At 42.4% G+C, this 60,948-nt stretch overlaps 2 protein-coding genes across 3 annotated transcripts in view; both read right to left on the bottom strand.

Annotated features, from left to right (window-relative positions):
- LOC142256320 (myelin-associated glycoprotein-like) overlaps nt 1-3,346 on the bottom strand; it is a 16,486-nt gene extending 13,140 nt beyond the window's left edge. Inside the window, exons 1-2 of the mRNA XM_075327946.1 lie at nt 3,301-3,346; nt 1,558-1,911 (exon numbers count right to left, since the gene is read on the bottom strand). Of these exons, the coding sequence (XP_075184061.1) occupies nt 1,558-1,911; nt 3,301-3,343 (397 nt within the window). The 5' untranslated portion in view covers nt 3,344-3,346. The remainder of the gene's footprint in view (nt 1-1,557; nt 1,912-3,300) is intronic.
- Nucleotides 3,347-28,655: 25,309 nt separating this feature from the next.
- Nucleotides 28,656-60,535, bottom strand: LOC142256043 (sialic acid-binding Ig-like lectin 14). Of its 2 annotated transcripts, none has more exons than XM_075327545.1 (9): nt 60,395-60,535; nt 56,284-56,388; nt 46,840-47,199; nt 44,203-44,502; nt 39,677-39,706; nt 38,415-38,669; nt 34,037-34,142; nt 32,722-32,812; nt 28,656-29,243 (listed from the first exon to the last, which is right to left on the bottom strand). In XM_075327545.1, exons 2-9 carry the CDS (start codon nt 56,354-56,356, stop codon nt 29,058-29,060), a joined length of 1,401 nt encoding a protein of 466 aa, XP_075183660.1. In that variant the 5' UTR covers nt 56,357-56,388; nt 60,395-60,535; the 3' UTR covers nt 28,656-29,057. The 2 variants fall into 2 exon arrangements, with proteins under 2 accessions (XP_075183660.1, XP_075183661.1); XM_075327546.1 differs by lacking the exon at nt 60,395-60,535 and adding an exon at nt 60,200-60,216.
- Nucleotides 60,536-60,948: the final 413 nt, after the last annotated feature.

The following is a 60,948-nucleotide window of genomic DNA, read 5'->3' on the forward strand; positions in this document are numbered from 1 at the left end:
GCTCAAATCCAGACTTAAGACGGAAAGACCCACGAACAAGCAAGACCTGAAGGCTGCGGCTGTAAAGGCCTGGCAAAGCATTAAGAAGGAGGAAACCCAGCGTTTGGTGATGTCCATGGGTTCCAGACTTAAGGCAGTGATTGCCTCCAAAGGATTCGCAACAAAATATTGAAAATAAAAATATTTTGTTTGGGTTTGGTTTATTTGTCCAATTACTTTTGACCTCCTAAAATGTGGAGTGTTTGTAAAGAAAAGTGTACAATTCCTACAATTTCTATCAGATATTTTTGTTCAAACCTTCAAATTAAACGTTACAATCTGCACTTGAATTCTGCTGTAGAGGTTTCATTTCAAATCCAATGTGGTGGCATGCAGAGCCCAACTCGCGAAAATTGTGTCACTGTCCAAATATTTCTGGACCTAACTGTAGGAAAACAAAACTAAAAAACCCTGTCTGACTTTGTGTTGTCAGCTCTGATCCTTTGAGAATGGAAGATTGAAGTAGGCTCTCCACTGTCTGACTATTTTACAGCTGTGTGAGACTTCCTGCTTCTCAGGAGGGAGATATTGTGTGGAGGTATCCAGTGAAAATACAGTATATAAACACATACCAGATATATGCTGATGATGATATTGTTCATGGTCTTGTTCAGATTGCAGCTTCTGAAACTCTGCCGAATGGTTTGTCTGGTGTCTGGGATCAACACAGGCAGAATCGAGCATCAACCTGCTGTTTGCTGATTCATAGGCAGGCTAGCAAGAGTTCATCTGGGCTGATCTGCTTTCTCCTTTGGTCACATGTCGTGGGGAGGCCTATCACATCTGCTCACCTCCTATTTATGCAGGTTGAAACCTTCCACCCATGCCAGCTATAGTTTATTCTGTGATGATCTGTGAGGTGTGGTGTCTCAGACTTACTGGTGAAAGTTGTGCTTATTGCTTGGTGCAGTTGAGGAGTTTACTCCCGTTGTTTTGTAGGTTCCTTCCTGCTCTTGTTTTTCATTCTGAATCTCTTATTGTCTCTGTGTGTGTGTGTGTGTGTGTGTTTGCTGTGTGAAAGTGTTGGTTTTTCCTTGTCTGTTTTTATCTGTGGGTTTCATCACATTCCTGCCCAGTCCATCCCTGGGAAGAGGGGGAGGGGACTCAGATCAGAACTGGTCAGGAGTAGGGCGAGGAAGGAGACTCAGACCTCTCCACCATCAGGAGTATCAGCAGGAGATTATCATTGCAGAACTAGGTGCCATATGCCAGCCAGTCCAGCTAATTTGTATAACCCCGCCCCCCACTGCTGATTGGCAGCTTGCTGACAATGTATAGTGCACACACAGGAAGCTGCCAATCAGTGGTGTGGGTATACACAGCTCAGTAGACTTGCAACTGCTACATGTGCAATAGCGAAAACAGAGATTTAATCAAATCTGCACCAAGCAGTCCATTAAGTTACATATCATTGGAATCAGCCCCTACGTCATGCTGCTCTCAGATTCCATAGCAATCTGCTGACAGATTCCCTTAACATAAGAGCATATTGGAAATCCCATAATGACAATATTTTACCTGAAACATTCAGATGGACAGAAGGCCAGTATGAGTACTTAAAATGCTCCATATCTACTCGGAACCTGTAGACCTTTGAGTTTTCCGGCTGGATATTGTGGATTTGTAATGAGCAGTTACCACTGCCTAAGTCTCCAATGAAAGATGCATGAATCTCAGGAGCTCGACTATTAATAAATTGTGTGTCCTTTTGGTTTTCAGCGATGGCACTGTACCATATTCCTTTAATTCTGTCACTTGGTAGTTTAGGATCTGAGTATGTATAATTGCAGGGGATAACCACACAAGAGTGTTTCACTGCCCAGAGTCTTATGGGAACATCAAGATAATACCGTGCAGCGCTGTACTGGAGGCCTTGAAAAGAAGAAAAAAAAAAGGGTGCCAGAAAATTTATGAATTTTTTACATTTGGTTATCTTACTGTTGCGGGTGACAGACTATAGAAGGTCACAGTGTTTGGCTGTGCACCATGCTCCCTGACCTTTTACTATTCCTGCTTGGTGTATATGATATCTTATGTATGTCCTTTGCTTGGGGTTTATCCCTTTCCCTTTAGTACCCTGCAGAGTTCCTTACAATTTCAGCTCTCTTCAACACTTGTGTCCTTAAATTCTCTCATTCCCTTCTGGTCTGTGCTGGTGATAGCTGTAACTACCTACAGATCCTACAGATCCTGAATGCAAGCAGTCAGCTTGCATTCATCTGGAATAACTTTAATTTTGCAGTCCCTCTTCCTGAATCTTCTTGGAGATAAGTTGCTTGTTATTTTCCCTTGTTTGTTATCCCTGTGTGTCCTTTAGCTCTTAGTGAGGTTGACAAAGAGCTCATCCCATCCATTCCCCACCTATGGCCAAGATCAGGGTCAGCCTAGGGCCAGGTATTCTGCTCTGCGCGTAGGTGCGGACTTAAACTAGAGCAGTGAGGGAAGGCAGGGGCCAGCAGTAGGTTTGGCCAAGAGTCACCGTCTCCTCCTTCCCTAGACACATGGTCTCCCTTCCCCTCCTTTCACCATTCGCTGGGTACTTCCCTGTAACTGTGTGAAGTAGATTGCAAACTTGCTTATTTTTACAAGTACATTGCAATTTTATGTCATGATTTATGCCTGGCTCAGTCACTGCTGAGCCTTTGCTTGTATCCTATCCTAGGGTTACAGACCACTATATTCTGGCGCTGCTCCTCCAAAACATCGCCAGTAATAGTCCCTGCTTTGCAGTGTATGTGCCTGGCTCCTGTGAGTTAACCTTGATCTGTCCTGCCTCCCTGCTACCTTGTCTTGACACGTGTCATCCTCTCTGTTCGTCCATCCCATTCCCTGACACCCCTTTTCTGGTGTTGTTTATCCTTGTCCTCTCTGTCTTACTCCGGTCCCGACCTGTGACTCCTCACTCTTGTACGTTACTTTGACTTCTTGGCCTCCGGCCTGTATCTTCATTTTTTACCTCAGTTTTTTCCTCTCTCCCTGCTGCTATTTCCATGACCTCCCAGCTTCTGATCCCTGGCTATCACCTGACTGCATCCTGCTTTCTTCTGTACTATTGGTGAGACCTCCTGTTGCAAACCCGACTTGCTAACTACTCTATCGCCCTCTAGTGGTTAGTCATCTAACTGCGCACTGAAGCTATTCCTCCTGCTAGCTTCAGTGTTTCCTTTGTTACCGTGACATTTTACCTATTTAAAAACATTAGTCATCAATTTTAAGGAAGTTCACTTTCTTTAAGTAGGTACAAAAGATAAAGTTGGATACCGTTCAATAAGAAGGCGATCAATAAAGTATGTCTCTGGTCCATGGTAGTGCTAAGAAGGAAACAAAGACACGTTATTACAAAGATGTAAATTACTGTAGATATATTCTTAATTTTAATTTTTTAGCCTGTTACATATATTATCATACATTCTTGTATCAGATATAAAATATATAAACCAATACATACTTCCCGTCTACTAACACTAAAGGGCACTTTACATGCTGTGATATCGCTATCGATATTGCTAGCGAGCGTACCCGCCCACGTCGGTTGTGCGTCACGGGAAAATCACTGCCCGTGGCACACAACATCGTTTACACCCGTCACACGGACTTACCTTCCCTGCGACGTCACTCTGGCCGGCGAACCACCTCCTTTCTAAGGGGGCAGTTTGTGCGGCATCACAGCGACGTCACACGGCAGCCGTCCAATAAAAGCGAAGGGCGGAGATGAGCGGGCGAAATATCCCGCCCACCTCCTTCTTTCCTCATTGCCGGTGGACGCAGGTAAGGAGATGTTCGTCATTCCTGCGGTGTCACACATAGCGATGTGTAATGCCGCAGGAACAATGACCAACCAGCGGCATGCACCACCAACGATATTATGAAAAGGAGCGAGGTGTCAACGATCAACGATTTTTGACATTTTTGCGATCGTTGATCGCCGCTCTTAGGTATCACATGCTGCAATGTCACTAACGACGCCGGATGTGCGTTACTAACGATGTGACCCCGACGATATATCGTTAGCGAAGTCGCAGCATGTAAAGCCCCCTTAAGAGTTCTGATATAATGCAAATATTTATTGTTTTTCCGACTGTGAAAAAGTAGATGAGAAGGTTATGTACGATCTTTCCACCACTAGGTGGCTCCTCAGAATATCCTACTACTTCTTTCACAAGATATCATGTATTTTCTATAGATTTTTTTAAATCAGTAATTTGCGAAAATAAAAAGCTTCTAATGACCAATTCATGGATTTGGATTTTACAGTAAAATGTGATTTTTTTTCAAGTTACCCCCTACATTGTTTACAAATTCAATGATGACAGCCACAGAGACTTTATTAGGAGTTACAAGATATTACCCTCCTTCCTCCATTAACGATAATACTACAAGATGCCCAAAAAAACACCACCAGCAAGGTGATCTGCTTGAAAAAATAATAAACAATACTTAACACTACGAGAAGAATGTCACATATAATGGGTGTCAACAAAGTGATATACACAAACAAAATCCTTTAATAAATAAACTATGCAACACCTGCGGAGTGGCCTGAAAAAATAATAATGGCACACGAAAGTACCATATAAACAGTACCAACAAATGTGCCAATATAAACAGTGCCAACAGAGTGTTTCTTTTTAAAGGAGCAGTGCTAACAGAGTACTCCTTTAAAAAGAGAGTAAACATAGTACTCCCCAATAAACAAGACATACAGAACACGTACTACTAAACAGTACATACAGAGCACTTACTAATAAACAGTACATATAGAGCACTCACTAATAAACAGTACATACAGAGTACTTCCTAATAAACAGCAATTACAAAGCACTCACTAATAAACAGTACATATATAGCACTCACTAATAAACAATACACACAGAGTACTTCCTAATAAACAGTAAATATAGAGCACTCACTAATAAACAGTACATATAGAGCACTCACTAATAAACAGTACATACAGAGTACTTCCTAATAAACAGTACATACAGAGCACTCACTAATAAACAGGAGATATATAGCACTCACTAATAAACAGTACATACAGAGTACTTCCTAATAAACAGTAAATTCAGAGTACTCACTAATAAGCAGTACATATATAGCACTCACTAATAAACAGTACATACAGAGCACTCACTAATAAACAGTACATACAGGGTACTCACTAATAATCAGTGCATACAGAGTACTTCCTAATAAACAGTACATACAGAGCACTCACTAATAAGCAGTACATATATAGCACTCACTAATAAACAGTACATACAGAGCACTCACTAATAAACAGTACATACAGAGTACTCACTAATAAACAGTACATACAGAGTACTTCCTAATAAACAGTATATACAGAGCACTCACTAATAAACAGTACATATATAACACTCATTAATAAACAGTACATACAGAGCATGCACTAATAAACAGTACATACAGAGTACTCACTAATAGTGATGAGCGAGTACTAAAAAGCTCGGGTGCTCGAAGCTCGGGCCGAGCCTCCCAAGATACTCGTGTACTCGGCCCGAGCACCGAGCCCAATGTTATCCTATGGGAGACCCGAGTATTTTTGTGAAATGACCCCCCGGCAGCATGTAGAAACCCTAAAAATGTCACAAAAGTCTCAGAAGAGTGCTCAAATGACATGGCATCAGCATGGGGAAGACCCCTTGAAGCATTTATCACTCAAAAGTCACAGCTGTGAACAATTTTGTCCAAGTTTTACGCCATTTTTACGGACTCACCAGAAAACCTTCCAAAATGACACCAAAATGAATTTTCATGGCGGAAATGTTAAGGGCACATACCCAATAGTGAGATAGAGCTGGTGTATGTTACTTTTTGAGATTATTACATGAAAGATTTTACATGAAAACCTTGTGTGGCACTCCGATGTCCAAAACGCACGTTTTGTGCTTTTTACTAGCGATGTCGGTCATTTTTTTTTTTTTATTCTATCTCCCTCAGTCCGTCGGTCTGTCTCTCTCTGTCTTGTCTGTCCCCCTCTCACAGTCTGTCGGTCAGTTCCCCCCCCTCTCTCTTACTTACCGTTCCCCGATCACTGCCGCGGCGCTGCACAGCTATTCAAACTCCGGTGGCTTTTCCTCTTTTGAAAAAGCCGGCCGCTCATTAATCAATCTCCTATTCCCTGCTGTCCTGCTTTTCGGCACCTATGATTGGTTGCAGTGAGACACGCTCCCACACTGAGTGACAGCTGTCTCACTGCACCCAATCACAGCAGCCGGTGTGTGTATACTGTGCAGTGAAATAAATAATTAAATAATTAAAAAAAACGGCGTGCGGTCCCCCCAATTTTAATACCAGCCAGATAAAGCCATACGGCTGAAGGCTGGTATTCTCAGGATGGGGAGCTCCACCTTATGGGGAGCCCCCCACCCTAACAATATCAGTCAGCAGCCGCCCAGAATTGCCGCATACATTAGATGCGACAGTTCTGGGGCTGTACCCGGCTCTTCCCGATTTACCCTGGTGCTTTGGCAAATCGGGGTAATAAGGAGTTAATGGCAGCCCGTAGCTGCCACTAAATCCTAGATTAATCATGTCAGGCGTCTATGAGATTCCTTCCATGATTAATCTGTAAATTACAGTTAAAAAACACACACACCCGAAAAATCCTTTATTAGAAATAAAAAACACTAACAAAGTCCCTCATTACCAATTTATTAACCCCGACAAACCCTCCATGTCCGGCGTACTCCACAGTCCTCCAGCGTCGCGTCCAGCTCTGCTGCATGGAAGTGACAGGAGCTGCAGAATACACCGCCGCTCCGGTCACCTCCACGCAGCTAATGAGATGAGTATAGCGATCAGCTGAGCTGTCACTGAGGTTACCTGGATCCAGCGGTGGATGCAGCGGTGGCCGCGGGTAACCTCAGTGACAGCTCAGCTGATCGCGCTACTCACCGCCGCTCCAGTCAGCTCCATGCACCAACTGAGGTGAGTATAGCGATCAGCTGCTGTCACTGAGGTTAATCGCGGCCACCGCTGGATCCAGCGGTGGCCGGGAGTTACCTGACTGACAGCAGCTGATCGCGCTATTCCCTTCATTAGCTGCGTGGAGGTGACCGGAGCGGCGGTGTCTTCTGCAGCTCCTGTCACTTCCATGCAGCAGAGCTGGACGCGACGCTGGAGTCCGTGGAGTACGCCGGACATGGAGGGTTTGTCGGGGTTAATAAATTGGTAATGAGGGACTTTGTTAGTGTTTTTTATTTCTAATAAAGGATTTTTCGGGTGTGTGTGTTTTTTAACTGTAATTTACAGATTAATCATGGAAGGAATCTCGGGGAGACGCCTGACATGATTAATCTAGGATTTAGTGGCAGCTATGGGCTGCCATTAACTCCTTATTACCCCGATTTGCCAACGCACTAGGGTAAATCGGGAAGAGCCGGGTACAGCCCCAGAACTGTCGCATATAATGTATGCGGCAATTCTGGGCAGCTGCTGACTGATATTGTTAGGGTGGGGGGCTCCCCATAACGTGGAGCTCCCCATCCTGAGAATACCAGCCTTCAGCTGTATGGCTTTATCTGGCTGGTATTAAAATTGGGGGGGACCGCACGCCGTTTTTTTTAATTATTTATTTATTTATTTTACTGCACAGTATAGACCCGCCCACCGGCTGCTGTGATTGGGTGCAGTGTGACACCTGTCACTCAGCGTGGGGGCGTGTCTCACTGCAACCAATCATAGGCGCCTGTGGGCGTGGAAAGCAGGGAATATGAGATGGCTGTGTGCAGAGCACAGCGCGCCGGCCGGTATAAAGGCTCGGTCACGCTGTGCAGGCCGGCCAATCACTGCAATTCCACAACTAACAGGGCTGTGGCATTGCAGTGGTCTGCCAGCCAATCCCTGCATGAGGGCTGGCTCTCAAAAGAGCGCCAACATGCAGAAATGAAGACCACGAGTAAAGCACGAGTATTGCAAAATTACTCGGTACCCGCCAAGTAGCCCGAGTACAGTGATACTCGTGCGAGTACCGAGTAGTAACAAGCATACTCGCTCATCACTACTCACTAATAAACAGTGCAACAGAGTACTTCCTAATAAACAGTACAGAGCACTACCTTATAAACAGTACAAACAGAGTACTCCCTAACAAACAGACTCCCTAATAAACAGTATAAACAGAGTTTTCCCTAATAAACAGGACAAAAAAGCACTTCCAAATAAATCTTCTGCTGTGTCTCAAAGACTGTAAAGCCACCAAGTATCAGTAGACTGCCATTGGTGTCACTTCAACTATTGCAGGGTGAGAGATGTAGATATATTTGCAACAGTTGGAGAGTAAAAGTTGAGGGACACAGTTAGAGATCATCAGAAAGCAAGACCTCGAATAAGCCAATCTCATCTCACAAGCAGGGGGGGGGGCTTTTCTTTGGTTGCATGGTTTTAAAAATCGAGGGAATTTTCCAAGTGCCAATGTCTTCCTAATTCTACTCCATATCATTTACGTTTTCTTTCCATCTTATGGGTTTTCACTGGACCCAACAGATTAAAACTAAACAAATTGATAGGATTGTCCATGAGCTTAGGCGGGCTTTGCACGTTGCAACATCGGTAACAATGTGTTACCGATGCTGCAGCGATAGTCCCGCCCCCGTCGCACGTTCGATATATAGTGAAAGCTGCCGTAGCGATTATTATCGCTACGGCAGCTTTACACGCACATACCTGCCGTGCGACGTCCCTCTGGCCGGCGACCCGCCTCCTTCCTTAGGGGGCGGGCCGTGCGGCGTCACAGTGACGTCACACGGCAGGTGGCCAATTGAAGTGGAGGGGCGGAGATGAGCAGGATGTAAACATCCCGCCCACCTCCGTCCTTCTCATTGCAGCCGGAAGGCAGGTAAGGTGAAGTTCCTCGCTCCTGCGGCTTCACACACAGCGATGTGTGCAGCCGCAGGAACGAGGAACTACATCGTATCTGTCGCTCCCCCGGCATTATGGAAATGTCGGAGGCTGCAGCGATGATACGATGACGACGATTTTGCGCTCGTTCATCGTATCATCTAGGATTTACACACTACGACATCGCAAGTGACGCCGGATGTGCGTCACTTTCGATTTGACCCCACCGACATCGCACCTGCGATGTCGTAGTGTGCAAAGCCCGCCTTAGAGTCCTAGTAATTGCATAAATGAAAGGTCCCAGTAATCAACTTGAACGCCATGGTTGAAATTTACATAACTCGGTTGGTTCCAAAAATGCATAAAATTTAATTGGCTTTTCAGCGTAAAGCCCCTCATATGATCTGCAGTAGAAAACTATCTTATCCAAGTCTTTCATACATGGAGCTCAGCCAAGAGCTTGTGTTCTTGCAGGAGGGTGACCGGTGCCCTGCAGCCCCCGTGAAGACGTCATGGTTATTTTGTGTATTTATGTGTTTGCTCTTGGGTGCACTGTTTTCAGTCACCACTGATTGTCACTGCTCTCTGGTCCCTTAGCTTGAGGTTGGGATGGAGAACAGGGCTGAAGCAGTTAAAGGTTAAACCTGCCCAGCAACAGTGAGTTGACAGTTGGGATTAGTCAGATAGGGATACTGTTGAGTAGAGAGAAGAAGCTGTACCTGAGGGAGGTGTAGCAAGAGAAACCCAGAGTAATTCGTTCAGACCCTCAGGGTCACCCCAAGAAACCCAGATCAAGTGGACAAAGGAAACTCTTCAGTAGCCGGGTGCAGAAATATGCACGGTCCGACCCTGAAGTTGTGGCCTTGATTGTAGCAGAATTTTCGGGAAGCAACTGACTCCAATAGGACTGGTCTAGGTTGGAGGTAACATAGACCTGGACGAACAGGTCGTAACAGAGACAGTGGTGAAGGAACTCTATCTGGTGGTGAAATGAACCCCTGTGGGAGGGAACGCGGCTAAAGCCATGTGGGACTCTATGAATTTACTAGCTAACATTATCCTGGACTTCATGTCTGACTTTGTCCTGAGGAGGAGAGGCTGCGGTGTCTGTGGTGAAGGTGGCAGGAGTGCAGCACCAAAGAGAGATGCTACCTAAAAGTATGGGCTCACCTCTGTCCACATCCATAGCCCACTGACACCCCCACAACATTCTCTAAGAGAGCCTCTGCCAGATTACTCTGATGTCATCTTACCTCTTAGAGAAATCAAGGGGATAGACGATCTATATATCTAAAGAGCTGCATTCTTTTCTCCCCTGACATCATCTATTGGGAAAAAGTTGGGAAACCCCTGTATGAAATGGACTGATGGGTGTTCCTCCCAATATTGTTAGCTTTGGGGATCATTAGTCTAATGTATATGGGGGTCTTTAAAGTTGTATAATGACCAATGTCACATTCTAAAGGGGGCTGTACATGCAGCGACATCGCTAGCGATGTCGCTCGTGAAAGCACCCGCCCCCGTTGTTTGTGCGTTACGGGCAAATCGCTGCCCGTGGCGCACAATATCGCTTGTCCCTGTTACATGGACTTACCTGCCTAATGTTGTCGCTGTGGCTGGCGAATTGCCTCCTTTCTAAGGGGGCGGTTCGTGCGGCCTCACAGCGACGTCATACGACAGCTGTCCAATAGAAGCAGAGGGGCGGAGAGCAGCCGAAAGAAAGTGACGCCCACCTCGTTGCCGGAGGACGCAGGTACGGTGTTGTTCATCATTCCTGCGGTGTCACACATAGCGATGTGTGCTGCCTCAGGAACAACGAACAACCTGCGTCCTGCGTCCAGCACCAGCATCGATATTTGGGATTAAAACGATAAGGTGAGTATTTTTGATCGTTAGCGGTCGTTCGTACGTGTCACACGCAACAATGTCGCTAACGAGAACGGATGTGCGTCACGAATTCCGTGACCCCAACGACATCTCGTTAGCGATATCGTTGCGTGTAATGGGGCCTTAACATCACCATGAAATATCAACTGGTCCAGATACTCTGAGAAGGAAGGCTCCACTATAGTTTCACTTGTCATATGATATAGAGAAATGTTGGAAGGTAACATTGCTGGCGACTTTAACTTCAAGGCCACATATGGTCTCATAATTAATAGAAAATTGGCCAAAAACCTTTGCATGGTTTAGAGATTTCGGAGACTTGAATATTCCAACAAAAACAATACTGGAACATGGATTATCATGCATAGTATAACGTGGTGGTAGTCAACCGGAAACATTAGAGGCTTTAGACCCCCATTTACAGTATTTCTTCAGTTTGCAAAAATATTTACTATAAGTAAGGGTGACAACTATTAATTGTCTATTAGTAATCTTGTTCTCATAATTGGCCAGGGTTCCAGCCGTAATATCAATGCTTAAATCAATGCCCAAGTTATCGAAGAGGATAAGTATTTCACTACATAGCCAGATACAAAGTATAACACATAGATACACAAGAGAAGAACGAGGCGCCACAATATTAGCACCCATGGGCCACATTTGTAACATAAATGACATAAAACAGACTAAAAAACAACAATCAATTCTACCTCCAAACCCCCTCCCCAAAAATCAGAGGGTAATTACGGTGCTCAGTTTCAAGGAAAGCCAAGGAGAAAAGTGGGAAAGCGGATCAGCCTCAGAGCGACCTTGAAACAAAAATTTCAAACATGGAATTTTATTTTATAAAATAATCTACCAAGCGGTTGCGGAATCTTACCCCTGTCCCGCGTGCTTTACTTCTGTATCGTATCTTTCGCTTTCTCACATTTTAGTATTTAAGTGTTTAGAAAAGCAGAAGTCGTGAACTTACTGAAAAAGTACCCCACAGAAGTAAATCAGCTGATTAATCACATTTATATACTGTCCCTAAAGAATGGGACAAACGCACTTAAAGGGTTTTTATTGCTATTTCTTGAATTAATTTGCTAGTTACACTTCACGGGTTTGTTAAACTATCTTCATGGACTTCTTTTTCTTTTCACTTATTTGTGTTTGGTTTATGTTTTATGTGTTTTTGTTACTGTTTGTTTAGAATTCTACTAAGGCCTCTGTCACACGCCCGTGAAAATCACACATGTTTTTCACGGACGTATCAAAGATGTGGATTGCCCTTGGTGAGCTGTGTGTATGGCACACGTGTGTTCTCCGTGTGTTATCCGTGATAACACACGGAGAACGGGAACTTTCTACTCACCTGTCCCTGGCGTCGCTGTCCATGGTGCTGATCTGCGGTCTCTGGTCCCGCCGACTCCCCGCTGCTGCTGCTTCCGGCCGCAGTGAAGTGAATATTAAGTGAGCATAATGAGCAGCAGTCGGAAGCAAGTGACAGCAGCGGCAGAGACAGCAGAGCTGGAGAAGGTGAGTTATGTTTTTTTTTTTTTTTTAATAGACACATGTCTTTTCTCCGGTGCGTGTCACGTGGAACACATCTGTGTGGTCCGTGTGTGTTACGTGTCACACGTTTGCGTTCCGTGTGACACCCGTGATGCTAGAGAAAAACGGACATGTCGGCGTATGGAGCACACGGGCACACGTAAGTACAGAACGGACACACGTTTCGTGCAAAAATACTTACATGTGCCCGAAACTATAGGAAAACATATATCAACATGTGCCCGTGTCTCCGGTACGTGAGAAAACTGTCCATACAGGTACCGGAGGCACGAACGTGTGACAGAGGCCGAATTGGAATTTTAGTACTGTGAGCGTCCATGGGTTTGATACTATGCCTGGGTTCTGAAACTTGGTCATCATCAACTTGTTGAACTTTTAAATATAGGACTACTAATTTTCAATCCCTATGTAGTCCCCGGTAAAATAATAATTATACTCACCTCCGATGCAGTGCCATTAAAGCGGTATCGGCACTAATTCTCCCAGGAGTTGCATGATCCCTGTGGCCATTCAGCTGTGGCTTAACTGTCCCCTCTTCAGTCTTTGGATAAGTCCAGAGGAAGGGAGAGTATCACTCCAAAGCATATAGAGCGTGCAGCGTGACACAAGGTGAACTGCAGGGATAGTATACAAGGAAGGCTCTAGCGATAGGGAGAGGGAACATCTACTGCAACTCTCCTCAATCTGTACCCTACTGTCACGATTCCTCTGTGCAGAGCATCTTACACTGGAGATGCTCTGGTGTGTGCTCAGGAGTTTCATCTTTCTGGTAACTGCCCTGTTTCTTTACTGAGGAGGCTCCCACAGACCCTTGCCAGTTGTACATTCTGGTTTGGTAGTTGTGTTGTTAACCTGTGTCTTTTCTTTGTTCTGATCTCTGACTTTCGGAAACCCGGACTGTTGCTTGCCTTCTCTTTGCCTTCTCCCTGTTCCTGTCATGACTTCTTGACTTTTGATCCCGGACCATTATCTGACTACGTCTCAGTTTTCTCCCTTAAGTTATTACGTGTCTTCCTGGAATACTGACCCCACATCGTGACCTGACTATGCCTGAATTCTCCTTGTGTCCATACGTGTCCTCCTGTTACCAGACCACAGCTTTTCTGACTACTCTTCTATCTGTACTACCCGTAAGTAGGGGCTTGCATTACACCTACACTCCCTAATGTCTCTATACAACTCCTTCCCCCATCGCTATCACAGGCTTAAGGCCGCTTTACATGCTGCGATATCAGTACCGATATCGCTAGTGTGGGTACCCGCCCCCATCTGTTGTGCAACACGGGCAATTCGCTGCCCGTGCTGCACAACATCGCCCAGACCCGTCACACATACTTACCTTCCCTGCGACGTCGCTGTGACTGGTGAACCGCTTCCTTTCTAAGTTCAGCGTCACAGCGATGTCACAGCTGCGTCACTGAACCGCCACCCAATAGAAGCGGAGGGGTGGAGATGAGCGGGACGTAACATCCCGCCCACCTCCTTCCTTCCTCATAGCGGCCGGGAGGCAGGTAAGGAGAGCTTCCTCGTTCTTGCGGTGTCACACGGAGCGATGTGTGCTGCCACAGGAACGACGAACAACTTCGTTACTACTGCAGTAATGATAATTGAGAATGGACCCCCATGTCACTGATGAGCGATTTTGCACGTTTTTGCGACGATGCAAAATCACTCATCGGTGTCACACGCAACAACATCGCTAATGCAGCCGGATGTGCGTCACAAATTCCGTGATCCCAACGACTCCGCATTAGCGATGTCGCAGCTTGTAAAGCCCCCTTTAGGCCTTTGCTTGCCCTGAAATCACCTTGGCTAGTGAGAAGGCAGGCAAGAACACTAGTCTCATGACTGCAATAATACAACACAAAGTAAGGAAGAAAGACAGGGAGAAAAAGACAACAAAAGAAATTCATGTCTATTTTTTAGGCTTAATAAGTAAAGCTAAAAAGGCTTAGGCTTAGTATTAGGCTTTGTAATTTTAATCTACATGGGCTTACCTTTTATGGAGTTTTGAATAAATGATATTTTTACTCGGATGGATGTGACTCTGATTCCTGTCGCCCCTGTTATTCCTGTAGATGTGCATTGACAGCTGAACTTAGTACACTGTCTGTGATTGTTGGATGCTGTGAAAAATTTCACTCAGTTGGTGGTAAGCTCAACCTTTTTTCTATTTGTCTTGAAAAGGAAATACGGGGGAACACTATTCTCCTTAAGGAGACTTTGCAAGCCAGTCTGGCTGCCAGTGAGGGGACTTATAGCTGCCACGCCCCTCTAGGAAATATTCAAATTGTCTCTCCAGGAAAGGAGACAAACTCTAGCGCAGCGCCACCTATTGGAAGTAGCGATCCTAAAAGTCAAATGTGGATTTTTAACAATCCTTTGCATATGACTTAAGGGTGCTTTACACGGGACCACCGATCGTGCAATTTCACGATCGATCGTACGCGGCCCCGTCATTTGTGCGTCACAGGCGATTGATTGCCCGTGGCGCACAAAGTCGTTAACCCCCCGTCACATGTACTTATCTCCCGTGCGACGTCGCTCAGGGCGGCGAACATCCACTTCCTGGAGTGGGAGGGATGTTCAGGGTCACCGCGACGTCACACAGCCGCCGGCCAATAGAAGCGGAGGGGCGGAGATGAGCGGGATGTAAACATCCCACCCACCTCCTTCCTTCCACATAACCGGCGGGAGCCACAGGTCGCAGGTAAGCTGCTGTTCATCGCTCCCGTGGTGTCACACGGAGCGTCGTGTGCTGCCACGGGAACGATGAACAACCGGCACAAAATAAAATAAACGATATTATGAAACCTAGCGACCAGTACACGACTCACGATTTGTCAGCGATACTGCGTCGCTAGGAGGTGTCACACAGGCCGACGTCGCAACTGATGCCGGATGTGCGTCACAAAAAACGTGACCCCAATGATCTATCGCATGATAGATCGTCTGGTGTAAAGCAGGCATTAGGATATATGCCAGCTCAGAATCCCAATTTGCAGACATGGTGTTTCGGGGGGCTTGCCCCTCGTCAGTGCAAAGTATAGGGTGTCTGATCTGGCTCATAAGAAGCTTTGTGGGGACCACGGGGGGACACTATTCTCCTTAAGGAGACTTTGCAAGCCAGTCTGACTGCCAGTAAGGGGGCTTATAGCTTCCACGCCCCTCTAGGAAATATTCAAATTGTCTCTCCAGGAAAGGAGATAAACTCTAGCGCAGCGCCACCTATTGGAAGTAGCGATCCTAGCGCTAGAGTTTGTCTCCTTTTCTGGAGAGACAATTTGAATATTTCCTAGAGGGGCGTGGAAGCTATAAGCCCCCTTACTGGCAGCCAGACTGGCTTGCAAAGTCTCCTTAAGGAGAATAGTGTTCCCCCGTGGTCCCCACAAAGCTTCTCATGAGCCAGATCAGACACCCCATACTTTGCACTGACAAGGGGCAAGCACCCCGAAACACAGTGTCTGCAAATTGGGATTCTGATCTGGCATATATATATCCTGAGTCATATTGCAAAGGATTGTTAAAAATCCACATTTGACTTTTAGGATTGCTACTTCCAATAGGTGGCGCTGCGCTAGAGCTTATCTTGAAAAGGAAAACACTCCAAGCTTCTCCAATTCACCTGAACAACACAGCTGCAATAGTTTTGACTCTTCAGCTTCTTCCAGAGACAAGCTCCTTCCAAAGTGGACATCATAGTAATGAAAATCTATATCCGGCATCAGATGGTATAACGTGACTTTTCATAGCAATGGAGATTGGTCACAAAAGAGGCGCACCTGGGATTAAGGCTACCAAGGCCAGCCAGATAGGAAAGAGTCCTTAATCTGTGCAGCACTAAAGAAAGTAGATTCACTCAACTACATATTGTAGACCTGCAAATAATAAAGGGTTGTGACCTTCTGGTGCCAGACTCACCAGTGGTCTCTCCAGAGTGGAACACACTCATGACAGAGAGCTTCAGGTACCCTCTACCTTTCTCTGGATGTCAATGACATCCATAGGAGAAAAGAATGATGGCAGCGCTAATTGGGCACAGGAATTGTTATGTCAGGTGATCCCCGGGAGAGGCAATGTTGACTCCGCTGGAACTGTGTCAGCACCGGAGGTGAGTATATGAGTTATTGTTTTACTCTGCACTAATGTAGGGATTGAAGGGGTTGTCCAAGTAGTGGACAAAGCTTTTAAAGTTGTATATAAAGTTTGCCCGAAAACCACATCTGACAACAATGTGTGAACAAAGCCTATTACCCAATTCAGCATGATGTCATTACGCCTAATTAAAGTGTACCTTTCATACTTAAGATCAACAAGGTATCCAAATATGAAAAACGTTTTATACAGTGTATTAACAAAAATGCATGCGTCATAGTTTAGAAGATTATTTCAAGGGGTTTTCCTACAAGCAAATTTCATCTCAATCAATAGATCTTGGATTAATAATAATTTCCACATTTTGATATGTTTAAAAAAAAAATTAATTTGCTGAGATAATCTTATATATGTGTCCCTGCTATGTACTGTGTAATGGCCGTGTCTGACCGCACAGGGACATGGTCTGATAGCTGTCATCAGGAGGAAAGAAAACTATGTGGCAAAACTGAAGTAACATCTCAAGACATCAGTCAGGTACTTAAAGCTTGGGTGAGAATAGGTCTTTCAATTTGACAATGACCCTGAGCATACTGCCAAACTGGTTACAAAATGACGTCTAGATAGCAAAGTCAATATTTTGGAGTGGCCATCACAAAGCCCTGATCTCAATCCTATTGAAAATGTATGTACAAAGCTGAAAAGACCGGTGCGAGCGGCGACCTAGAAACATGGGTCAGTTACACCAGATCTGTCAGGAGGAATAGACCCAAATTTCACCAATTATTGTGAGAAGCTTCTGGAAGGATCCAAAACGTTTCCCCAAGTCACATAGTGTAAGGGCAATGCCACCAAATACTAGTGACATGGAGGAAACTGCACTGTGCAGAAAGGAAGAAAAATGCCTGGAAACTTTCTCTCTCGCTCATTATTCTGGCATTTGGCAAATAGAAATAATTTTGGTTCCTAATTGACCTAAAAAAAGGAAACATTTATTCTGATTTCATGTCAGATAGTGAGAAAAACCTGCAGATGTGTCTTTATAGAAAGGGGAGTGAAAAACCTGCAGATGTGCCTTTATAGAGAGCGGAGGAAAAAACCTGCAGATGTGTCTGTATAAAGAGCCAAGGGTAAAACCTCAGATGTGTCTGTATAGAAAGAAGAAAGAAAAACCTGCAGATGTGTCTGTATAGAGAGCAGAGGGAAAAACCTGCAGATGTGTCTGTATAGAGACCGGAGGGAAAAACCTGCAGATGTGCTTTTATAGAAAGCAGAGGGAAAACCTGCAGATGTGTCTGTTTAGAAATCGGAGGGAACACCTGCAGATGTGTATTTATAGAGAGCGGAGGGGAAAACTTGCAGATGTGTCTTTATAGAGAGCGGAGGGAAAAACTTGCAGATGTGTCTTTATAGAGAGCGGAGGGAAAAACTTGCAGATGTGTCTTTATAGAGAGCAGAGGGAAAAACTTGCAGATGTGTCTTTTTATAGAGAGCGGAGAGAAAAACTTGCAGATGTGTCATTATAGAGAGTGGAGGAAAAAACCTGCAGATGTGTCTTTATAGAGAGTGCAGAGAAAACCTGCAGATGTGTTTTTATAGGGAGCGGAGGGAAAAACCTGCAGATGTGTTTTTATAGAGGGTGGATGAAGTTGTGAGAGATTACGCTGATGGATGCATTTTATAAAAAGTATGATTAAAGTGAATTCTCTAATTCTCTTTCGGAGGTTACCATTGACGAGAGATGGAAACACTGAGTTCAGGCATATATAGGTTTCCATTATTTGATTGATATTTCTATTTAGAAAGATGCTTAAATGATACCAAGATTTGGGAAAAAGCCAGTTAGTTATACTTTGACCCACCCACATGCAGTGATTGACAGGTTCTCCTCTTGTGCATGCGGAGCAAGCAGGACTCACAGGCTTTCTATGCTATTCCTGACAACATCTAAAAGTGTTTATGTCTCAAAGAACTAAATTCAAGGACCTAATAAGAGATATTCTTGAGCTCAGTGTCTCCTCTATCCTTTTCTTTTTTCAGTGAGGAAGTTCAAATCATTTTCCCTAAGAATAATAATAAAAAAAGCTTATGTGTCATCGCTACAGCTATAAAGGTCCAATATTTCAAAATCTTTCATTTTTACCCCATACAATAAATTGAGTAAAAAAACATACTAAAAATACAAATGCGCAGATTGTGTTTATTTGCTCACCTTGCTATCCCCTTTAAAAAAAAAAATATGTCTGTGGACAGAAAATAATAGTTATTGCCCTTCAAAGATGGAGACTAATATAAACGTGACTAAATGAAAATTGGTAGCAGCAGGAAGGGGGTTAGGTTTAGCAAACAGGTCATACTCGTTCTCCGAAAATAAGCCCTACCCCGAAAATAAGCCCTACAGGCATTTTCAGCCTTGTTAGCATAAGGCTTAAATATAAGCCCTACCACAAAAATAAGCCCCAGTCGTGGTTCAATAGGGAAGTGTCCATGCAACTAAAAAAGTTAAAGATACTGCAGGACACTTCATTATAGAAAGCAGACACTCCCAAAAGAGAAAAGAATGGAGAAGATCTCGCGATCATTCTTTCTACGTAGATGCTCAACAGGAGGACCTGTAGTGGAACGCATCATGGACCTGCGGTGGAATGCACACCCACACATCAGATCACACACACATCAGATTACACACACATCAGATCACACACACATCAGATCACAAACACAATCACGCTGTAACGCCTGCCTGGAACCAGAGACTCAGACGGGCTGCAACGGACAGGCTAGAGGAAAGCCGCTTGCAAAGCAGGACCCCGAGAACCCTGAAACCTATTAACAAGGATTTGGAATTACACAGGACCCCGGAGATCACTACCTGTGGAAGGCTGCAGTCTGAGAGAGTAGTCGTCAGGCAGGGTCAAATCAGGAATTGCGGAACAGGGATAGAATCGGCAGGCAAGGACGTAATCAGAAAACGAGGCTGAGGTCAAATCCAGATCGGGTAGCGAGGTACAAAAACGGCAGGCAGGAGAGTAGTCAATGAGCAGGCAAAGGTCAACAGGGATTAATAGACAGGACAGAACAGAAACCAGACACATGCAGGAATACAAATCTATCTCTGGCAGAGACCAGCAGACAGGAGGGAGAATAAGAAGGGTGGGGTGTCTTCCCATTGGCTGTAGCTGAATGGTGGTAACTTCAGCTGGAAAATACACACCACCGACAGTCAGCCAGTAGTATTGCAGATACCAGGGAAACCCAGCCTAGTGGATGGGTGGAGCCTGCACCCACCTGAGCCACTGGCACCAACTTCTCTCCTATCACCTGCACTGTCCACAGCGGGAACACAGCACCGCCTGGTAATTGAAGCAGAATTTGCAGGAGCAGACTCTGGTAGGGACGTGACACACACATCAGATAGCACACACAGACTCATCACATCCAGTGATACCTTTTGCTTCTGGCTGGCAGGAGAACCTGGGATGCAGTGCAGTTGAGCATGGGGACCTGTAGTGGAAGGCATGGAGGACCTGTGGTGGAATGCTTCAATGTGTTCCACCGCAGGTCCTCGATGCGTTCCACTACAGGTACTCACACTCCACTGCACTGTATGCCAGATTCCCCTGCCGGAAGCAATAGGTATCAACAGATGTTGTGTTTGCGATCTAATCTGTTTGTTTGTATGTGCGCGATCTGATGTGTCATTGTGTGTGCGATCTCATGTGTCATTGTGTGTGCGATCTCATGTGTCATTGCGTGTGCTATCTCATGTGTGTGTCGGTCAGCAGCAGGGCAGGGCTGTGTGAAGCATACCTGCTGGGACCACTTGCAAAATATCTCAGGAGGACCTGGGAGCGATGCAGACATCCATGGTCTGGTAAGTATGATTCTCCTGGGAAGGGGGGACTTCTTTTTTGGGGAGTAAACTTTCCCAGAGAACAAGCCCTAGCCCGAAAATAAGCCCTAGCTTAGGGTCCAAAATAATATAAGACTGTTTTATTTTCAGGGAAACTCCGTAGCAGTCTAGTTCTACCTTAGATGTGGTTTATGTTGGCAGCTGTGTAGTAAGTAAAAAGCACAATTAAAAGGAGGAAGTGGATGAGAAAAAATAAAAAGGGGAAGATGTGCACAAAAAGTAAATTCTAGATGGGCGGGTTTCCAAACACTGGTAATCGCACTAATCACCAGAATGGGTCATTTTTATCACACTTTAAAATGGAGCATTGGTGGACATGCTCACTTCATTCCCTATGGGACTATATCACCACTATACTCTACTTTCTCCTGCCTTCACTGTACATAGGTGACAACTTCTTCTAACCAGAATGCCCCTTTTAAAAAATTAAATTTCCCAAAATTTTGGAAAAATTTAGCAATTTTCAAACTTAGTTTTCTGTCCTTTATATAAGATTGAAACAAATATGAAGACATCCATATGCTTTTCGTATTTCTATTTTTTTGACCAATGTGTTTTTTAAGTCAAATCTATTGATAGATAGAATTTATAGAATAGATGATAATAAAAACAGATGGAGTAGACAGAAAGAAATAACAGAATTGCTCGATAAATAGAGCAATAGCTAGCTTAGCCAGCTGTTTTTTAATTTTTATTCATTAAAAAAATGACATGGCCACCCACCCCATTTTTAATATCCAGCACAGGAACAGCAGCATCTATGGGCTGCAATCCTCAGCTGTCTGCTGTACCTTGGCTGGTTATGAAGAGTAGAGGGGATCCCCTGCTTTTTTTAAATTGTTTATTTTATTTAAAAAAAATTACGTGGGGTCCCCCCCATTTTTCTAAAACCAGCTAAGGTACAGCAGACAACTGGGGACTGATATTATTAGGGTGAGAATGGCCAGGGTTATTTGGCCCTTTCCTTCCTAACAATAGAAGCTCGCAGCCACTCCAGAAGCGGTGCATCCATTAGATGCGCCAATTTTGGCACTGGACACGGCTCTTCCCGTTGACCTGGTACAGTTGCAATCACTGCAGATTGCACTGCTCACTTCAGTTGCTGCGTGGAGCTCACAGCAGGCAATCATGTTCTATGGTGCTCATTGTGAGCTGCAGATGTAGCAGTGGTGAAAGCGTCGTGGGACCTCATGTTGATTACGTTGGACCTGCAGGGGTTTTTTGGGGTTAACAAAGAGATGAAAGAGAGTGCTGTTTCGTCTTTTATTTCAAATAAAGGATTATTTCAGTGGTTGTTTTTATTTCTTTTCACTTACAGATTAGTGATGGAGGTGTCTCACAGATGCCTGTAATTAATAATTAACGACTTAGTGGCTGCTGTGGGCTGCCATAAACTCCCTCTTTACCTCAATTGCCACTGCAGCAGGGCAATTGGGAAGATCCGGGTAAAGTTCCGGGACTGTCGAATTTAATGGATGCTTTAACTCCAGGGGCTGCAAGTTATTTTAGGGCTGGGGGCGGCCAATAACCATGGGTATTCCAAGCTTGAGAATACCAGCCCCTAAATGTCAGGCTTTATCTGTACTGGTATCATAATATGGGGGATCCTACGGCAATTTATTTATTTATTTATTTTACTATACGATATAGACTCACCCACTGACGTCTGTGATTGGAAGCCTCAGACACACTGTCACTCAGGGTGGGGGCTTGTCTGACTGCATCCAATCACAGACACCGGTGGGCGAGTCTTTATCGTACAGTAAAATAAATAAATATATAAATAAATAAATAAATTAGCATATGATCCCCTATATTGTGATACCAGCACAAATAAAGCCCGACAGCTGGAGGCTGGTATTCTCAGGCTTGGTGGGGGAAGCAGTGAATATGTATGAGTCTAATGAGTGGCCAGGGAAGAAAAATGAAAGGCTACGGCAGCAGTGTAACAGCTGCACTGGTGAATCGGTAAGTATGAAGCGCTTGCTAATTCCCATTTGTGCCGGATTCTGGTGCCCATAGACTTTATATGGGGACCGGCATTTGGCCAGATGCCAGGGATCATTCCCCTGTTGACCCCTTGTTAGCGGGAAATTGATCTGTCGGTCCTCTGAAATAAGGTATTAAATCCAAAAAGAATTAACATACTGCATCTTTGTGGTCACCACAAAAATGCAGCCCAAAAAAAACCTGTTGGTATAAAGCACTACAATACAGTTCATCTGCTGTAATTAGAGCCAACACCTACTGCTGATGGCACAGGATATGCTCCAGAGTAGAGATGAGCGGACCCATGGAATTTCGGCTCTGTGGGTTTAGCCCGACTTAAGATAAAGTTTGCTTTGGGATCTGAATTTGACTTGAACCCCAATTGAAGTCACTATATGGGCAGTTGGGGCCTCCAACTGCATGCAGCCAGCCATAAACAGATCACTTTTGGGGGCAGGTGGGTGGAATTTTTCCATTTTTTTTGTTTGGTGCCCACTACATTTGATCAAGCTCTTGTTACCTAACAATTGGCCAATTCTCATATGCCCATCAATCGCAGCAAGGTAACCTTTCTTGATGGGACTCTATAGGTAGTAGCTCAATGGTAGAGCTTTTCCGTATGGATAAAGAGCTCACAAGCTCATGAGTTCTAGTCCTGTCCCGGGAACCCAGATGAGAATTTAATTGCTCCAATAGGTTATTAGCTTGGCCACTAGAAAGTTAATTTTATGACTTATTTCCAATGAAGACATAATCATCAGCAGTTCTCCGTAAAAAGTAATAATAAGTTCAATGAAGAGAAATGATGAAACTTTTCACAGACTTTCTGTTTCTCTTCCTCTATCTTTTCAAGATTTCTGGTCAGTTAGAAGTTTTATTCTATAAGGGTGACACCAACGGTACAAGTTCCCTGAGCATAAAATCAAGATTGTGCCACTCAATCAGTTCCATGACAGTTATAGTCACTTACCTTCTGTGCTGATCTCTGGCAAGGACAATGCAGACCGGAAAGACAAAATGGTCCAAGTTCTTGTATCACCCTTCGTAACACATGCCCATCTGCTAGTGTAAAACCTTGTCACCACCCAGACCTTGCTCCAGCCACCCTGCTCCACCCTAACACCAATATATCAGTGTGGTCCAGCATAGACAAGACGGATGAGTCTATAAGGACTGACCATTGCACAGTCGATTCCCAGTCCTCACCATGTGTATGGGTAGGAAGTACAACTCTCCCCACGTGACCATTTGGCATTTACGTGTCCGTCTTTTGATGTCCTTGTTATCTACATTTATCTAAACTGAGGAATCATTGTAGTATATAGAGGAAATGTCACAGGAAGCCACTGGTTCATTGCGGCAGAGCTGAAAACACAACGTGCGAAATAAGCAAATTGCTATAATCACACTAAAAAGTATAAAGGTGTTATGGCTGAAGAAGAAATGTGACTCCAAAAGTGTGTGATGTTCTCAGAAATCTTTAGTGGTGGACAGTGATATATAGAAGATAAGGAGGTCTTATAGCCAACAACAAGCTGCCCCCCATAATGGTGCCAAGGACAGAAGGGTCTGATGTCTTCTTCCCTCTTCACACTCTTTACACTTCTGCCCCAATTTGTTAATAATGCACTTCTCCATCTGAGGTTCTCATGACCTCATAGCAATTAGGGATAGGACAAACCTACTTTACATGTTCTGCCTCTATCATAAGAACATCTTTGGTGCTAGATTGCCTTAAAGGTACAGACCTATCCACCAAAGTTGATGGCTGCTCACTCTCCCCAGTCCCACGTGCTCGCTGCCTGGGGGTGACCCTCAACTCTGCTCTCTCCTTCAAGCCACACATCCAAACCCCTCTTCACCTCATCCCACCTCCAACTCAAAAATATTTCCCAAATTTGTACATTCCTTTACCAAGAAGCTGCAAAAACACTAGTGCATGCCCTTATTATCTCCCGCCTAAACTACTGTAACCTCCTGCTCTATGGCCTACCTTCAAACAGTCTCACACCCCTTCAATCCATTCTAAACTCTGCTGCCCGACTAATCCACCTGTCCCCCCACTATTCCCCGACTTCCCCTCTCTGCCAATCCCTTCACTGGCTTCCCATTTCCAATGGCTTTAGTTCAAAACTCTAACCATAATACAAAGCCATCCGCAACCTGTCTCCTCCCTACATCTGTGACCTAGTCTCCCGGTACTTACCTGCAAGTAATCTCCGATCTTCACAAGATCTCATTCTCTACTCCCCTCACATCTCCTCTTCCCACAATCGTATCCAAGATTTCTCCCATGCATCCCCCATACTCTGGAATGCTCTGCCTCAACATATCAGACTCTTGCCCCCCTTGAAAAGCTTCAAAAGGAACCTGAATACCCACCTCTTTTGACGAGCCTATAACCTGCAGTTACCCTCGGTCCTCCATAGTGCAATATGACCATCTCCACCTTCACCTACTGTACCCTCACCAATCTACTGTGTGACTGTGAGCCCTTGTGGGCAGGGTCTTCTCTCCTCCTGTACCCTCACCAATCCACTGTAGATTGTGAGCCCTCGTGGGCAGGGTCCTCTCTCCTCCTCTACCCTCACCAACCCCCTGTAGACTGTGAGCCCTCGTGGGCAGGGTCCTCTCTCCTCCTCTACCCTCACTAATCCCCTGTAGACTGTGAGCCCTCATGGGAGGGGTCCTCTCTCCTCCTCTACCCTCACTAATCCCCTGTAGACTGTGATCCCTCGTGGGAGGGGCTTCTCTCCTCCTGTACCCTCACACATCCCCTGTAGACTGTGAGCCCTCGTGGGCAGAGTCCTCTCTCCTCCTCTACCCTCACTAATCCCCTGTAGACTGTGAGCCCTCGTGGGAGGGGCTTCTCTCCTCCTGTACCCTCACACATCCCCTGTAGACTGTGAGCCCTCATGGGCAGGGTCCTCTATCCTCCTGTACCCTCACCAATCCCCTGTAGACTGTGAGCCCTCGTGGGCAGGGTTCTCTCTGCTCCTGCACCAGTCTGTGCCTTGTATTGTTTGATTATTGTACTTGCCTTTATTATGTATACCCTTTTACACATGTAAAGCACCATCGAATAAATGGCACTTTCTTATTATTATTATTATTAATAATAATAATAATAATAATAATAATAATAATAATAATGTAAAGCTAGAAATGTACTTAATATTTTTTTAAAACCTTAATTTTATGCCAGTATATTCTTTCTGTAGCCTTCCCTCACAACAAGGTAATACAGGCTGTGGTCCAACAGAGAGGGAAACTGACCACAAAACCAGAGGTCACTAGTTTGAGCTTCAAAGTCGAGGCATGACAGTCGCTTTACGAGGGGGGACACTAATCTCCTTTTCATGCCCAACACTTCCACCTCTGCATAATCCTCGGCTCTATTTTTTTTGAGTGTTTACTTAGCATTTTTAGCAATGAAGATAGATCAGCAAGATAATCTTTACCAGAAAAGCTGGGTCTCCAAACATCCATTTATCTTGGAATATAGCCAGCAGTGAAGCCAACATATGCATGGTGAGTATAAATACCTCTTTTCAAGATGTAATAGTTAAAAAAAATGAGGAATTAAAAACAAGTGAATGGAAATAAATAGGAAAATAAAACAAAGGAAAGGAAAGACAAGATAACTATCAGCAACAGGACATAGACAAAACAGGCTGTAGTCCAACAGAGAAGGAAAAGAAGCACACAACCAGAGGTCTTTGGATTAAGCCATTACAACTCTAGAGAGATAAATACACATCCCCACTTACTTTGAAAAAACAGCCACTTTTTTGAGCAAGATAAAGACCCGCACTCCACTTCCTGTAAAGTGTCAAAGACCTACCCACACTTACTATACTGAAATAAACACTTGTGCTCCTCTTAATGTGGAGAGGTAAAGACCCAGCCCCACTGATTGTCAAGAAACTTGCCCACAATTTCTGAAATGAGACAAAAACCTACCGGTATGCACCAAAAGCTCATGTGTGAATTTTACCTCCTGATTTTCCGCATTCAATGTAAGTTTATGGAAAACTCTGCACAGAAAACTGAGCGTTCCCACAAGAAAAATTGATATGCTGCGACTTGATACAGCGCATCGCAAGTGAGTATACGCAGCGTAAAAAAAGAAGCACAGTGGACGTGAGATTTCTATTAATCCAATCTACTTTGCTTGTACTGTAAAAAATTGTGTCCAGGTCATGACTAACACTTATTGGGGTAACGAACCCTTACAGTAAAATCAGCTACAGGTGACTTTTGGAGAAGGTGCAAACTACTGATTGTCCAACATGCAGTAGTGCTTGCTTTTTAAAAAAATACGTAAATTATGGCGCAAACTGATTTGGACCCCTGTGTGTTCATGGCCCCTATACCAGTCACCTCGAGTGCCTCCATAGTTGTCACGGCAGGGGCGAGAGGCTATATTGGCCACATAGGACAATACAAAAGGAAGAGGAAAAGAATGGCCTATCACTAGGGAAAGAGGGAAGTGGTGACCCCTGAACACAACCTGAAGCTTACCCTCAGTGACATCAAAGACCCTATACAGGTTTTGCACCTGTTGCCAAACTGGAATACCTGGGGCCCTATTTTACCCTGGCAAATGGGCCTTAAGTAAGGATGGAGGGTATGAGCTTTTCATCAACACCACTATCACTAAAAGAAGACAAAAGGGAACAAAACAGGGGAAGTACAACTGCAATAACCAGAGCTCTAGTAGACAGCAAAGACAATACTTATCTGAGCTGAAACAACCACAGGAGTCTAGAGCAACAGAAGACGACATCTCCATAACTCAGTCAGGAACAAACTATAAACCGCACCCAAATACCCCTAGAGTGAGGTTTATAAAGTAAGTTACTGGATGGCAACTGAGAGACAAAACTGACAGTTTCCCAGGGTCCTTGAGTCTGCAGCTGCAGAAACAGGGAGCTCTCAGATAACAACACATGCTGCTAATCTCTGGGATTTTCTAAAACTCACTGCCACAGGTTTGTCAAACAGCCCTGACACATCTGTGACAATAGTAGAGACAATATACATGTACATGATTCTACATTGTAAGGCAAAGTTCATATGTCCTTATGTCATCCATTAAAATGGATCCATTGGGAAACTGAGCTCTAGTAAACAGTAAAGACAACACTTATCTGAGCTGCAACAACCACAGGAGTCTAGAGCAACAGAGGATGACTTCTCCACAGCTCAGTCAGGAACAAACTATAAACCGCACCCAAATACCCCCAGGGTGAGGTTTACAAAGGAAGTCAGAGGTTGGCAACTGAGAGACAAAACTGACAGTTTCCCAGGGTCCTAGATTCGGCTGCTGCTGAAACAAGGAGCTGTCAGATAACAACACGTGCTGCCAATCTCTGGGATTTTCTAAAACTCACTGCCAAAGGATTGTCAGACTGCCTTAACACATCTGTGACAATAATAGCATACAATATACATGTACATGACTCTACATTGTAAGGCAAAGTTCATATGTCCTGATGTCATCCATTAAAATGGATCCATTGAGAAACTGAGCTCTAGTAGACAGTAAAGACAACACTTATCTGAGCTGCAACAACCACAGGAGTCTGGAGCAACAGAAGATGACTTCTCCAAAGCTCAGTCAGGAGCAAACTATAAACCGCACCCAAATACCCCTAGGATAAGGTTTATAAAAGAAGTTAGTGGCTGGAAACTGAGACATAACTGATTTTCCCAAGGTCCTAGAGTCCGCTGCTGCTTAAAAAGGGAGCTCTCATATAACAAAACGTGCTGCCAAGTCTAAAACTCACTACCACAGGATTGTCAGACAGCCTTGACACATCTGTGACAATAGTAGAGACAATATACATGTACATGATTCTACATTGCAAGGCAAAGTTCATATGTCCTGATGTCATCAATTAAAATGGATCCATTGGGAAACTGAGCTCTAGTAAACAGTAAAGACAACTGATGTCTGAGCTGCAACAACCAAAGGAGTCTAGAGCAACAGAAGACTACCTCTACACAGCTCAGTCAGGAACAAACTATAAACCCCACCCAAATACCCCTAGGGTGAGGTTTATAAAGGAAGTTAGTGGCTGGCAACTGAGAGACAAAACTGACAGTTTTCTAGAGTCCTAGAGTGCACTGCTGCAGAAACGCAGAAACAGGGAGCTTTCAGATAACAACACATGCTGCCAGTCTATGGGATTTCCGGATACATGAACTCAGCCTAAGACGTTTCATACACACAGGCAACACTTCTCATACACCACAATCTATTTACAGATGGAATAAATATTTGGAAAATGATTTATTGTAGTAATTAAAAAAAATTGTCTTTTTTTTAAACTTTGAAAAAATAATTGACATACTTGAAAAACATAAAATACATTGTTATAGAAAATATATATAAATATTGATCCAAATAAATACTGTATATAGACAGATCGTGCCATGATTAATTACAGCAATATCCAACAGTCAGATTATTTATTTCCAGTTATCTATATTTTTCAATATTTTAGATTTTTCTTGACTATATGATCTTTTGGTACCAATTTAAAAGTATCAAGTTCAGATGCAAAAGTTTCATGTTTTTCATCATAATGCCAAAAGACTATATTAAAGTTGTAAATCATGCGCCAATCTGAGTAGTTTTTTTGTATGGCAAGGCGGTATATATTTTTACTTTTGGGTCCACAATTTATGAACAAGGCTGTATATTTTATTTATGTGGAACTTTCTTTATTTCTGAGTATTCTATCTCAATGTCTTCTTGCTCTTGGATAACTTTATGTTTGTTTTTAGAGAACGCAAGTCTTGAATACTGCACATCATCCGAATTCACATATATAGCATCATCTACGGCATTCACTTCTTTTTGTAAAGTCTTCTCTGGTGGAGAAACATCCTAAATCAATTAAAAACCCAATTATTACCATTTTTATGATATTTAAAGGGTGGGAAAATAATTTAAATGATTAAGTTCATTCCACTATTTCAACATGCAAATATATGTTACGTTGTTATATTCTTATACATAGGGGCAGTATTATAGTAGTTATATTCTTGTACATAGGGGCAGTATTATAGCAGTTATATTCTTGTACATAGGGGCAGTATTATAGTAGTTATATTCTTGTACATAGGGGCAGTATTATAGTAGTTATATTCTTGTACATAGAGAGCAGTATTATAGTAGTTATATTCTTGTACATAGGGGCAGTATTATAGTAGTTATATTCTTGTACATAGGGGCAGTATTATAGTAGTTATATTCTTGTACATAGGGGACAGTATTATAGTAGTTATATTCTTGTGCATAGGGGCAGTATTATAGTAGTTATAGTCTTGTACATAGAGGCAGTATTATAGTAGTTATATTCTTGTACATAGAGGCAGTATTATAGTAGTTATATTCTTGTACATAGGGGGCAGTATTATAGTAGTTATATTCTTGTACATAGGGGCAGTATTATAGTAGTTATATTCTTGTACATATGAGCAGTATTATAGTAGTTATATTCTTGTACATAGGGAGCAGTATTATAGTAGTTATATTCTTGTACATAGGGGCAGTATTATAGTAGTTATAGTCTTGTACATAGAGGCAGTATTATAGTAGTTATATTCTTGTACATAGAGGCAGTATTATAGTAGTTATATTCTTGTACATAGGGACAGTATTATAGTAGTTATATTCTTGTACATAGGAGCAGTATTATAGCAGTTATATTCTTGCATATAGGGAGCAGTATTATAGCAGTTATATTCTTGTATATAGGGGGCAGTATTATAGTAGTTATATTCTTGTATATAGGGGGCAGTATTATAGTAGTTATATTCTTGTATATAGGGGCAGTATTATAGTAGTTATATTCTTGTACATAGGAGCAGTATTATAGCAGTTATATTCTTGTATATAGGGGGCAGTATTATAGTAGTTATATTCTTGTACATAGGGGCAGTATTATAGTAGTTATATTCTTGTACATAGAGGCAGTATTATAGTAGTTATATTCTTGTACATAGGGGCAGTATTATAGTAGTTATATTCTTGTACATAGGGGGCAGTATTATAGCAGTTATATTCTTGTATATAGGGGGCAGTATTATAGTAGTTATATTCTTGTACATAGGGGCAGTATTATAGTAGTTTTATTATGGTACATAAAGGGCAGTATTATAGTAGTTATATTCTTGTACCTAGGGGGCAGTATTATAGTAGTTATATTCTTGTACATAGAGGGCAGTATTATAGTAGTTATATTCTTGTACATAGGAAACAGTATTATAGTAGTTATATTCTTGTACATAGGGGCAGTATTATAGTAGTTATATTCTTGTACATAGGGGCAGTATTATAGTAGTTATATTCTTGTACATAGAGGGCAGTATTATAGTAGTTATATTCTTGTACATAGGAAACAGTATTATAGTAGTTATATTCTTGTACATAGGGGCAGTATTATAGTAGTTATATTCTTGTACATAGGGGCAGTATTATAGTAGTTATATTCTTGTACATAGGGGCAGTATTATAGTAGTTACAGTCATATGAATAAGTTTGGGCACCCCTATTAATGTTAACCTTTTTTCTTTATAACAATTTGGGTTTTTGCAGCAGCTATTTCAGTTTCATATATCTAATAACTGATGGACTGAGTAATATTTCTGGATTGAAATGAGGTTTATTGTACTAACAGAAAATGTGCAATCTGCATTTAAACAAAATTTGACAGGTGCATAAATATGGGCACCCTTATCAATTTCTTGATTTGAACACTCCTAACTACTTTTTACTGACTTACTAAAGCACTAAATTGGTTTTGTAACCTCATTGAGCTTTGCACTTCATAGGCAGGTGTATCAAATCATGAGAAAAGGTATTTAAGGTGGCCACTTGCAAGTTGTTTTCCTATTTGATTCTCCTATGAAGAGTGGCATCATGGGCTCCTCAAAACAACTCTCAAATGACCTGAAAACAAAGATTATTCAACATAGTTGTTCAGGGGAAGGATACAAAAAGTTGTCTCAGGTTTAAACTGTCAGTTTCCACTGTGAGGAACATAGTAAGGAAATGGAAGAACACAGGCACAGTTCTTGTTAAGCCCAGAAGTGGCAAGCCAAGAAAAATATCAGAAAGGCAGAGAAGAAGAATGGTGAGAACAGTCAAGAACAATCCACAGACCACCTCCAAAGACCTGCAGCATCATCTTGCTGCAGATGGTGTCAATGTGCATCGGTCAACAATACAGCACATGTTGCACAAGGAAAAGCTGTATGGGAGAGTGATGCGAAAGAAGCCGTTTCTGCAAGCACGCCACAAACAGAGTCGCCTGAGGTATGCAAAAGCACATTGGACAAGCAAGTTACATTTTGGAAGAAGGTCCTGTGGACTGATGAAACAAAGATTGAGTTGTTTGGTCATACAAAAAGGCGTTATGCATGGAGGCAAAAAAACACGGTATTTCAAGAAAAGCACTTGCTACCCACAGTAAAATTTGGTGAAGGTTCCATCATGCTTTGGGGCTGTGTGGCCAATGCCAGCACCGGGAATCTTGTTAAAGTTGAGGGTCGCATGGATTCAACTCAGTATCAGCAGATTCTTGACAATAATGTGCAAGAATCAGTGATGAAGTTGAAGTTACGCAGAGGATGGATATTTCAGCAAGACAATGATCCAAAACACCGCTCCAAATCTACTCAAGCATCCATGCAGAGGAACAATTACAATGTTCTGGAATGGCCATCCCAGTCCCCAGACCTGAATATCATTGAACATCTGTGGGATGATGTGAAGCGGCTGTCCATGCTCGAGACCATCAAACTTACCTGAACTGGAATTGTTTTGTAAACCGGAATGGTCAAATATCCCTTCATCCAGGATCCAGGAACTCATTAAAAGCTACAGGAAGCGACTAGAGGCTGTGATTTTTGCAAAAGGAGGATGAACAAAATTTTAATGTCACTTTTATGTTGAGGTGCCCATACTTTTGCACCGGTCAAATTTTGTTTAAATGTGGATTGCACATTTTCTGTTAGTACAATAAACCTCATTTCAATCCAGAAATATTTCTCAGTCCATCAGTTATTAGATATATGAAACTGAAATAGCAAAAACCCAAATTGTTATAAAGAAAAAAGGTTAACATTAGTAGGGGTGCCCAAACTTTTTCATATGACTGTATATTATGATACAAAGAGGGCAGTATTTATTATAGGTTTTTATTTGTCAGTAGTTAGCAGTATCATAATAAATATTTGATTGCCATTGGGCCAGGTTTATTTCTGCATGTATGAAGCAGTGTGTATTAGTTGCACATAGTGTTCTGAGTAAGAATTATATAGCACATCCATTCTCTCACTTGTTTTTGCCAGTTACGTACCGGTGTAGTAAATTCTGGATAGCTGTATATTTCATTTATGTAATTCCCACTTGCGTCTTTCAGATTCCCATCAGAAATGTGTTGTCCCTTTCTGAAAAGGAAATGCGGTATATGAGCAATTAATTAATATATATATATATATATATATATATATATATATATATATGTATAAAATATATATTTATTTAACATTATTAAATATATATTATTATACATATATATATATATATATATATATATATATATATATATATATATATATATATATATATATATATATATATATGTTACAGGAAATGTATAAAAACCCGGCATTCTATAGAATACATAGACAATGTATACAATCCCTGTCGTTTTCAGGCAAGGTATGAAATATCTGCGTTGTTCTATACTTTTCCTAGGCATTATATAAAATGTCTAGGTATTATAAAGAATGACAAGAAATACCCAGGCAAAGTCTGATATAATGCCCAGGTTGGAAAAGTCTTTAGTAACAGACAGTCAAAAAACTAATGAAAGAAGAAATCCTAAATGAACAACAGGATACCTTTACTGGTGAAAGGAGGAATTTGATTGGTTGCTAATGCTAAGGGCAACTGAGCCAGTTTCACAGATCTGCTGCTGCCTGCCTGTCCACCTACTTTTGGACGGACCACCCCTGTAGTATTCTACACTCCGCCTGTTTGTCATTTGCGTATTCTATAGAATGACTAGGAAATGTATGAACATCTGATGCATTTCATACCTTGACAACCCATTTCCGGCATTCTATACATCGCCCAGGCATGCCAAAGAATGCCTCTTTTTACACATTGCCAGTAACATATATATATGTATATATATATATATATATATATATATATATATATATATATCTGTCACTGTTTTATTGCTTAAGGTGTGGTCTAGATCGATAATGAACTGAAACTAGTGGCTGGAACATGACAATATTTCACAAGAATGACACATTTCAGGACTTGTGTAATACACTTGTAAAACAGGAAATTAGTAGCATTCAAGACCAGTGAATCCACAACAATGCCTGAAAAGTCAGCCACAACAATTAAAAGCAACTAACAAGAAATCATATATTTTTGCATTAATCCTTACCATTAATCTTTACACTATACCATACTATGAAGCAGACATATAAAGAGCTTTTTCCTGGGGGTCCTCACTATTTATTTATTTATTATTATTTTTAATTTTTTTTGGGGGGGGACATTACATTTTTTAACACTGTCAACCAGCATAGTATCTGCAACGCTATTTGGTTCATTTAAGGTTTGGATGGAAACATTGGAGCCAGACTTACTTTCTGAAGTACATGAATAATAAAACTCCTATTAATATTATCAGAAGAAGAAACATCGCTCCGCCAACTGCAGCCGCAATCACAGGGCTAGATTCTGGCATTGTACCTAAAAAAAAAAAAAAAAAAGAAAAAAATACTATTTTTCTCACTTACTTTTCATTTGATCAGCTGTCTGTTACAGACAATTGTGTTACATTTATTATAGCTTGCGTAATATTTTATAAGATACATTATACGCTTACTTTTTAAACTTTTTAAAACGATTCCAGAATTTGTGAGAAAAAAATATTTCATTTTTTAAATACCCAAATTCATTATGAAATTTCTGCTGCATTCTCTGCCTCAGCTTTTATACAGTCTATGTTTCAAGCTACCACTAGAGGGCGCATAGACTCAGGTAGGAAAAGAACTCCTGAGTGTGGTTAGACAGGAGCCCACTAGAGGTCGCTAATACAAGAGCAGGGATAGTCGATCAGTCAGGGTCTATGCCGGGATGTCTTGTCTGTACCGAGGAGGAACAAAGCCAGAGTCAGGGAACAGAGCCAAGGTCAAATACTGGGAGTGTAAATAAGCACAGGGGAGGGAGTGGAGGACACGGAATAGGACAGAAGACAGGAGGACAGGGAGGTACGAAAGTCAGGTTGGGTAGGAGGAACGGATGTCAAGACAGACTGGACGAACGGAACTCATGGCTGGCTGGAGAGAGGGAAGTCACATCAGGTTGGGAGAACGGAGGTCAGGAAAGGTCAGGCAGACGGGAAGGAGGGTAGGTCAGGTGAGAAGGAGGAAGGTCAGGACACACAGTACCGGGTAGGAGAACAAAAACAGAGAACCTCTCAAGGGAACGGAACACACAGCAGAGCCGAACATATTACAGTTGGCGTCCCAGAAGCAGCAGCACCAAGATATGGCAGCGTGACCCCCGGAATGAGGCCAGAATGAACAGGCCCCTCCCAAGAGACCAAAACTCTGGAGGCAGAATACATGCACCGGCTCAGGAACGGCAGAGCCATGCATGAATCATGACACTATGAAATAACCTCCTGATTCTAGTGATATGAGGATTTATAAAATAGATTATATATTTACTTTTTAAACTTTTCAAAACAATTCCAGAAATGAAAAAATAAGTATATTTTTTAAAATACCCAGATTTACTCTGAAATGTCTGCTGCATTCTCCGCCTCAGCTTTTATACAGGCTATGAAAGATCCTCCTGATTCTAGTGATATGAGGATGTAATGTGATCTAAGAGCCGGTCTAAGTTTGTGATCCTTCCCTAGCTTATGAAATCTTCTACAATGTGTAAAATAACAATGGCCATTTAGGCAATTTGCATTAATAGTGTTTGAATTTGCCAGGTTGAACAAATTCCTAAAAAAAAAAATTGACACAATTTCAGCTAAGATCTGTATTTAAGAATTTTCCACACTTCTGGATAATTTTAACCTAAAGATACATTAAATTTTCACAAAAGTCACAAAAGTAGATAAGGCGGACATAATCAAAGTAATGCATTACGGGTATTTTGGATCTGTTTATTTCTAAATTACCGTATTTTTCGGATTATAAGATGCACTTTTCCTCCCAAAAATTTGGCAGGAAAATGAGGGGTGAGTCTTATAATGTGAATGTAACTTACTGGGAAATGGAGAATGGGCGCTGTGCTGGCTACGAGGCGCTGTACTGGCTGTGGTGGGGGGTATGCTGGCTGTGGTGGGGGCTGTGCTGGCTGTGGTGGGTGCTGTGCTGGCTGTGGTGGGGGCTATGCTGGCTGCGTGGTGCTGTGCTGGCTGTGGTGGGGGCTGTGCTAGCTGTGGTGGGGGCTGTGTTGGCTGTGGTGGGTGCTGTGCTGGCTGTGGTGGGGGCTATGCTGGCTGCGTGGTGCTGTGCTGGCTGTGGTGGTGGCTGTGCTAGCTGCAAGGTGCTGTGCTGGCTGTGGTGGGGGCTGTGCTGGCTGCAAGCTGCTGTGCTGGCTGTGGTGGGGGATGTGCTGGCTGTGATGGGGGCTGTGCTAGCTGTGAGGTGCTGTACTGGCTGTGGTGGGGGCTGTGCTGGCTGCGAGGTGCTGTGCTGGCTGTGGTGGGGGCTGTGCTGGCTGCGAGGTGCTGTGCTGGCTGTGCTGGCTGCGAGGTGCTGTGCTGGCTGTGGAAGGGGCTTTGCTGGCTGTCAGGTGCTGTGCTGGCTGTGGAGGGGGCTGTGCTGGCTGCGAGGTGCTGCGCTGGCTGTGGTGGGGGCTGTGCTGGCTGCGAGGTTGTGTGCTAGCTGTGGTGGGGGCTGTGCTGGCTGCGAGGTGCTATGCTGGCTGCGAGGTGCTGTGCTGGCTGTGGTGGGTGCTGTGCTGGCTGCGAGGTGCTGTGCTGGCTGTGGTGGGGGCTGTGCTGGCTGCAAGGTGCTGTGCTGGCTGTGGTGGGGGCTGTGCTGGCTGCAAGGTGCTGTGCTGGCTGTGGTGGAGGCTGTGCTGGCTGCGAGGTGCTGTGCTGGCTGCAGTGGGCGCTCTGCTGGCTGCGGTGGGTGTTGTGATGGCTGTGGTGGGAGCTGTGCTCACTGTGAGGTGCTGTGCTGGCTGCGGTGGGGGCTGTGCTGGCTGCAAGGTGCTGTGCTGGCTGCCGTGGGGGCTGTGTACAGAAGGGTGATGTGGCAGGTGAGATGCTCTGTTGGTGGTGCGGGCTTCAAATAATTTCAAATAAACTTGGAGTGCATCTTATAATCTGGAGCATCTTATAAAACAAAAAATACCGTAGTAAGATGATCCAATATATCACATGTCTTTGAATAAGAAAAATATGTCAACCTTCAGGAGTCGCAGTTAATTTAAAAAGGAATTTAGAATCTGGTGATTTCAATCAATGGGATGACAATTAGATGTGAGTGGGCAACCTGTTTTATTTAAAGAATAGGGATTTGTCAGAGTCTGACCTTCACAACATACATTTGTGGAGGTGACTCATGGTATGACCAAAGAGAATTTCTGAGAACCTCAGAAGATTTGATGATGCTCCTCAGGCTGGAAAAGGTTACAAATCATCTCTAAAAATAGTCAATTACAGTCATGCAGATTGTGTACAAATGGAGGAAATTCAAGCGCAGTAAAATCTTCTCTATGAGTCGTCAAATAACAAAGATTACTCCAAGAGCTAAGTATTTAATAGTCCTTGAGGCCACAAAGGAACCCAAGGCAACTTCTAAGGAACTAAAGGCCTCTCTCATATTAGCTAATGTTATTGAGTCGACCATCTGAAGGCCACTGAACAATAATGTTATACATTACATAACTAAAAGGAGAAAGCCACTGCCCTTCAAAAAGATCATAGCTGCCACTGATTGATATTTGATCGAACAAGGGGGTTCTCAAGATGCTTGAGTATTACTGATGCTCGAACTCCATGCTTGAGTGCCCGCCACACGTTTTGTGGCTGTTAAACGGCCAATAAACATGTGGGAATTGTCTGCCAATCATAGTAATGCCATGTGACTGTGATTATTTGGCTGCATCACGTCATCGGGTCTTATAAGACCTGGGGGTGTGATGCTCGGCACACTGTCCTTAGGAAGCAGTTCAGGGGGAGGTGATTTAGGTGGGAGAGCATAGATTAAAGCACTTACACCCTCTAGTGCCTTTCATGTGGAACTATACATTCTTTTTAGCCTTGCTGAACATATTAAATAAATAAACAGTTAAGAAAACAACATGAGGTCCCTCCTATATTTGATAACCAACCAAGGCAAAGCAAACAGCTGCAAGCTGATATTATCAGGCTGGGAAGGCCCATGGTTATTGGGCCTCTCCTAGCCTAAACATACCAGCCCGCAGTCACCCACATTAGATGTGCCAAATTCTGGCACTTGACTCTGCACTTTACAATTGCCCTAGTGTCGTGGCAATTGGGGTAATAGTTAATGGGGTTGATGTCAGCTATTGTGTAAAAACTTGAAAAGAACGGTTAATGTGAGAAAACCCATCAATGTAATAGAGGTGAAGCTATTTTATAGGGAAGAAAGGGCTAAAATTCCTCCAAGCCAATGAGCAGGAATAACTAACACATCAGACACTGAGAGCAAAGGTTCACATACTTTTGCACTCAAAGAAATGAGATATAGGATCAACATTTCTAATTTAAAAAATTATCAAGTCTAATATTCTTGACTCATTTGTCTCTTTATTTAATTTAGTACTGTTATGAAAATCTGAAATAGTTTTAGGTCAAATATATGCAGAAATATGGCAAATTCTGAAGTTTTCACAAACTTTCAAGCACCACTGAGGTTTATTGCACTGTACATAATGAAAAGTCAATGAAATACTCAACTTTCTATTCCTGTGTCTATAAAACAAGAAGAGATTGCTCATAACACAAAAAGGATGTTTTCTACTTACTAAGATATATGATTTGAATGCTCTTTTTTGCGACTCCATGTTCATTCATTGCAGAACACTGATATCTTCCGGCATCACTTTCGGTAATGTTGATGAGTTGAAGGGTGACAACCTGCTTGTTCATGTTTCGATGAACCACCATGTCTTCTTTATACCAAATGACGGAAGCATTCGGGTTACTGTCTACAATGCAGTTCAGAGTTACAGAATCTCCGTCCTCTACAATCACACTGGCCGTATCATTGGCATCAACACCTACGAGAGATATATAGATGATTACTTTAATAAAGTCAATCAATCTATCTAGCCTTACTTATCCCTATTCTGTTTTTCATCATCTACTGTACTATTGTCACTCAGTTTCCAATTTCTATAATGGTAATTATACAGAAGAACATCCCTATTTCATGTTTTATTAGTAGGATGAACTAGACAGATACCATATTTTCTGGATTGTAAGACTCACTTTTTAAATGGGGGTGCATTTTACAAAATTGATATGGCTTCTTGAGGTGGCGGTGGTGGAGTGGGGTCATAGGAGGCAGGGTCAAAGGACAGGCTTGAGGGTGTTGCGGCGGGTGCCATTGATCTGCGGGCTGACTGCGGGGGTGTCACTGCAGTAGAGAGACTCATGAAGGTCACAGGACGGGGTGTCTCGGTGGCGGGTGCATTGAGCTGACTGCAGGCTCTATTGAATTGCCCACGGTTGACGCAAAGCACTTCAAGAAAATGGCCACGGAAGTGGCGCATGAGCAGATTGATGCAATAGACTTTAAGAAAATGTCAACAGAGTCCTATCTGCACAAGCGCCACTTCTGCGGCCATTTTCTTGAAGTACATTTCATCAACTGCAGGCGATTTAATGGCGCTCACAGTAGTGGCACCCACCACCAAGACACCCCGTCCTGTGACCTCCATCCTATGACCCTCCTGAGTCACTCCACTGTACTGTTACCTCTGTAGCCTGCCGGCAGATCAGTGGCACTCACCACCGCGACACACCCAAGCCTGTAGTATTGCCAACCCTTCTGAGCCACAACATCCCCTCCACCAAGTCCGAAGAAGCGCCCTGACTCCTGTGACCTTCTTGAGATGCTCCATCCTGGTGATAATTAGGATTAAGATGCACTAATAAAATGGACCCTCATTTTAACATTAAAAAGGATTTTTTCCTATTTTCCTCTTCTAAACTTGGGGTGCGTCTTATAAAACAAAAAATACGGTAACTGTAGACTTTATAAGATATATCAGCATTCATTTACCTTCTGTGGTAATAATCATGGATGGAGAATCTGGAAAAAATAAACAAAAAGTATTAAAGATATTTGTAAACATTATTAAACTCCTACTGGATGTTACCAGAGATTAATGTAAAGTGTGCGTGGTACGGATTTTGCGCACACCTGTTTTGTTAGCTTAATTTTATGTAAATACACACCATATCAATACTGCTTTCTGAAGCCTGCTCCCATCTAATTTTTTAGCATTAAATGAATAAGACCAGATTGCCACAAAAAATTATTTTTCTTATCCTTTGAAGTGTCCAAACCCCAAAGCACATTAAATGGATGGGCGGTGAAAGGGTTAAAAACAACAACAAAACAATCATACTATCTTTGCCCCTCATCGATCCAACTACTGCTCCCCACCAGTCCCCCTTTGGTCTCCTAATTGCCCGCTCTGCTCTCGCACTGTTCTCTTCTTTAATGTTTGTTGGCTTGACATCATGCCATGCTACGTGAGTCACTTTTACGACTGAGCCCTACCACTCTCACGAGTATGAATAAACCTGGAGAGATGTGAAACCTGCAATCCACAGGTCCCTTTCGAACTAGAAGCCCTAAATGTGATCATTATTTGTCCCTCTCTGACCCTGGAGGTTGGCATTCTAAGATTACGCAATGGCACCTCCACTCAACGTTGGCTGACCTTGAGTGTACTAAAGATTGAAACAAAAAGCACTAGCAATGATTGTCCTTAACTACAGTCTCAACAATAAGCAATGTGCAACACAAGACAACAATAACCATAAAAGAAGTACACACAAGCAAAGGGTGAAACACAGGGCTAAGAACGTGTTCACACAATCATACTGTGAAGATAGCGGAAAACGGAAATAACTGAAAAGACTAATGGAATAAATGGAACTCCCAAATCCTAACCATAACAGAATGGAAAGAATGCTGAAAAGAGAAATACACAAACAAATTGGAGGAAAAAGAAACAGATATAATTTAGCAAGACATCCTTAACTGAAGAGCTGGGACTCCAAACATCCATGTATCTTGGAATATAGACAGCAATGAAGGCATGTGTATTATGAGCATCAATAGGCCCATCCAAGATGTGATAAGCCAACCAAAACGAAGATGTGAAAACACCTTAAATCGAAATTAAAAGGAAAGCAAAACAAAGGAAAGGAAAGAAAAGAGAACTATCAGCAATTAGACAGATACAAAATAGGCTGTGGTCCAACAGAGAGGGAAACTGACTACAAAACCAGAGGTCATTTGATCGAGCCTTGGAGTCAAAGCATCACAACAGCTTTACGAGAGGGGACTTTGGTCTCCTTTACATGCCTTGCCCATACTTCAAGCAGTGTATAATTTTTTAGTCTATTTTTTTGTTGGTTTACTTAGCACTTCCCTATTTTAAGTCATAACAAGATAACATTACCAGTGACCGTGAAGCAATCAGATTGAGTCACTTTTCTACATATTCCTCTTTCTCTTCTACTGCTATAAAAGCTACAATAATGGCCGAAAGTGTTCGCATCCTTGAAATTGTTAGAGAAAGTGAAGCATTTCACCAAGAAAATTATTGCAATTCACATGTTTAGTTATACTTGCTTATTACCTTTGTGTGTGTTAGAATAACACACAAAAAAACAGAGAGAAAAAGCACGCTGGATATAATATCACACAAAACTCCACAAATGGGTCAGACAAAATTGTTGGCACCCTTAACTTAATATTTGGTTGCACAGACTTTGGATGAGGTCACTTGCACATTACTAATGCATCATTTGGGTTAAACAGCTTGAAAGGGATTTATTATAGTCCTAGGAGACCTCGGGGAGTTACACACAATTTTTAGAGGCCATTGGAAACTTTTAAATACTTTCTATTTTGGGTTCTCACCAAGTTGTCTGGGATAACAGGGAAGAAGGGCTCCTAGACTTCTGAAACTTGGGGACCCTAGCTGTCCCTTATCCTAGAGATACCTCCTATGGTGAAGATGTCTGGGCCGCCAACCTTACCCTGCCTTTGCGAGCCCTGATCTTATGACCCTCTCCCTCACCCCAGGGCAGGGCTGGGACAGAAGTGACAGAACCCTCAAAAATAGGCAAATGTTGGAACCAAACCTCTATCACACAGCAAGCATGCAAAGAAGTAAAAGACAATACGTGATTAGGAGGAAATAAAGAACAGGGAGGAAATAACCAGAGGACTAGAGGGTTATCAAAACAAACCAATCACCAACAACTGGATCACAACTGCACATGGACTGGTGTAGCAAAAACTATAGTTGGCATGGGAGGACAGCTTCCACCATCTTAAAAAGGTGGGGAGTGATTGTGATAGGTTTCCAACATGTGATCCTAGAGGAAACCAGAAGACTAGCTCATGAAGGAACAAAAATGAAATCCTTTGAGAAAAGTCCCTGGCATTCTTTTGGTTGTGAAGAAATTTCTAGGTAAAAACAAAGATCTAAAATGTAAGTCCATTGTGAAGAATATCCTGAAACATTTCGAAGACTTGGGTTGTCTGATGAAAATGAAGTTACATTTTTTAAAATTCCCATTTGGACGACATTCCTGAAAACATTGGCGCTGATGCCAAAGAGCAGGGAGAAAGATTTAATTAGGATATCAAAGAAATAAAACAACGAGACCAAGGTAGAAGGAATGTGAATATGATGGGGACGACTTCTGGATGCTCCACAGAGAAGATCCGCAGGATCAAGAGAAAAGGAAAAGGAGCAAGACTTAATTTCATAAAAAATTGCAGAAAAAATGTTCAATACATTTCTATATATTTATATATATAATATTGTGTACATATTTAGCCACAATAAAGATTTTTTTTTATCTCACTTGTACTTAATTTCATGTGTGTTTTGTGCAAAAGCTATACCAGATGGATAAAAGTAAAAGTTTTTTTTTAAAAAATTAGATCATAAGAAAACAGAAGAATGAGTCTTTGTATTTAAAACAATCTTCAGAAACCCAAATTTACCATACGTTTGTTATTAGTATTGACAAGCCCGATATTGGACACATGAAGTAAAGCATGAGGAATTATGGCCACATATAAAGACTATTATTACTGAAGAACTTAGTAAAGACAATAAACTAGAGGCAGAAGAGACCCCCACAGTCATGCTTAACAGAAAAGACCCTAAAGATCATCAAAGAAAGATGAATGGCAAAAGCAAAAGGTAACAAGCAGGACACAGACAACATCAGTAAAAGACTAAAGAGAGCCATTTCAGCAGACAAAGAATTATACTACTAGTGATGAGTGAATATATTCGGAATTATTCGTTAGTCCCACGGATATTAAAGTTTTTTTGACATTCGTTACACGTCACACATTCGTCACACGAGTATTTTGGTATCTGCCTTGTGAGTTTTGAGTCACCTCCCCACATGTTTGGCGCTCACAATAATGTTGTAGCCATCTGGCATTTATGTAATTGGCAGGTGAAGAGAAAAAAAAATTATGTGCCGTCCCTCGCCTATTTGTGATATCCAGCAGGCTGCAGCCCCCAGCTATGTGCTTTATCTTGGCTGGTTATCAAAAATAGAAGCTCCACCACAACTTTTTTTTTTTAATTATTTAAATAAATAATTTAAAAACATGATGTGGGCTCCTGCCTATATTTGATAACCACAGCAGTTAAAACAGACAGCTGGAGTCTGGTATTCTCAGGCTGGGAAGGTTAATGGTTATTGGGCCCTCCCCAGCCTAAAAATTTCAGCCCATTGCCAACTTGCAATTGGCGCATCCATTAGATGTGCGATTTATGGTGCTTTTCCTGTCTCATACTGTTTGCCCTAATATATGGGGCTGAATTCAGCTGTGATTTGTCAAAAACCACAGCTATCATCAAGCCTTGGGTTGGTAATATTGGAGAATCTATCAGACCCCCCCCCCCCATTACCAACCATGTAAGTAAAAAAAAAAAAATAAACACCCAAAATCCTATATTTTAAATAATAAAATAAAAATACACCCTCCTTTAACAATTTTTAACCTCCAAAACACCCCCGCAGTCTGACGTAATCCACATGACGTACCACAACGATCCCGGCTCTACTAGATTCAGAAACTGCAGTAATAGAAAACGTGAATGATCACTGCAGCTCCTGGGACACATTGAGGGCAGTGGGGTCTCAGCTGTGAGAAGCGGAGACATCAGTTAGGTCATAGGAGTTCGCAGTCGGCGCTTCCCATGGCACCGATGAACCTGCCGCCAAATTCTTATGAAGAGAGCCATCACTGGAGAAGGACATCATGGTTTGATGAGTAGAAGGAACAGGGTAAAGAGTTAGACGAACAACCTGATGGCTTGATGCAATCTAGAAAATGGAAGAGAAGACTCTGCTGGACCTATCTAGGCTTAAACAAGATTGATCTTCATATACAGCGTTCATCAAGTCGCCATGACTTGAGATCGAGCTGAAGGCCATAAAATTAATAAAATCATGAGCCTTAGGTCCCAGGTCATCACACTCTTGCGAGTTTGATAAAGAAGATGCAATACTATGACACGTTTGACTTACATTCGACATTCAGCATTTGTTTGTCCATCGTGAACAAGCCCTCTTTGAATCCCACTCTACATAAAAATGGGGAATTGTTGTGTGACTTCCTGGGTGTGAATGTGATATTGGAGTGGAAGGTTCTGCTGCCATCTTCATAGGATATATTATAGATCATCAGTCTTGTACCAGTCATGGCTCCTTCCCATGAAATATATGTTGGTACTATACTCCGGCATTTACCAGGACTTGTACAAGTCATCGTCACCTCCTCCCCATCCACCAGCCTTGTAGAAGAGATTGTAGGTTTATCTGTGAGCTCTACAAAAATAAAAATTAATGTGAGAACAGGTTCAATTGTTAAATTTCAACCCTTGTTTTTGGTTTCTTGTATATTAAAAATTAAGATCTACTGCAGGACATCTGTTGTTTAGATAGTGTTACGTTTTCAGGTATACAAATAATGTTTTTTGGCTTTGCACTCCAGATCAAAAAAGGCTGTTACAAAAAGGAGGAGGGCATGGGTTTAACCCTCCGTCACATACAATAGACCTGACAGGCACATCTCTTTTACTTTCATTTCTCCTTCCTCACCAGATTGTGAGGAAATCCCCTCCCTCCAGGTAGTCTCCTGTCTCTAGCAGCTCTGTGAAATCTCATACCACAGTTGGATTGCAGAGCTTCAGGAGGACAGATATAACTGCGCTAATCACTCAGGCTCATTGTATGTGAACACGTCACACTCAATAAGGTTGGCATTTTATTATTCATCACATGCTCTGCAAGTGTAATTTTTCTGGGGAAACTTCAGGATCTAATTCTGATTGAATAAGTGTTTAATAGTACTTAAGGTACCTTAAAATTAAGTTTGTTTCCATAAATTTTCTTTGTAGAGTTTTTTGACAGAGTCGAACTGGGGACTATTTGGTGGGAGTTTTGAAATGTTTGTATTTCAGAGTTATTAGTTTTATGTTAAGTAAATGGTTTTTTTTTGCACCTGATTATGTGTAGTCTCTTTTATTACATCCCTATGAAGGTCACTGATCACTTTTAGAGCACTGAAATTGCAAACATTAGATATTATAGGTATTTTTCAAGCCTGCGCCTGACAGTCACATTGTATGTGAACTCGTTAGAACCGATATTGTATGTGACGGAGGGTTAACTTGTCACTTCCTCAAACGCTGCAATAGTCCAAAGGTTACTCAACCAATTGTCCAAAATAATTTAACCGCACTTCAGTACCATATTTCAACCAACTTTGAACATTTTTACATGTTCAATGAAGAAGTGACAATGTTAAAGAGTTTAAAAGCAATATTTTATTGATATATATTAAAATACATAGATGTACAGCAAGGGGAAAAAAAAAAAAAAAAAAAAGTGCTACGTGATAGATATAATCATAAGGGCCACAGACAGAAAGAAGTATTGATGAAGTCCCATATATATCAAATTAAACAGGGACTAGAGTAACAGCCACGCTCCTTGAAAAAGCAACAGAACGAAACACGTGTCGGAGTGAGGGGTCACAGACGGTCTTACTACCACCTACTATATTGGTAAATATACTATCAGCACTATGTGTTATTGCCTCTTTATGTACAATTATATTGGCATGCTGCATTTTTGAGGTGGGCTGTAACCCATAAAATGATCATTTGAATATCTGTCTTATTATTCTTATACTATTTATTTATTTATTGATTATTTATTTATTCTGGGTGCCCCTTTGAATTATTATCTTAGCAGCACATTAATTGTGGAATTTTCTTAAGGCTTTTAACCGATGTAAACAATTGATATGTAGTTGGCTGTTACTCTAGTCCCTGTTTAATTTGATATATATGGGACTTCATCAATATTTCTTTCTGTCTGTGGCCCTTTTGATTATATCTATCACGTAGCACTTTTTTTTCCCCCTTGCTGTACATCTATGTATTTTAATATATATCAATAAAATATTGCTTTTAAACTCTTTAACATTGTCACTTGTTCATTGAACATGTAAAAATGTTCAAAGTTGGTTGAAATAGTCCAAAGGTGTATAATAAACATTACAATATACTTTATTAAAGATAGACTCTTTTTTTCCAAATGTAATTGCCACCTCTTCTCTGCCTGAATATCCCTAATTCATCATTCACGCTGAAATACTAAAAAATGAGCACTTGAATTGATATGCTAATAACTATGGTAGATGTCAAGATGTATCTGCAGGTGTCACGCCAGGTACGAGAGGACTCCCGGCAAGAGGCGCAACATAGAGGGAACACCAGGGTAAAAAAATACAATGGAAGACCCTGGCGCTAGGGAGGAGGTTGAGGAGTTACCTCCTAACAATCACCGGAGGCTGATCCCTGCACTCTCTAACTTCCCTAGATCGGACCTTGTACTTGGACATACACCAATCTCAGCCATACCCCAGTGCTTGTGGTTTGTTTGGCAATGACCTGGATTATGTACAATTGGTTTTGCTGTAAATAATTTTTTTTAAAAAAATCTGTAAATTTGGTACAATTTTATACCAATTAGAGTTTTTATTACCAAATTGGAAATAAAAATGTATTATTTTTGCTATATTTTTACAAATTGTGAAAAGTAAAGAACTGGTGACATGGGCAGCTATGATCATGACTTTTTTATTGTTACACTCACCTGTTACATCCACATAGGGCAGTGTGTCGGTATACGTGAACTGTGCCTGGGGATCCTCAATTCTAAAAGCATACACACCCTCGTCTATACTCCGAGGTTCTTCTATGTAAAATGAACAGTCTCCTCTGGTCACATCCCCAATCAGGTAGAAACGTCCATTTGTGTAATATAAAGAATTTATTCGGTAAGCCACAGCCACAGTTTTTGCACGTGATGTTAACCAAAATCCATTGGTGTTTCTACGGAGTATTATAGTTGTAGGAACAGTAAATTTGCAGGGAACATAGGTGCACAGACCTCTCTGTACATGGACGATTTCATCTGTGTGTATTTCATAGCCAGGTTTTTGGCAGTTTATATCTGTATAGAAATAAAAAAAAACAAACATGGTGTTAAATAAAATATGTACTGTATGTTGTTATTATTAAGAAATATGAAGTTAAAATTAGGACTTTTGTCATTTTGGCCCACAGAAGTATTGAGGAGAGTCAAAAGGTTCTTCTCCACCATATCTCAAATAAGGAACCAGTAGCTGAGTCATGCCATTTCATTGCAACTGGTCAAAAGTTTGCTATGTTTCATGTTGGTAATGGTTATGAGACATACTATCTCAAAGAGTTGAGGAAACCAGCAAGAATCCTTGTGGTCAGATATAATTTATGTGACCATGGGATAGGCACAAGTCAACTTCACAAGTAGACGAGAGTGATGTCTCATCTTGGCTGGCAGAAGGTCCACCATAAATTACCAGTGTCCCGTAGATTTGTATATTCTAGTGGCTATTTTATTCTTTTGTGAACTATCATGTATTCTCCCTTTCATATTAGTTCTGTAGGTCAAATACAACTAAACCCATTGTCCATTGTGGTGACCATACAACGAGCATCTCATATCTCAACTTCTGAACTCTTGGGATAAATTTTAGTCATCGGAAACTGTTAAAAGTACATTTCCCTCATCAAACACTCTATATTATCTTGTAACATAGTAAATATTTTACACAACCTTATGATGCAACCATTCGCCTGTCCATAGTTTCTCCAAAACCCGGATGCAGTTTTTCTTATCATCTTTCTAAAAAGTAGCAGAAAACTTAGGGGCACTTTGCACACTACGACATTGCTAGCCGATGCTAGCGATGCCGAGCGCGATAGTCCCCGCCCCCGTCGCACATGCGATATCTTGTGATAGCTGTCGTAGCGAACATTATTGCTACAGCAGCTTCACACGCACATACCTGCCCTGTGACGTCGCTCTGGCTGGCGACCCGCCTTCCTAAGGGGGTGGGTCGTGCGGCGTCATAGCGACGTCACACAGCAGGCGGCCAATAGAAGCGGAGGGGCGGAGATGAGCGGGACGTAAACATCCCGCCCACCTCCTTCCTTCCGCATAGTCGGTGGAGGCAGGTAAGGAGATGTTCCTTGCTCCTGCGGCTTCACACACAGTGAGGTGTGCTGCCGCAGAAACGCGAACAACATCATACCAACATTATGGAAATGACCGACATTACACAGATCACCGATTTACGACGCTTTTGCGATCGTTTATCGGTGCATCTAGGCTTTACACGTTGTGACATCGTTACCGGCGCCGGATGTGCATCACTCTCAATTTGACCTCGCCGATATCGCAGTAGCGATGTCGCAACGTGCAAAGTACCCCTAAGTGTTTAGTGAAATTTGAATGTGTAATTAATAGGGATGAGCGAATGTATTCGCCACTATTCGGTATCCGGCTAATAATGGGGTATTCGAGGTATTCGCTATCCAATGGCTAATATGGTATTCGCTCCGATACTATGATTTTCATTTCTGGACTTCCTGGCGCCTTTTTCCAGCCAAGGAACACATCTGACGTCGCTTGCCCTCACAGTAACGCCACAGCCATCTTTGTTGTGGTGTTACTGTGATTGGCTTGGCCGCACAGCGTCATAGGGGCTATATAAGGCAGCCGTTATTTTGTGTGCACGCATTCATTCCTGAGCTGCTGGTGTAGTGAGACTGTACTGTGTGCAGGACAGCAGTTATACAGCATTTATACAGTAAACTAATAATAGTTCTTGTAAGGGCTAAACTCAGTGTCCAGTAGCTGCTAGCGGCTGTGTAAATCATAGAACCAGGTATAGAGACAGTGTTACTGCATTGCTTAGTTAGGTGAGAGCCGTTCCTGTTTTAAACCGGTGGAAAAAAAAATCCTCTTCTTAGTGAGGTCCCAAAATTGTATAAACAATGGGTTCAGGTGTAGTGTAGTGCCTGTCAGCCACCATCTCAATTCATACCAGCTCAGTTGCATCCTTGTGTTGGCTTCATAACGTACATAAACTCCATAGTACCCTACTGCTAAATAAAATAGTGTAAGTTTAAAATAAATAAATAAAATTGCTGTCACAGCCTGTAGTTCTGCCTGAAGCCAAATACCATAATATATAGCATCCTGATGGCGGCTTCTGATAGCCCTTGAGATGTTGCCTTATCACCTTCTGGGAACAGAGGTTTTCCGCGACCTTTTGGCAGTGTTAGAACATCGGTACTCTGTGCCTAGTCGCCACTATTTTTCTCGTTGTCCCGTCCCCGCACTCCACAATCACGTGTCCGTAAACATCAAACGGGTTCACACCTATGCCATAACAGGGAAGGTCTACTTAACCTCAGACATGTGGACAAGCGGAAGTGGACATGGATGCTATATCTCACTGATGGCACACTGGGTGAACCTGGTGGCGGCTGGGCAGCATAGTCTTAGCCGGCAACATCCCATATAGTTCCCACACCCAGAATAGTGGGGCCCACTTCAATCACAGTTTCAGTAGCCTCCTACACAGCAACAACTCCCTCATCCTCCTACTCTTCATCTGGCTCCTGTGCATCTTCTTCAACATCCGCCGGTGTCCAACCGTCGACATCATTCCCCAGGTGAGATCTCTGCAGCACTGCCTCGGCTAAGCGGCAACACGCTCTGCTGAAGCTCATCTGTATCGGTGACAAATCGCACACAGCACCTGAGCTTTTGAAAGCAATAACCGAGCAGACAGATGAGTGGCTTGAGCTGTTGGACCTCCGTCCAGGGATGGTAGTGTGCGATAATGGTCGTAATCTGGTGGCGGCTTTAAAGCTTGTGTGTCGGGCAGGAATGGCAGTCCACGGCCGGGGGAGGCTACCCGAGATGCTCAGATCCAGGATTGTGGCTGAGGGCTCGAGTGGCAGTTGGATCCGGGGCTCGTGCAGTAGCCCGCAGCAACGCCAAATAAAAGGGGGTATTTACAAGGGAATTAAAGAGTTTGTCGGTGACGCCACCCGTGGGTTGCAGTGAAGGTTGGTAGCACCGCCGCTGCCTGGTGAGGGGACGCCAAGGGCCAATGGAGTGGGGCAGCAAGGTGGAATCCCCTCCACGGGTATGGGAGGTGTAGTCGCGGGGTCCCGTTGGTTAGTGCAAGATGGCAGGGAACAGTCGGTATGGTGGACTGGATGGTGCCGGTGTACTCACAGTAGAAGTAAATCCCACGTAGTCTGTGTAGTAAACCAAAGTCAGATGCTGGGAGCCTATGGAGGGGCGTGCTGGTCCCACACCCAGGCTGACAGGGCAGGGGCCCTTCCTCCTGCACTGTGTGTTTCTCTTGTGTTGATTTAACCCATGTGGAACGGGAGAAATCCGCTCCCGGTGTGTTGTGTACCTGAGGAGCCGTTGCCCATGAAATCTGACCCATGGGATTTCAGTGGGTTCTGGCGGACTACCCTATCCCCCGCGTTGGGCTTCCGTTTCGCCCTCTGGGCTTCTCTCTTGAAAGAAGGCCTGAAACCTTGTCCCGCTGGTCAATTAACAAGGGGCTTGAAGCTTGCCTCGTCCTAGGGTCCAGGTACCCTGCCAGTGCCCGGCCTCCGGACTGGATTCCCGCTATCGGTACCGGCGGGCTACAACCCTGCCCAGGTCCACTTTAGGTCTCCCGTGACCGAATCTCCGTCACCTGTGGCCCTGCTCTGCCGTCTGCCACCTAGTCCCTTGCAGGTGCTGCTGTAGTTCAGGGGCTCCGACCCCTGATTACACTTCACTGACTGCTCAGCACAACACGACTGTCACTTTCCCTGTCCACCACTGTTCTCCCTTGTGCTTAGCTCCTCAGCTGCCCAAACTGTCTGACACTTCCTGTTTACCTGCACACCCTGACTTGATCCCTCCCCTAGCACCTCAGGACCCCTAGGTGAGCGCTCCCATCCACCTGGTCCCGCCCACTGGTGTGTCCCTATTGGGTGACTAGGCTTTTGTGGCTGGTATTACCTGTGTGTGGTGTTTAGGTGGAATTCCAAGGAAGGAGGTGATTCCTGTACCCTGGTGCAGTCATCTGTGACTACCTAGTTTTACCAGGGCGTCACACTTGGAAAGCTTGTATACGTTCCTTGTATGGCCCACATTTGTAAATTTAGTAGTTCAGCAATTTCTGAAGAAATACCCTGGGATACCAGACCTACTTACCAAGGTACGACATATTAGCGCACATTTCCGCAAGTCATCTCCCTCTTTTGCTGGCCTGGCAGTGCTGCAGCAGCGATTACACTTGCCTCGTCACAGACTAATATGTGACCTCCCTACAAGATGGAATTCAACCTATCATATGTTGGCCAGGATCCATGAGCAGCAGAGGGCAGTATCCCAATTCCAGCTGGAACATGCCCATCAGACGCAGCTGCCAGACATAAGTACTGGCGAGTGGGTGTGGATTGCAGAAATTTGTCAGGTCTTGGAGAATTTTGATTACTGTACCAACATTGTGAGCAGTGAGGAAGGATGCTGTTATCAGCATTACCATTCCACTAATTTGTTTATTGAAACGCTCTCTGGATGGTCTGACTAACCAAAGTGTTCATGCACCCGAGTTGTCTGTGGATTTAAACTTCACAATGGTTGCAAGTAATCTGCACAACCTCGGCCAACAAGCTCAGGTCACCTTTGCTCAGCATCATGAGGATGAGGAGAATGATGAAGAATAGGAATGCTTTGAAGTTGCTAACCAAGGGATTGACAACCCAAACTTTAGAGCTGTCCAGCATGGATGGCCTGAGGAGGAGCAGGAGGAGGAGAGAGAGACTGAGGAGGAGAAGAGGTTTAGGGAGACAGAATGTATTCTTAGCAGAGACACACAAAGTTTTCCAGTTTGGAGTCTGGGACACATTGCACAGTTCATGTCACACTGTCTTTCTAATGACTGTTGGCTAGTCCACATTTTGGCAGACAACAAATACTGGTTTTGTCCCTTCCTTGACCCACGCTACAAACACAAATTCGCTTCTCTACTTGTCGAGGCAAATAAGGATTGTACTATGGAAACATTCAAGAGGGCTGTAGTGGAGCAGTTGATGAAACGATTACCCTCAGATCATGCTGGCCTCAGAGGTAGCGTGTCATCTCATGCAACAGGATTACAAGAAAGGGCTACCCATAGTAGGAGCAACATAGGCAGGGGACTAATGTGCCAAAACTGGTCCATTTTCCACAAACCGTCAACTGCGAATCAGATAACGGTTGGGGGAACTATGACAAGGAGGGAACAGTTAAGTAAGATGGTGAGCTACTATGTAGGTGACCATATCAGCGTGCTTTCAGAGTCTACAGTTCCCTTTAATTATTGGGTTTCCAAGCTCAACACTTGGCCAGACCTTGCGCTTTGGAAGTTCTAGCTTGCCCTGCTGCGAGTGTGTTGTCTGAGCGTGTTTTCAGCTCAGCGGGGTCAATAATAACAGATAGTCGCACATGACAATCCACGGAAAGTGCACACAGTTTGACCTTGATCAAAATGAACCATAGATGGATTGCCCCAGAGTATCTCAGACTGCCTGTTAACAATACCCAATAATAAGTGTAACCCCAAAATTTGCATTTCTTAAGTTCAAATAAGTTCCATTGTTTCTCATTCAAGACTATTTTGTCTTCTATCATCTAATGACACCGCATGAGTAATGTAACTTGTTGTGTTGCTGCCATGTAATTGTTTGGCCCAATCACCCAGGGCAATATTTTTCAAGCTTTTGTACATTATGCACTGGCACAACCACTGTTGAGGCTACACTGTCTAGAACAATTGGTCAGGCAGTCTCTATTTGTGTTCTTTATTGATGCTGTGCTCCACGGTGTGTTACACATGGCCCCCTGCAAAATCAGAATTTTTTTATCTCCTTGGCATGATATGTTTTGTTGCAAATCCTACCAATTTTTTAAAAAAAAGCTGTTGGGAGCTCTTGGGAGTATCTTATGATGCTGTGCTACATGGTGTCTGAACCATCACACCCTAGGGGAACTGAATGTATTAAACTTCTTGGCATGTTATGCTCTTTTGCTTATCCTACCAATTTTTTTAAAAAAAGCTGTTGGGAGTACTTACTGATGCAGTGCTCCATAGTGTCTGAACCATTCCCCCCTGGGAAAACAGAATATTTTGAAATCCTCAGTGTTAGCTAGTGGAATAAAGCCTGAGTTCCAGAGTGAAACAACTGCCACTTCCACGGTGCTGCATGCTTCACAAACTGTGTTCTATTCTGCAAGCGATGATGCCTCCTGCTCCGAACCTGCTTTAAGTCAGATGCAATTATCATCAACGACATCAGCTTCGATGTCCCAGCGTGGCGTTCGTTTGTCCATAAAACATACATTTCTGAATAATTTGAATAGAAGTTGAATAGAGGGCCTGTGGTGTTGGAGCCGGTGGTGTTGGTGCAGGGGGAGGAGGGCAAGGCCAACACCCAAATGGCCACATTGGCAATAGCACCGTAAAGTGTTATGGAGTACGTATTCCAACTTTCACACTAATGATATAGGAGACGCAGAAAACTATAAATAACCGCCATCCCTCCCCAATTTATGTTACAGGGCCCACCTGAGAGCCCTAAGAAGTCTGAGATTTTAGGACAGCAAGTGGCCCTTTCTACATTTGAATAGAGGGCCACTGGAGCCGGAGGTGCTGATGGAGGAGGAGGAGGGAAAGGTCAACATCCCAACGGGCACATTGTAGCTGACCTTTTAAAGTGCTGTCAAATATATCCCAAAAAAAGAGGTGTGAGACAGGCACCAATATAATGTATGAGTTACAGCTCTTTCTAATCGAAAAAGAAGGAAAAATGTAAAATACGAAATGTGTGAACATATGCTAAAGTGTTTTTTTTTGGGGAGGTTGGGGCTTGATTCGATGTTTTATTACAGTGATTAGGCATTAGAAACGGTTTCTTAGCAGTTTCCCCTCTTTTACTTTGGATTGAGAGCTGTTCTGGTGACTACGTAAACGCCGCGTGCTGCTCTGACCATGTTATTCAAAGACACCAGAAATGCAGTCAGGCACCTTCTACAGGCTGTGCCCGCACTGTGCAGCCTTTTCCCATCCATTTCAGTATTTTCTTCAGTCACCACAAGTCACCCACAGGTCCGATGAAAAATTATTCTGGTTTCCCATAGACTTACATTGTGGGGTGAATATTTGCGAATACTCGAATAGCGGCGAGGTATTCGTCGGATACTCGGCGAAGCGAATAATAGGGTATTCGATCATCCCTATTAATTAAGGTTTTGGTTTTTAGGCAACAATATTTGCATTGTGACATTCACAAAGGAACATTATACCTACATTTTGTAATGATTTTCTGGTGCGACACACAATAGACCGAAACGTTGTCAGATAATACAACTATATCTTGTGTCTAGATATTGCTGTCAAATACGTTATTCATGATCCAGAGTTATTTTGATTCCTTCCTACAAGGCCCATGTCATGTTTTCCGGTGGTCACACATGCTCAGTAACGCTCACTACTAATACTCTGTGTGCAGAATTATTAGACAAGTTGTATTTTAGAAGATTTATTTTTATTATTGATCAACAACTATGTTCTCAATCAACCCAAAAGATTCATAAATATCAAAGCTTAATATTTTTGGCAGTTGGAGTGGTTTTTTTAGATTTGGCTATCTTAGGAGGATATCTGTTTGTGCAGGTAACTATTACTGTGCAGAATTATTGCGCATCTCACTTGTTTATTTTCACCAGGTAAACCAATATAACTGTACAAAATTTAGAAATAAACATTTCTGACATGCAAAAACAAAATCCAAAAAATTAGTGATCAATATAGCCACCTTTCTTTCTGATGACACTCCTCAGCCGACCATCCATAGATTCTGTCATTGCTTGATCTGCTTACGCTCAACATTGCGTGCAGCAGCCACCACAGCCTCCAGACACTGTTCCCAGAGGTGTACTGTTTTCCCTCCCTGTAGATCTCACATTTTATGAGGGACCACAGGTCATTATTTTTTCATCTTTTAGACCTTTACTGGCCAGCCACGCTGTGGAGTAGTTGGATGCATGTGATGGAGCATTGTCCTGCATGAAAATCATGTTTTTCTTGAACGATAACGACTTCTTCCTGTACCACTGCTTGAAGAAGTTGTCTTCCAGAAACTGGCAGTAGGTCTGGGAGTTGAGCTTCACTCCATCCTCAACCCGAAAAGGTCCCACAAGTTCATTTTTGATGATACCAGCCCATACCAGTGCCCACCTCCACCTTGCTGGCATCTGAGTCGGAGTGGAGCTCTCTGCCCTTTACTGATCAAGCCTCTGGCCCATCCATCTGCCCATCAAGAGTCACTCTCATTTCATCAGTCCATAAAACCTTTGAAAAATCAGTCTTAAGATATTTCTTGGCCCAGTCTTGAGGTTTTATCTTATGTTTCTTGGTCAGAGGTGGTGGTTTTCAGCCTTCCTTACCTTGGCCATGTCCCTGAGTATGGCACACCTTGTGCTTTTTGATACTTCAGTAACATTGCAGCTCTGAAATATGGCCAAACTGGTGGCAAATGGCATCTTGGCAGCTTCACGCTTGATTTCTCTCAAATCATGGGCAGTTATTTTGCGCCGTTTTTGCCCAACACACTTCTTGCGACCCTGTTGGCTATTTGCCATGAAACGCTTGATTGTTCAGTGATCACGCTTCAAAAGTTTGGCACTTTTAAGACTGCTGCATCCCTCTGCAAGACATCTCACAATTGTGGACTTTTCAGAGCCTGTCAAGTCTCTCTTCTGACTCATTTTGCCAAAGGAAGTTGCCTAATAATTAAGCACCCCTTATATTGGGTGTTGATGTCGTTACACCGCACCCCTCCTCATTACAGAGATGCACATCACCTGATTTACTTAATTGGTAGTTGGCTCTCAAGCCTATATATATAGTAGCTTGGAGTAGGACGACATGTATAACAAGTATCATGTGATCAAAATACTCATTTGCCTAATAATTCTGCACACAGTGTATACAGGCCAATGAATAAGAAACCCTGTATGAGAATTGGTTTCTTGCTGACGCCTGATACATTAGGTGGGTCTTCTAAGAAAAAGTCAACACCAGGTTTTTTAAAGAGATATCTCGTCACCTTTAAACCATTATTGATAATGATGAAATCTCGTACTTACTGCTCCATAGCTGAGATACAATCAAAATGAAAGACAAACAGTCCCCAAAAATCCGAATTCTCTTAAATGGCATATTCTGTGTTCTGTATTTACATTCTGTATTGCCTGTAGTAGAATAAATAATAGATAAAAGAAAAACTAAGTAAGACGCAAAGGAATGTATCATTTACCTATTTCTTTAATTTATTAGGAATTTATTTCTAAAATTTATTTTTCTTTTTGTTTACCTTTGTTTCTTCCTCCTATTTTTGCCAAAACCCTTACCTATATATATATATATATATATATATATATAAATATATATATATATATATACATATACAGTATATATATATATATATATATATATATACAGTTAGGTCCAGAAATATTTGGACAGTGACACAAGTTTTGTTATTTTAGCTGTTTACAAAAACATGTTCAGAAATACAATTATATATATAATATGGGCTGAAAGTGCACACTCCCAGCTGCAATATGAGAGTTTTCACATCCAAATCGGAGAAAGGGTTTAGGAATCATAGCTCTGTAATGCATAGCCTCCTCTTTTTCAAGGGACCAAAAGTAATTGGACAAGGGACTCTAAGGGCTGCAATTAACTCTGAAGGCGTCTCCCTCGTTAACCTGTAATCAATGAAGTAGTTAAAAGGTCTGGGGTTGATTACAGGTGTGTGGTTTTGCATTTGGAAGCTGTTGCTGTGACCAGACAACATGCGGTCTAAGGAACTCTCAATTGAGGTGAAGCAGAACATCCTGAGGCTGAAAAAAAATAAAAAATCCATCAGAGAGATAGCAGACATGCTTGGAGTAGCAAAATCAACAGTCGGGTACATTCTGAGAAAAAAGGAATTGACTGGTGAGCTTGGGAACTCAAAAAGACCTGGGCGTCCACGGATGACAACAGTGGTGGATGATCGCCGCATACTTTCTTTGGTGAAGAAGAACCCGTTCACAACATCAACTGAAGTCCAGAACACTCTCAGTGAAGTAGGTGTATCTGTCTCTAAGTCAACAGTAAAGAGAAGACTCCATGAAAGTAAATACAAAGGGTTCACATCTAGATGTAAACCATTCATCAATTCCAAAAATAGACAGGCCAGAGTTAAATTTGCTGAAAAACACCTCATGAAGCCAGCTCAGTTCTGGAAAAGTATTCTATGGACAGATGAGACCAAGATCAACCTGTACCAGAATGATGGGAAGAAAAACGTTTGGAGAAGAAAGGGAACGGCACATGATCCAAGGCACACCACATCCTCTGTAAAACATGGTGGAGGCAACGTGATGGCATGGGCATGCATGGCTTTCAATGGCACTGGGTCACTTGTGTTTATTGATGACATAACAGCAGACAAGAGTAGCCGGATGAATTCTGAAGTGTACCGGGATATACTTTCAGCCCAGATTCAGCCAAATGCCGCAAAGTTGATCGGTCGGCGCTTCATAGTACAGATGGACAATGACCCCAAGCATACAGCCAAAGCTACCCAGGAGTTCATGAGTGCAAAAAAGTGGAACATTCTGCAATGGCCAAGTCAATCACCAGATCTTAACCCAATTGAGCATGCATTTCACTTGCTCAAATCCAGACTTAAGACGGAAAGACCCACAAACAAGCAAGACCTGAAGGCTGCGGCTGTAACGGCCTGGCAAAGCATTAAGAAGGAGGAAACCCAGCGTTTGGTGATGTCCATGGGTTCCAGACTTAAGGCAGTGATTGCCCAAAGGATTCGCAACAAAATATTGAAAATAAAAATATTTTGTTTGGGTTTGGATTATTTGTCCAATTACTTTTGACCTCCTAAAATGTGGAGTGTTTGTAAAGAAATGTGACAATTCCTACAATTTCTATCAGATATTTTTGTTCAAACCTTCAAATTAAACGTTACAATCTGCACTTGAATTCTGTTGTAGAGGTTTCATTTCAAATCCAATGTGGTGGCATGCAGAGCCCAACTCGCCAAAATTGTGTCACTGTCCAAATATTTCTGGACCTAACTGTATATATACATATATATAATGTATATGTCCAGACATGGATATATATATATATATATATATATATATATATATATATATATGTATATATACATACTGTATATATATTGTATGTAGCTTGTCAAAACAGATATGTCTGGAGACTTCTCTCTTCAGAGCTGATTTCATAAACTGTAAAATTGGGCAACCACCCATATTTTACTGTGAGTGACCTTCAGGGAAAGAGCCCTGGGTACAAGGTAAAATCATCCATTTTTACTTACATGATGGTTTTATTTTGGATTAGAATTGCAGAACATGGGAGGTGTTGGATATTGCATATTATTTGAATACATAGTGGTATATATGGCAGAATTAGTTTGTCAATTGGGGAGGGTTACTTTGTTGGCACCATTATTCTATATAAATAGACCTCCTGCCCAACTGATATAGGTTTTGGACCATATTTTTATACCTATACTGTAATGTCACCATTCATTAGACGAAGATGAAAAATGTCCAGAATCCATCTGACTGATATGTGACTGCTTATAGGAGAACACAGTACACTTTACTTTCCTATACATACAGATGGCCACTGCAAAGAATTGTATAACACATGGTATATATTTCTTTACACTGGGTCCCTGTGGTGGACAGAAGCCTCAGAATTAGAGATGAGCGGGTCCATAGAAATTCGGTTCGTTGGGTTTAGCCGTACTTTAAATAAAGTTCGGATTGGGACACGGATTTGACCTGAACCCAATGGAAATCACTGAGTGGGCAGTTCGGGTCTCCGCCTACATGCAGCCAGCCATGAACAGATCACTTCCGGGGGTGGTTGAGCCAGCTTTTTCTATTTTTTTGTTAGAGCACTCTACAAGTAATCATGCTGTTGTTACCCTCAGGGTAAGCCGATCAAACACTGCAAGCAGCTCACACTAAGCTGAGCACTGAGCGTACCCAAGCACAGTGATGCTTGTGGGAGTGGTTTTCAGACGTAGAGCACCTAAATGCCAAACCTGAACTCTATTGTTTTGGTAACGTCTTTGTTTGGTACGAAAACCAAACACCGAACCACAGATTTGCTCATCCTTACTCGGAATCCTTCCTTATAGTGACTACTATCGAACAAATACCTTGGAGCATATGTACCAGACAGTGAGCAGAATTGCAATCTGGACCTAGCCTAAAAATGTTGTAAACTATTTTAGAACATTTTTTGAAGCATGTTATTGTCACACAAATCCAATCCATTTTTGCTTGAAATCATCCCTAATACCTCATGAGCTACATATGGTGTCCAAAGCCAACAATAAATGTGGTTTAAAACAGTTTTTTGGCAGCAGAGCCAGAATTCAAACTAAACTACTGTACTATTACTGCATCGGTCATTGGGGCATTGTGGTGTTTTCGTGTGGACATTATAAATTATATAAGAACTAGGAGTTTTCTAAATTATTGGAATCAAATAGCTCCTCAAATGCTAATACAGGGAAAAGTCCCATAATCAGTAATTTATCATATATCTTGGTGGCTACATTTTCATTTTGCTGTCTATATATGTCCAATACATTGTATTAAGAGTGACTACATATGTGCAATCACCTCTCTCCCAAGAATGATGGACAAGACACACCTAATTACGGCGACAGTTTGGTGAAATATCCGCAAATACTTTTACAAGATTCTCAAATACTTATGATTTCTTTCAATCCAGTCAAAGATCTACTTTGCAACCTTGACCCCATAGCTTGGTATCCTAGATCCTCTTGATGATCCTTATAGACTTTCCTCAACACCCAGCACCAAAGCACATCTCCTACCAAACCACCATTACCAATATGTAAGCCATAAATGTCTATACTGATAACTCATTAAGTCTTAGTAACTCATTAGCTCTTGTCGATATGCTATGTTCTCGGGAAAAAATTTTTACCTTGAATTATCCTTTGTGGCTCATCCTCATAATTCTCTATTTATATTCTCAACACCCAGCACCAAAGCACATGTCCTACCAAACCATCATTACCAATATGTAAGCCATTAATGTCTATACTGGAAACTCATTAAGTCTTAGTGACTTATTAGCTCTTGTCGATATCCTTTGTTTTTGGGGAAAAAAAAATCTTACCTTGAATTATCCTTTGTGGCTCATCCTTTTATAATTTTCTATTTTTAATATCCAACGTCCATTACGGTATTCAATCCTCCATTCCTTGTCTTCTTTTTTGGAACTTGTGGATATTCAGCTTGTGCCTGATCACTATTGAATCTATTCAGAGACTGAATGGTTACATGTAACTAAAATACAGAAGTAAATTGTACGAATTTACGAAACTTCCTTTGTCCTCTGTTATTCAACAACTTCTCGTGACCACAAGGAATTATGTAAATCCCCCCCCGCCTTATATTATAGCTGTTTGGTTATATTTTTAAGAGGCAACATTGCTTTACTTCCCATTCTAATACTTGTGAAAGGAGTTTGTCCCAGACAACTCATTTGGTTGTTTCTTGATTTCCAGTACACTTGACAGAAGTGAGTTCCTATTTTCTATCAAAACTCCACTTACGATATTCCATTGAGACGGCCATTTCCACCTTAATGTTGGGAGAGGAACCAACTGATCAGACCACCACTAATCTACCATGAATTATCTATGAATTATCTATTTGTGGATAGTAGAT

The sequence above is a fragment of the Anomaloglossus baeobatrachus genome, chromosome 11, assembly GCF_048569485.1.
Source record: "Anomaloglossus baeobatrachus isolate aAnoBae1 chromosome 11, aAnoBae1.hap1, whole genome shotgun sequence".
NCBI classification, from domain to species: Eukaryota; Metazoa; Chordata; class Amphibia; order Anura; family Aromobatidae; genus Anomaloglossus; species Anomaloglossus baeobatrachus.

Excerpts from the sequence above, each read along its gene's own strand:
- LOC142256043 (XM_075327545.1), bottom strand. The coding sequence starts at position 56,356 with ATGCCATTTAAGAGAATTCGGATTTTTGGGGACTGTTTGTCTTTCATT. Across the intron at positions 44,503-46,839 it reads GCCCTATGTGGATGTAACAG|AGCTCACAGATAAACCTACA; the intron begins GTGAGTGTAACA and ends TTATTTTTGTAG. Across the intron at positions 38,670-39,676 it reads CATGATTATTACCACAGAAG|GTGTTGATGCCAATGATACG; the intron begins GTAAATGAATGC and ends TATCTCTCGTAG.